General features: G+C 37.8%; 1 protein-coding gene and 1 non-coding gene across 2 annotated transcripts; both read left to right on the top strand.

The window, feature by feature from the left end:
* Positions 1-20,185: 20,185 nt before the first annotated feature.
* LOC148698554 (uncharacterized) lies at positions 20,186-64,275 on the top strand. Its single transcript, XM_088678311.1, has 4 exons — positions 20,186-20,720; positions 41,419-41,936; positions 42,774-43,490; positions 64,120-64,275. Exons 1-4 carry the CDS (start codon positions 20,192-20,194, stop codon positions 64,273-64,275), a joined length of 1,920 nt encoding a protein of 639 aa, XP_088534437.1. The 5' UTR covers positions 20,186-20,191.
* On the top strand, positions 57,677-57,787 carry LOC148698555 (small nucleolar RNA R71). Its single transcript, XR_015960269.1, has one exon. It is a non-coding gene; the product is annotated as a small nucleolar RNA R71 (small nucleolar RNA).
* Positions 64,276-72,089: the final 7,814 nt, after the last annotated feature.

Here is a 72,089-nt window from a genome sequence, read left to right as displayed (position 1 = left end):
TAACCCTTTGGACCTACAAACACACGAAAATGATTTGAAATACTACATTAACTAAGAAATAACAACACAAATGCACAACAACAAGCTAACTAAGTAGCATAAATATGCTCCTATCAAGCATGATCCCAATCAACGTGGATGCCAACATTTTGAAGATGAAAGCTTTTCCATTCTCTCTTTCGGAAAAAGCTAAGGATTGGTTGTATGAATTGGCACCTGGAACTGTCACTTCTTGGGAAAGCATTGATAGGAGCATATTCATGTGACTTAAATGGCTTGTTCTCGTGCATTTACGTTATGTTTCTCTAGTTATTTTAGTCATTTATGCTTCTTTTGTGTGTTTTCAGGTTCTAGGGCAAGGTATGCAAAAGGATGCCTTTTGGAGCCTTTTGGAGCAAATTAGAGATTGGAATGGATATCATATGCTTGGAGCCAAGAGGATGGACGAAATTAAAGACTTGAAGTAGGAAAGTTAAATCCTAAAAGACCTCATGTTTAAGCATCATTGAAGACTCCTACGCATTTTAGAACACAAAAACAACATTCCTTGCAACCTTAGGACATTGTCGTGTGTTTCCTTGTGTCTCCCTTCCTTGCCATGCAAGGAAGGGCTTTGTTCCCTATTTTAAACACTTAAAGCATTCACTTATCATATCATTCACTTATCAAACCATTCACTTATCACTTATCACTTCCATTCACTTATCACTCACCACATATCATTCATTTATCACTTAACATATCATTCATTTATCACTTATCATATCATTCACTTATCACTCACCACATATCATTCATTTATCACTTAACATATCATTCATTTATCACTTATCATAATCATTCACTTATCACTTATCATAATCATTCACTTATTCTTTCATCATTCAACCACCAATTCAACACATGCATCTTCAAACATATCAACCCAACAAGCACATGCTCCCCCTAATCCATTGTCGTGCCTTCCTCAACCATTTCAGCCACATTCTTCCACTTTGCCTTTCATCATTGCACCACAAATCAATCAACACATGCATTCCCTTCACATTCACCCACATGCACATTTAATCATTCATTTCCCAACTCAATACCGTGCATTTCACTCCCATTCATTCCCTTTAATCATTCAGCCACCATCATACATTTATTCTCTTCCTAAACACATACACAACCTGCCATCATTCCAGAAAAACATCCCATGCCGTGGCCTTCATTCCCATTTCCAGTTTTTCCCTTTACATTTCACATGCATTCCATACTTTTCCTAGCTGTTTTCCATCATTATTTCAGCCATCATTCACTCTTTAATCCACATGCATTCACACACACTTCACACAAACAACATTCACATGCTTTCACAAGCTTTTCCCAACAAACAAATCAGCCAACACATGCACCAAAACCTTCAATGCCGTGGGTTCCCTTGGCTTTCCAGCATTCCCCTTGTGCAATTCCAGCTTTCCACCCACTTTCCTAGCTGTTTTTCACATGCATTGCAGCCACATTCTCACCCATTCTCTCCCTATATAAACCACACACACTTCATTCATTTGTCATTCATTCACTCCCCACTCCATCTCATTTTCATACACAACACACCACAAACACATCCCATTCTTCCATTGCCGTGAGTCCCCCTTCCACTTCTCCTCCATTGCTTCCATTTCCACCACTCCTCATCCATTTCCATAATCCCCCAAACCTCACCTTAGACCTTGTGCTACAACAACGAGGAAGATAAGAGGGCCTAAACGTTCATACAATTCAAGTGTGAGTTGTTGGAATGTTTAGGTGTTTCTTTGATTTCAAAGTTTAAATTCAATTCTCTTTGTTTTGTACGTATGAGGAATGGAAGAGAAGAGTGCCTAAACGTTCATACAATTCAAGTTTGAGTTGTTGGAATGTTGAGGTGTTTCTTTGATTTCAAAGTTATGAGGAACTAATCCCCCTTTAGCTAGGGGGTGATTCGAAACTATGTTTATATTTGCATTATGAATTGATTAACTTTCGTTGGAATTTCATAAGTTGTTGATTCAATTTGTTTAACCGTTTGATTGATAACTTATTTATGTATGTTTATTAAGAATGCGCGCTTAATTTTCATGCATGAATATGACGCTAGAATATAAGTGAGTTTCACCTAATCGTTATGAACTTATATTCACAAGTAGTGGAGGTTGCTTATAAACAATCGCGTTAAATGAATTCTTGGCACGAGTTTCATGCTCATCATAGTAACGAATGCCTCGTCAACACTTATAGTTTTCATAATGCTTAATGATCTTTGATTGTATCTTTATTGTGCTGTTCACGTAAAGGACTTTTGGAGAATGTTGTGAATTGCGTTGCGCTAACCCATCCAATTCATTAACTTAAGGAAAACTTGACGGTTAATTTAAGCGGACCTAATTAACCCGGAGTGTTGAGTTTCATAATTTATCGAAAGACCAACTGAGAATCAATCTTTTTATTATGCAAGTGTAACATGTGTGGAGAAGAACCCCTTTGCTATTCCATCATCCATATTTTCATCACATTCATATTTACGTTTTGCCTTTAATTACAATTTGTGCAATTTAATTAATTTCGTCAAATCAAACCCCCCTTTACTTTCTTGTTCTTTAGTGCTTAGAAAGCTGGAACAAATGTTTGTGTTTTTAAAGCATTTTGAGTCTTTTGGTTTGTCTTAGTGTTTTAACATTTAGTTTCACATTCCTTGAGTCTAGTTTAGTGTTTTATATTGTTTTTACGTTTTTGAGTCAGTTTCCAAGAGATTTGCAATCCCTCCTAATCCCCGGTCCAGAACGATCCCTACTTATACTTATACTACAAATCGACAAAAAGAGGGTTTAATTTGTGTGCGTATAATTCTCGCATCAAATTTTGGCGCCGTTGCCGGGGATTAGCAAATTTGCTAATCTCTTGGATTGTTCGTTTCTATTATGTATTTTAGTTTTAGTTTTTGAATTGTGTTTTGTTTGTTGAATTCAAGTACTAGAGAAGAACAACATGGCACTTCATAATGCTTCTCTTTTGTCACAGCTCATGAAAAGGTCCCAAATGCAAAGCATTGATATATTTGATCTTCAATCAAGGAATAACGTGTTTTCCAATACTTACAATTCGGATTGGAGTGATCATTCAAACTCTATGTGGTGGGAACCTCAACATGTTCAACAAGAAGGATATTGGCAGCCACCACAACCTCATATTCAATATGCCCAACCAAATTTAAGTTCGTCAATAGATTATAATCAAAAGCTTAATGAATTAATTTGTTTGGTGCAGGGCTCACAAAATCAAGACAATGAGGCTCAACAAGAAGGATATTGGCAGCCGTATGAGGAGTTCTATTCAACGCCTATGCAGCCACCACAACCTGCCCAAAGTAATGTAGGTAATTCAAATGATAATGATACGATTTTTCAATTACTTACTACTCTGGAAAAGCAAATTGGGCAGATAGCGGAGTTCGAAGGACAATTTTGCGACCAAGGCGAACTCCCTAGTTCAACCATTGCAAATCAGAAGGGAGAATTTGAAACCACCAATGCTATCATGTTGAGAAGTGACAAGGAGGTTGGAACGGACCCTCAACCATCAAAATCAAATCACAAGGAAGAGGAATACACCCAACCCACGGAAAGGGTGGAAACACCTTTACCGGAGGCACCTATTGCTCATTTGCCATCTAATACAGGTATGGTTGTTCCAAATTTCATTATTTTTAACCCCGTTCCAACAAGTATCCCTATTCCTTGCAGATTCATGACTTCCAAGGAAGAAGAAGGTGAAAAAGACATCTTGGAAGCCCTTCCAAAGGTGACAAGTAGGGAATGTCATGAATTCATCAAAGAGGACGTTCTTGAAACCACAAAATCCAAAGAAGTTAAATTTGATGACATTGGACAAGTCATAACCATCACTTGCAATCTGGCCAAGTCCAATATCCCTGAAACTTTCAAAGGAGTGGTGTTTGTCATTGAGTTCTTGTCGGACAAAACAAGTAAGTTTTTTTTTCCAAATTCCATTAGATTTTATACTAACTTGCTATTTTTTTTGAATCAGGCACCTACACTAGAATTCAAACCAATGCCGGTTCACTTCAAGTATCACCTTCCATTCAAGGACCAATTCCATGCCATTTGATTTTATTTATGTTAATAAAAAAATAAAAAATAAAAAATAAAAAAAATAAAAAAATAAAAAAAAAAAGAAAAAAAAAAATAAAAAAAAAAGAAGAAAGATACTAAACATGGAGAAAGATGGAGCCTTCACAGAGGATGTTTACGTGAAGCCCCACTATGAGGCGTCGAAGCGGAAGGCATAGGAGCGGAAGGCATAGAAGCGGAAGGCATCGGAGCGAAAGGCATCGAAGCAGAAGGCATCGAAGCGGAAGGCAGAGAAGCGGGAGGCATCGGAGCTAGAGCATTCCAGGCCTCAATACTTGGCCAAGCGCTCGATGATCCAGGAAAAAGGTGCCTCTGGAGGAAAGACGAAAACCTTTGTCGGTCACTTTGAATCCGACCTTCAGACTCTTGTAGTTCATCAAGCTTCCTCTTCATGCCCGACGAATAGTTATTTGCAAGCACATGCAAACTTCTATTCTCGTACTTAAGCTGCTGGATCTCTTGCTTAAGACTTTCCACCTCTGCCATCAATGATTCCACCTGACGGGAGCGGGCAAGCAGGCGTTGGCCCATGTTGGACACAGAACTCGCACACTGAACACTAAGTGCGAGGGACTCTTGAACGGCCAACTCATCGGACCGTCCTGACAGCAGCCTACTATCTTTCGGAGTGAGGAGGTTCCTAGCTACTATTGTAGCTGTTGTGGTGTCCTGCATCACGGAGTCTTCACCTGTGAGAGGACCGTTAGAAGAAAAGAAAGAAGGGCGCCATACGTTACCTTGACGCGGCGCGCCCGTATCACTGCTAAGGCTCAATTCCAAGCTAAGGTTCGATGAGTTTGCCATTTTTCAAAAGTGTTCAAAGAGAAGGGATGGAGTTAAATTTCAAAGGGCCGGAGTCGATTTTCAAGAATGGGAATTCTTCAGAGTGTGTTTGTTGTGGTGATCGATAGCTCTATAAAAAGCGTGTTTGTTGTGGGGATCGATAGCTCTATAAAAAGCCAAGGCGACGCTCGGCTTTTCAGAAGGCGCGTTCAACTTTGTCAAAAGATTTCTTCTTTTCAGACAACATGTGGAGGCCATCATCGCAACTACACATCTTTAGCCGACAAGCGCAAAGTTCGGCGACGCTTTCTCTGCTTTTCAGAAAACGCGTGCAGCTTTGTCAAAATGAGCCGATCCGCACTACTACGTGTCGTTCAGAAAGCGAAGGGGCGTCGTTCAGAAATCGAAAGGGCGGCTGCTCAGAAATCGAAGAGGCGTCGTTCTGATATCGAAGAGACATTTGTCGACAAGGGTAAAAGAATAGTACCACCACTTGATATTATCTCTATATATGTCGACCTTCGTCTTTTATGGCAAGGCAAACCTGAAGAAAATGCCCAACTCTCACTCACCTCTGAGGGCGCACTCCCAGCAAAGCCTCTTGAAATACTCAATTTTTTCTCCCCCAAAGAAGATACCAGAAACCTGGAGTACAAATGAGGCAGAAAGAAACGGTCGATCGAAGCATGTGGAGACAACCACAACAAATACATGTGCTGCTTCATTCGCCGTTTCTTCAAAAGCAAAGGTATCTCATATCATCAAGGTCCAAAGCAAAAGTATCTCATATCATGCTCTTTCCCTGTCATTTTCTTTGTCCTTGTTCTTACTCGCATGGCAAAGTAAAAGAAGCAATCAGCCGGCACTTGGAGTCAGTCTTCCGATCTGGAGCCAACTGCCTGGAATCTGTTCCTGATTGCTTACCTAGCGTTGCTCTCGAGTAGTCATCTTCAACGGTTGATACACTTCCAGAGAAGGGACCACTTCTGCAAAGGGGAGCGAGTAAGGCAAGTGAAAATGATACATTGAAGCATGTGGAGACAAACTTAGGCTGAGTTATCCTCCAACCCTTTTCAATACGAATTGGAAAGATTGAACAAAGAAACAGACCAAACGAGGAAGCTCAGACCTTCGGGGGAGACACTAAAGGGAATCATGCTGCCCATTTGATAGGAGCATATTCATGCGACTTAAATGGCTTGTTCTCGTGCATTTACGTTATGTTTCTTTAGTTATTTTAGTACTTTAAGCTATTTTCGTGTGTTTATAGGTCCAAAGGGCTAAAGGAGCAAAAAGATGCATTTTGGAGACTTTTGGAGCACTTTTGGGCTAAGGATGGATAGCTTATGCTTGGAGCCAAAGTGTTGGACGAAATTGAAGACCTAATTGAAGACCAAAGTGTTGGAACCTTGTTCTCTTTAGTTTTAGGACATTTAAAACCTTTCCTAATCCCAATCATGCCATGCATAACACACATCCATTCTAACACATTGTCATTGCACATGCATTTCCTTCATTAGTTAATTCACATGCTCCATACTTATCATCACCACTCATTACTTATCACATATCATCACCGCTTATCACTTATCAATCACCACTTATCATATCATACATTCATTTATCACTTATCATAATCATTCACTTATCACTTAACATATCATACACTTATCACTTATCACTCATAATCACCTACAACATCCACCTACTTCACCTACAACATCCACCTACTTCACCTACAACATCCACCTAATTCACCTACAACATCCACCTACTTCACCTACAAATGACATAGCCATATGTTCCCTCCACTACTCCTATAAATACCCTTGCATTCATTCATTCATAAACATCTCATTTCATACACAACACACCACAAACACTTCCATTCCTTCTCTTTGCCGTGAGTTCCCTTGTAATCCAAAAACCATTTCTCCATTCCCCTTCCACTTCTCCACCACTCCTTTTCCATTCCACACTTCCATCCCCCAAACCAATTATCCCTAGACCTTATGCTTCAATAAAGAGGAAGAGAAGAGGGCCTAAACGTTCATACAATTCAAGTTTGAGTTGTTGGAATGTTTAGGTGTTTCTTTGATTTCAATGTTTAAATTCAATTCTCTTTGTTTGTACGTATGAGGAATGGAAGAGAAGAGTGCCTAAACGTTCATACAATTCAAGTTTGAGTTGTTGGAATGTTTAGGTGTTTCTTTGATTTCAAAGTTATAATAAACTAAACCCCCCTTAGCTAGGGGGTGATTCGAAATATATGTTTATGCTTGCATTTTGATTTGATTACTTCTAATTGCGTTTCATAAGTTGTGGATTCAATTTGTTTAACCGTTTGATTGATAACTTATTTATGTATGTTTATTGAGAATGCGCGCTTAATTTTCATGCATGAATATGACGCTAGAATATAAGTGAGTTTCACCTAATAGTTACGAACTTATATTCACAAGTAGTGGAGGTTGCTTATAAACAATCGCGTCAAACGAATTCTTGGCATAAGTTTCATGCGTATTCCATAGTAACGAATGCCTCGTCAACACTTATAGTTTTCATTATGCTTAATGATCTTTGATTGTATCTTTATTGTGCTTTTCACGTAAAGGACTTTTAGAGAATGTTGTGAATTGCGTTGCGCTAACCCATCCAATTCATTAACTTAAGGAAAACTTGACGGTTAATTTAAGCGGACCTAATTAACCCGGGGCGTTGAGAATTAATGATTTATTGAAATGCAATTGGAAATCGTTTTATTATGCAAGTATAACATATGTGGAGATGAACCCCGTAGCTAACTTTCCATCCATTTGTTCTTTCTTTTCTTGTTTCTGTTTTCATGTTTAATTTAACTTGTTATTCAATTATGTTAAACATGTGAAACTAATTTCTTTGTAGTTAGAGGCGAATTTGAAGCCATGGACATATGTTGGTTATGATTTGATTTACTCCAGTTATGAATTCATGAACTTTAGATGTGGGTTACTTTTCTGTTTTGATTAAGAACTTGTTTATGTATGTGGGTTGAGGGTCGACACTTAATTTGCATGTCTAAACTTGATGCTAGGATATAAGGGAATTTCACCTAATCGTTATGAACTTATATTCATGAGTAGTAAAGATCGCTAGTCACGATTGTGTTTAGTAAACCCTAGGCTGGATTAACATGCGTATTCCATAGTTATGAATGCCTAGTCGATGTTTATGATTTCCGTTGAACTTAATGATCTTTGTTGAATGTCTCTATCATGCGTATTCCATGGTTAGGGACTTTGATTAGGAATAATTTGGTTGTAATGCGTATCCCATTCAATCCAATGAATCTAGGGAAATCTGAAAGTTAGTTTAAGCGAACCTAATTAACTTGGAGCATTGTCATTCATCGTTTGTTGAAGTCATAACTGGGAGTCAATTTATATGCTTATGTTCATGTGTGGATAAGGAACCCTCTAACTAGTTGTTCATCATTCTATTTCATTAATTTCGTTTTTAGAATCTGTTTTAATTCCAAGTTTCTGTTTTAGTTTAAATTCATCCAAAACCAATCCCCCATTTATTTTAAAGTGTTAGATTAGTTAGAAATACATTCATATTGTTATTTTACGTTTTTGAGTCAAATCCAAGTGATTAACAATCCCTCCTAATCCCCGGTCCAGAACGATCCCTACTTATACATATACTACAATTTGACGAAAAGAGGGTTTAATTTGTGTGCGTATAAATCTCGCATCAAATTTTGGCACCGTTGCCGGGGATTAGAAAATTTGCTAATCCCTTGGATTGTTTTATTTTCGTTTGTTTTTATTTTTCCAGATTCTTAATTTTATTTTGTTTCTTGTTTTAGGTACTAGTTCATGACTCGGAGTTCTTATCCGATTCGTGAACATATCCTGGAGTGATTGGGTTCTTTGTCCGGCTGCAAGACGTAAAAGAAAGCGCTACTTGGGAGGCAACCCAATGCACCGAATAAAACAAAGCATGTTAAAAAAAAAAAAAAAAAAAAAAAACATGGCAGAACGATGGAGGCTTCACAAAGGTTGCTTACTTAAAGACCCACTACAAGGCAAAACTCTTGAAGCGGAAGGCATCGGAGCAGAAGACATAGGAGCAGAAGGCATCGGAGCTGGAGGCATCGAAGATAGAGCATTTGAGGCCTCAATACTTGGCCAAACGCTGGATGATCCAGGAAAAAGGTGCCTCTGGAGGAAAGACGAAAACCTTTGACGGTCACTTTGAATCTGACCTTCAGACTCTTGCAGTTCATCAAGCTTCCTCTTCATGCCCGTCGAATAGTTGTTGGCAAGCACGTGCAAACTTCTATTCTCATGCTTAAGCAGTTTGATCTCCTGCTTAAGACTTTCCACCTCTGCCATCAATGATTCCACCTGACGGGAGCGGGCAAGCAAGCGTTGGCCCATGTTGGACACAGAACTCGCACACTGAACACTAAGTGCGAGGGACTCTTGAACGGCCAACTCATCGGACCGTCCTGACAGCAGCCTACTATCTTTTGGAGTGAGGAGGTTTTTAGCTACTATTGTAGCTGTTGTGGCGTCCTGCATCACTGAGTCTTCACCTGTGAGAGGACCGTTGGAAGATAAGAAAGAAGGGCGCCATACGTTACCTTGACGCGGTGCGCCCGTATCACTGCTAAGGCTCAATTCCAAGCTAAGGTTCGATGAGTTTGCCATTTTTCAAAAGTGTTCAAAGAGAAGGGATGGAGTTAATTCTCAAAGGGCCGGAGTCGATTTTCAAGAATGGGAATTCTTCAGAGTGTGTTTGTTGTGGTGATCGATAGCTCTATAAAAGCCAAGGCGACGCGTCCACCGATTCAAGAAGCCGGAATTTCCGGCGTAATTTAGGCGACGCTTTCTCGGCTTTTCAGAAGGCGCGTTTAACTTTGTCAAAAGATTTCTTCTTTTCAGACAACACGTGGAGGCCATCATCGCAACTACACATCTTTAGCCGACAAGCGCAAAGTTCAGCGACGCTTTCTCTGCTTTTCAGAAAACGCGTGCAGCTTTGTCAAAAGGAGCCGCATACGCACTACTACGTGTCGTTCAGAAAGCAAAGGGGCGTCGTTCAGAAATTGAAGGGGCGCCTGCTCAGAAATCGAAGAGGCGTCACTATTTCAAAAAGCCGGATTTGCGGGATCAAAACGTCTGTCGACAAGGGTAAAAGAACAGTACCACCACTTGCTATTATCTCTATATATGTCGACCTTCGTTTTTATGGCAAGGAAAACCTGAAGAAAATGTCCAACTCTCCCTCACCTCTGAGGGCGCACTCCCAGCAAAGCCTCTTGAAATACTCAATTTTTTCTCCCCCAAAGAAGATACCAGAAACCTGGAGTACAAATGAGGCAGAAGGAAACGGTCGATCGAAGCATGTGGAGACAACCACAACAAATACATATGCTGCTTCATTCGCCGTTTCTTCAAAAGCAAAGGTATCTCATATCAAAAAGGTCTAAAGCAAAAGTATCTCATATCATGCTCTTTCCCTGTCCTTTTCTTTGTCCTTGTTCTTACTCGCATGGCAAAGTGAAAGAAGCAATCAGTCGGCACTTGGAGTCAGTCTTCCGATCTGGAGCCAACTGCCTGGAATCTGTTCCTGATTGCTTACCTAGCGTTGCTCTCGAGTAGTCATCTTCAACGGTTGATACACTTCCAGAGAAGGGACCACTTCTGCAAAAGGGAGCGAGTAAGGCAAGTGAAAATGATACATTGAAGCATGTGGAGACAAACTTAGGCTGAGTTATCCTCCAACCCTTTTCAATACGAATTGGAAAGATTGAACAAAGAAACAGACCAAAGGAGTAAGCTCAGACCTTCGGGGAAGACCAAAAGAATCCTGCTGCCCAGATCAAGAGTAGCACAAAGGAAAATCAACGATGGGCGGCAACCAGTTCGAGAGTAAGCCTATGGAATCATCCAGATCAAGCCTCAATGCAATCAACAAAGAGAAGACGGAATTTACACTCCATAACCAGATTTGCGTCCCTAAACTCTTCTCTTTGTTAATTACATTCTGCCATGTTTAGTATGTTTAAATGTTTTTTGTGTGTTTACTTATGTTTTGTGTGAATCTATGCTTAAAACATTGAGGACAATGTTTGATTTAAGTGTGGGGGGGGTAACTAAGTATATTTAATGCAAATTCGTGGGATTTTATCACCCATAACTTCAAATGTTGTTCCTTGCTGTTTTAAGGTGTTTTTAAGTTGTTTTACAGTGTTTTAGTATGTTTTGTTTTTATAACTCCGAAAATCACATAAAAATTTGAAAAACGTGTTTTAAAAAGCCTAAAAAGAGTGTTTTGAGTCGTTTTTGTGTGTTTGTGTCTTAGGATACCTTCCAACACAATGATAAGGATTTGGTTTGTAATTGCATGACTGTTAAAAAGAGTTATAAACATAGAGAAAAGTTTGATTTACTCTTTGTATATGCTTGGTTATGGTTATAATGTATGACTTCACATGCAATCATAAAAGAAAAAAATTCGTTTTTGTAACATGCTTGAAGGAAGGAACTCAAACAAACGCTACAACCCTGAGAGACTTGAACCTATAACGTTCTTTGGAGAGTATAATCTGTGATTTCTTGTTTTCTAAAGTCGTTGCATGATCTCATTATTCTTTGCTTGGTTACTACTTAGAAGGCGTTTCATCATAGAGTTCCAAATGCTAGAACTCATGCCCTTTTCATTCAAAGCATGTTATTGATTTGCATAACACATATTCAAGAAGAAGTTGTGTAGTGACCACCACCATAGCCAAATAAACTTACTTCCCATACTTCGTATTTGTTGTAAGTTTTAACCCGTTGAGCCTTGTTTAGCTTTTATTCTTTGTTTTCCCACATTTCCCTTACCTAGCTTAGTGTAGGACTTTCCTATACCCTTGTTCTTAAAGTATAGTGAGCATGACTTAAATGAATTCCTTTTGAGTTACATTATGCAAGAAAATGAGTGTGGGGGAGTAAAAGTTTGTTCTTACGTTTATATGTATGTTTCGAGATTCAAAAGAAAAAGAAGAAGAAAAGAAAAAGAAAAAAAAAAAAAAAAAAAAAAAAAAGGAGTGAAAATAAGTAAGAATGAACTCACGAGCGTTGATGGTTGAAGAAAGGGTCCAAAAAGTTGAATATGGCCCTAAGTTTTGTGTGACTTTCCCTTGGGTGTTCAAAGTTGATTTTTGCGTTCTAAAGGGAATTCTAAGTGCCTAATTCAAATACTTTGCTCACTATTGCTTTAAGAATGTTTGTTTATCCTTCACCTTTCTTTGTTAGCCAAACACCTTTAGCCCCGTTACAACCCTTGACTTCTATCTTGAGTGTTATGTATTTCAATTGTGGAGTTTGAACTTGGTATGAGCTTATGGTGTCACTGGTTCTCGCGTCTAAGTAGTAGCATTCTATTCATGAGATCATATCTAAACATGCTTATTAACTCCAGAAAATGCTTTCCTTATTATAACATATGTGAGTGTTCGTCTACATGTTTACATCAATCTCTCACATATAACTAGTGTAGGGTGTGTAGTCAGAAAATCTGTGTGAAAATAGAGTGCATTCTAGTAAGGAATTGAGGAAATTCTCTAAAGGCATGTTACTACTTTCGAAATGTGTTTTAAATGCTTAATTGTGAACTAGTATGTGGTGACTATGATTAAGAATGTACTTAACTGTAAAGATGGCTAAAAATCTATGGGACTAATGATTTTTAACTTGTCATGTGCATTGGAAATCTGAGACGATTGTTGGAAGGTGTAGGTTGTGTTTTGTTCGTTTTGTTTTGTTTTTGGTTTCTTTTGTTTTGTTTTGCTCGAGGACTAGCAAAAGCTAAGTGTGGGGGTATTTGATAGGAGCATATTCATGCGACTTAAATGGCTTGTTCTCGTGCATTTACGTTATGTTTCTTTAGTTATTTTAGTACTTTAAGCTATTTTCGTGTGTTTATAGGTCCAAAGGGCTAAAGGAGCAAAAAGATGCATTTTGGAGACTTTTGGAGCACTTTTGGGCTAAGGATGGATAGCTTATGCTTGGAGCCAAAGTGTTGGACGAAATTGAAGACCTAATTGAAGACCAAAGTGTTGGAACCTTGTTCTCTTTAGTTTTAGGACATTTAAAACCTTTCCTAATCCCAATCATGCCATGCATAACACACATCCATTCTAACACATTGTCATTGCACATGCATTTCCTTCATTAGTTAATTCACATGCTCCATACTTATCATCACCACTCATTACTTATCACATATCATCACCGCTTATCACTTATCATTCACCACTTATCATATCATACATTCATTTATCACTTATCATAATCATTCACTTATCACTTAACATATCATACACTTATCACTTATCACTCATAATCACCTACAACATCCACCTACTTCACCTACAACATCCACCTAATTCACCTACAACATCCACCTACTTCACCTACAAATGACATAGCCATATGTTCCCTCCACTACTCCTATAAATACCCTTGCATTCATTCATTCATAAACATCTCATTTCATACACAACACACCACAAACACTTCCATTCCTTCTCTTTGCCGTGAGTTCCCTTGTAATCCAAAAACCATTTCTCCATTCCCCTTCCACTTCTCCACCACTCCTTTTCCATTCCACACTTCCATCCCCCAAACCAATTATCCCTAGACCTTATGCTTCAATAAAGAGGAAGAGAAGAGGGCCTAAACGTTCATACAATTCAAGTTTGAGTTGTTGGAATGTTTAGGTGTTTCTTTGATTTCAATGTTTAAATTCAATTCTCTTTGTTTGTACGTATGAGGAATGGAAGAGAAGAGTGCCTAAACGTTCATACAATTCAAGTTTGAGTTGTTGGAATGTTTAGGTGTTTCTTTGATTTCAAAGTTATAATAAACTAAACCCCCTTTAGCTAGGGGGTGATTCGAAATATATGTTTATGCTTGCATTTTGATTTGATTACTTCTAATTGCGTTTCATAAGTTGTGGATTCAATTTGTTTAACCGTTTGATTGATAACTTATTTATGTATGTTTATTGAGAATGCGCGCTTAATTTTCATGCATGAATATGACGCTAGAATATAAGTGAGTTTCACCTAATAGTTACGAACTTATATTCACAAGTAGTGGAGGTTGCTTATAAACAATCGCGTCAAACGAATTCTTGGCATAAGTTTCATGCGTATTCCATAGTAACGAATGCCTCGTCAACACTTATAGTTTTCATTATGCTTAATGATCTTTGATTGTATCTTTATTGTGCTTTTCACGTAAAGGACTTTTAGAGAATGTTGTGAATTGCGTTGCGCTAACCCATCCAATTCATTAACTTAAGGAAAACTTGACGGTTAATTTAAGCGGACCTAATTAACCCGGGGCGTTGAGAATTAATGATTTATTGAAATGCAATTGGAAATCGTTTTATTATGCAAGTATAACATATGTGGAGATGAACCCCGTAGCTAACTTTCCATCCATTTGTTCTTTCTTTTCTTGTTTCTGTTTTCATGTTTAATTTAACTTGTTATTCAATTATGTTAAACAAGTGAAACTAATTTCTTTGTAGTTAGAGGCGAATTTGAAGCCATGGACATATGTTGGTTATGATTTGATTTACTCCAGTTATGAATTCATGAACTTTAGATGTGGGTTACTTTTCTGTTTTGATTAAGAACTTGTTTATGTATGTGGGTTGAGGGTCGACACTTAATTTGCATGTCTAAACTTGATGCTAGGATATAAGGGAATTTCACCTAATCGTTATGAACTTATATTCATGAGTAGTAAAGATCGCTAGTCACGATTGTGTTTAGTAAACCCTAGGCTGGATTAACATGCGTATTCCATAGTTATGAATGCCTAGTCGATGTTTATGATTTCCGTTGAACTTAATGATCTTTGTTGAATGTCTCTATCATGCGTATTCCATGGTTAGGGACTTTGATTAGGAATAATTTGGTTGTAATGCGTATCCCATTCAATCCAATGAATCTAGGGAAATCTGAAAGTTAGTTTAAGCGAACCTAATTAACTTGGAGCATTGTCATTCATCGTTTGTTGAAGTCATAACTGGGAGTCAATTTATATGCTTATGTTCATGTGTGGATAAGGAACCCTCTAACTAGTTGTTCATCATTCTATTTCATTAATTTCGTTTTTAGAATCTGTTTTAATTCCAAGTTTCTGTTTTAGTTTAAATTCATCCAAAACCAATCCTCCATTTATTTTAAAGTGTTAGATTAGTTAGAAATACATTCATATTGTTATTTTACGTTTTTGAGTCAAATCCAAGTGATTAACAATCCCTCCTAATCCCCGGTCCAGAACGATCCCTACTTATACATATACTACAATTTGACGAAAAGAGGGTTTAATTTGTGTGCGTATAAATCTCGCATCACCATTTCAAGAGTAGCACAAAGGAAAATCAACGATGAGAGGAACCTCTGTGGAATCAACAACATCAAGCCTCATTGCAATCAACAAGGAGAAGATGGAATTTACATTCCACAACCAGATTTGCGTCTCTAAACTCTTCTCTTTGTTAATTACATTCTGCCATGTTTAGTATGTTTAGTTGCTTTTTGTGCGTTTACTTATGTTTTGTGTGAATCTATGCTTAAAACATTGAGGACAATGTTTGATTGAAGTGTGGGGGGGGTAACTAAGTATTTTTGATGCAAATTCGTGGGATTTTATCACCCTTAGCTTCAAGTATTGTTCCTTGCTGTTTTAAAACGTTTTTAAGATGTTTTAGAGTGTTTTAGTGTGTGTTGTTTTATAACTCCGAAAAACACATAAAAATTTGAAAAAAATGTTTTGAAAAGCCTAAAAAGAGTGTTTTGAGTCGTTTTTGTGTCGTAGGTCACCTTCCAACACAATGATAAGGATTTGGTTTCTAATTGCATGACTGTTAAAAAGAGTTATAAACATAGAGAAAAGTTTGATTTACTCTTGGTATATGCTTGGTTATGGTTATAATGTATGACTTCACATGCAATCATAAAAGAAAAAAAAAAAATTCGTTTTTGTAACATGCTTGAAGGAAGGAACTCAAACAAACGCTACAACCCTGAGAGACTTGAGCCTATAACGTTCTTTGGAGAGTATAATCTGTGATTTCTTGTTTTCTAAAGTCGTTGCATGATCTCATTATTCTTTGCTTGGTTACTACTTAGAAGGCGTTTCATCATATAGTTCCAAATGCTAGAACTCATGCCCATTTCATTCAAAGCATGTTATTGATTTGCATAACATATATCAAGATGAAGTTGTGTAGTTGCCACCATAGCCAATTAGCCTCACTTCCCATATTTCGTATTTGTTGTAAGTTTTCACCCCGTTGAGCCTTGTTTAGCCTCTATTCTTTGTTTACCCATATTTTCCTCACCTAGCCTAGTTTAGGACAATCCACACCCTTGTTCTTAAAAGATAGTGAGCATGACTTAAATGAATTCCTTTTGAGTTACATTATGCAAGAAAATGAGTGTGGGGGAAGGAATGCTTGTTCTTAAGTATGTTTGAGATTCAAAAGAAAAGAAAGATAGAAAGAAAAAAAAAAAAAAAAAGAGAGCTTGAAAAAAAAAAAAACTTGAAAGAATGAGTGATTGAATAAAGGGTCCAAAAAGTGAATATGGCCCTAAGTTTTGTGTGACTTTCCCTTGGGTGTTCAAAGTTGACTTCTGCGTTCTTAAGTGAATTCTAAGTTGATTCAAATGCTTTGCTCACTATTTCTTTAAGAACCTTTGTTTTCCATATCCCTTCTTTGTTATCCACATACCCCAAGCCCCGTTACAACCCTTGACTTCTATCTTGAGTGTTGTGTATTTCAATTTGTGGAGTTTGAACTTGGCATGAGCTTATGGTGTCACTGGTTCTCGCATCTAAGTAGTAGCATTCCATTCATGAGATCATATCTAAACATGCTTATTAACTCCAGAAATTGCGTTCTTTGTGATACATATATGTGAGTGTTCGTTTTCATGTTTACATCAATCTTCTCACATATGACTAGATTAGGGTGTGTAGTTAGAAAATCTGAGTGAAAATCGAGTGCATATCTTGTAAGGAATTGAGCAAATTCTCTAAGGCATGTTACTACATTTAAAATATGGTTTTAAATGCTTAATTGTGAACTAGTATATGGTGACTATGATTAAGAATGTACTTAAGTGTGAAGATGACTAAAATCTGTGGGAATGATGATTTTTAACGTGTCATGTGCATTGGAAATCCCTAAGACGGTTGTTGGAAGGTTTAGGTTGTGTTTTACTTGTTTTGTTTCGTTTGGTTTTGTTTTGTTTTTCTTTCTGTTTTGCTCGAGGACTAGCAAAAGATAAGTGTGGGGGTATTTGATAGGAGCATATTCATGCGACTTAAATGGCTTGTTCTCGTGCATTTATGTTATGTTTCTCTAGTTATTTTAGTCCTTTATGCTTCTTTTGTGTGTTTTCAGGTTCTAAGGGCAAGGTATGCAAAAGGATGCCTTTTGGAGCCTTTTGGAGCAAATTAGAGATTGGAATAGATATCATATGCTTGGAGCCAAGAGGATGGACGAAATTAAAGACTTGAAGTAGGAAAGTTAAATCCTAAAAGACCTCATGTTTAAGCATCATTGAAGACTCCTACGCATTTTAGAACACAAAAACAACATTCCTTGCAACCTTAGGACATTGTCGTGTGTTTCCTTGTGTCTCCCTTCCTTGCCATGCAAGGAAGGGCTTTGTTCCCTATTTTAAACACTTAAAGCATTCACTTATCATATCATTCACTTATCAAACCATTCACTTATCACTTATCACTTCCATTCACTTATCACTCACCAAATATCATTCATTTATCACTTAACATATCATTCATTTATCACTTACCATATCATTCACTTATCACTCGCCACATATCATTCATTTATCACTTAACATATCATTCATTTATCACTTATCATAATCATTCACTTATCACTTATCATAATCATTCACTTATCACTTATCATAATCATTCACTTATTCTTTCATCATTCAACCACCAATTCAACACATGCATCTTCAAACATATCAACCCTACAAGCACATGCTCCCCCTAATCCATTGCCGTGCCTTCCTCAACCATTTCAGCCACATTCTTCCACTTTGCCTTTCATCATTGCACCACAAATCAATCAACACATGCATTCCCTTCACATTCACCCACATGCACATTTAATCATTCATTTCCCAACTCAATACCGTGCATTTCACTCCCATTCATTCCCTTTAATCATTCAGCCACCATCATACATTTATTCTCTCTTCCCAAACACATACACAACCTGCCATCATTCCAGAAAAACATCCCATGCCGTGGCCTTCATTCCCATTTCCAGTTTTTCCCTTTACATTTCACATGCATTCCATACTTTTCCTAGCTGTTTTCCATCATTATTTCAGCCATCATTCACTCTTTAATCCACATGCATTCACACACACTTCACACAAACAACATTCACATGCTTTCACAAGCTTTTCCCAACAAACAAATCAGCCAACACATGCACCAAAACCTTCAATGCCGTGGGTTCCCTTGGCTTTCCAGCATTCCCCTTGTGCAATTCCAGCTTTCCACCCACTTTCCTAGCTGTTTTTCACATGCATTGCAGCCACATTCTCACCCATTCTCTCCCTATATAAACCACACACACTTCATTCATTTGTCATTCATTCACTCCCCACTCCATCTCATTTTCATACACAACACACCACAAACACATCCCATTCTTCCATTGCCGTGAGTCCCCCTTCCACTTCTCCTCCATTGCTTCCATTTCCACCACTCCTCATCCATTTCCATAATCCCCCAAGCCTCACCTTAGACCTTGTGCTACAACAACGAGGAAGATAAGAGGGCCTAAACGTTCATACAATTCAAGTGTGAGTTGTTGGAATGTTTAGGTGTTTCTTTGATTTCAAAGTTTAAATTCAATTCTCTTTGTTTTGTACGTATGAGGAATGGAAGAGAAGAGTGCCTAAACGTTCATACAATTCAAGTTTGAGTTGTTGGAATGTTTAGGTGTTTCTTTGATTTCAAAGTTATGAGGAACTAATCCCCCTTTAGCTAGGGGGTGATTCGAAACTATGTTTATATTTGCATTATGAATTGATTAACTTTCGTTGGAATTTCATAAGTTGTTGATTCAATTTGTTTAACCGTTTGATTGATAACTTATTTATGTATGTTTATTAAGAATGCGCGCTTAATTTTCATGCATGAATATGACGCTAGAATATAAGTGAGTTTCACCTAATCGTTATGAACTTATATTCACAAGTAGTGGAGGTTGCTTATAAACAATCGCGTTAAATGAATTCTTGGCACGAGTTTCATGCTCATCATAGTAACGAATGCCTCGTCAACACTTATAGTTTTCATAATGCTTAATGATCTTTGATTGTATCTTTATTGTGCTGTTCACGTAAAGGACTTTTGGAGAATGTTGTGAATTGCGTTGCGCTAACCCATCCAATTCATTAACTTAAGGAAAACTTGACGGTTAATTTAAGCGGACCTAATTAACCCGGAGTGTTGAGTTTCATAATTTATCGAAAGACCAACTGAGAATCAATCTTTTTATTATGCAAGTGTAACATGTGTGGAGAAGAACCCCTTTGCTATTCCATCATCCATATTTTCATCACATTCATATTTACGTTTTGCCTTTAATTACAATTTGTGCAATTTAATTAATTTCGTCAAATCAAACCCCCCTTTACTTTCTTGTTCTTTAGTGCTTAGAAATCAATTTAGTTTGTGTTTTTAAAGCATTTTGAGTCTTTTGGTTTGTCTTAGTGTTTTAACATTTAGTTTCACATTCCTTGAGTCTAGTTTAGTGTTTTATATTGTTTTTACGTTTTTGAGTCAGTTTCCAAGAGATTTGCAATCCCTCCTAATCCCCGGTCCAGAACGATCCCTACTTATACTTATACTACAAATCGACAAAAAGGGGGTTTAATTTGTGTGCGTATAATTCTCGCATCAAGCATGAAGAGAGCATTCTTAGAAAAATTCTTCCCCACTTCAAGAGTCATTCTTTTGAGGAAGAAGATTAGTGGAATTCAACAAAGCCTAGGAGAGTCCTATCCAGCATATTATGAGCGTTTCAAGACTCCAGTTGCATCATGCCTTCAATATCAAATGAATGAAGAGCTTCTAATTCAATATTTCTACGAAGTACTTCTTCCAATTGAAAGACAAATGCTAGATGCCTCAGCGGGAGGAGCTTTGGTTGACAAAACACTCGTTGATGCCAAGACCTTAATTGCCAACCGAGCCTTGAATGCACAACAATATGAAGGCGTTAGACAAAGAGACCCCCCACGGCAGCAACATGTGAATGAGGTAAGTGCAATATCTGAAATTCAATCTCAATCAGCTAATCTCACTCTTCTTGTGTCACAGGTTGTTGAAAAACCCAAAGTGCAAGAAAACACAATATGTGGCGTATGCATCATGCAAGGACACCCCTCTGAGCAATGCCCTCAATTGATTGAGAATGGAGGATGGGAAAGTGTCAATGTCGTGGGCTATCAAGGACAAAATCAGCCAAGACATGATCCATACTCCAACACCTACAGCCCGGGATGGAGAGATCACCCAAACATGAAGTGGAGGGAACCTCAACAACCTCGACAACAAGGAGGATTTCGTCCACCACCCCCTGGGATTTTTCAAAGGCCTTATGCACCAATGCCACCTCAACCACCTCCGGTTCAATCAAATTCAGGTACATATTTGGATATTGATAAAGTTATTCAATTACTCAACACTTTGACGCAGGGAGTACAAAATCAAACCAAAAAGATCAAATCAAGCTAAGGAGGTGGATGAATTGAAGAAGCAAATGGGGCAAATAGCGGAATTCATAGGCCAATTTAGAGAACTAGGCAAACTGCCTAGTTAAACCATTGTGAATCCAAGAGGAGGATTTGAAACTGCCAAAGTTATCACTTTAAGAAGTGGCAAGGAAGTTGGAACCGACCCACAACCATCCAAATCAAGCCAAAAAGAAGAGGATAAGCTGCTGCACAAGAGGAGGAGCAAGGCCAAACCACAGCAAGGGTAGAACCACCTTTGCCGCAACCTCCTAGGGAGCTCAAATCATCCACCACAGGTAAGGTAGGTCCAAATTCACTTAATTTTAACTCTATTCCACCAAATGTGCCTTTCCCTCGTAGATTTATGCGATCAAAGAAAGAGGAAAGTGACAAGGACATTCTTGAGACATTTAGGAAGGTACAAGTCAATATTCCACACCTTGATGCAATCAAACAAGTTCCAAAGTATGCCAAATTCTTGAAAAAGCTTTGCACAACAAGGAAGAGGATTTCGAATAAGGAAGTGGTAAGGGTAAGTGAGAATGTTTCAGCGATTTTACAAAGGAAATTTGCCTCTTAAATGCAAAGAACCAGGTAGTTTCACAATCCCTTGTGTTATTGGCAAAGCTAAGTTTGAACATGCCATGTTAGACTTAGGTGCATCCATTAATGTCATGTCATTCTCTATTTATGTATCTATGAACTTAGGAGAGCTTAAAAATGATGGAGTTATTATTCAATTAGCCAATCATTCTAATGCATATCCAAAAGGAGTTTTGGAAGATGTTTTGGTGCAAGTTAATTCCAGTCGTGATTTCATAAATTAATTCTAGGAGACTTTGAAACCATGATTATATTTGCGATATGAATTGATTAATTCCAGTCGTGATTTCATAAATTATGAATGCAATTTACTTAACCGTTTGATTAAGAACTTATTCTTGTATGTTGATTAAGGAGGCCTACTTAGTTTGCAAGCATGATTTGATGCTAGAATATAAGGGAGTTTCACATAATCGTTACAAACTTATATTCACAAGTAGTAAAGGTTGCTGATCACAATCATGTTAAGTTAAATTCCTGGCATGAGTATCATGATGTCATAGTTACGAATGTCTTGTCAATGCTTATGATTTTCATGAAGCTTAATGATCTTTGCTTGTGTCTCTATTATGCAGTTCATGTAGGGAACTTGGGAAGAATAATTTGGTTGCCGATGCGTTGTCCATCCAATTTAATGACTTAAGGAAAATCTGAGGGTTAATTAGTGATGTCACGGTTAATCTGGGGTGTTGAGGTTCGTGGTTTATTGAAAAAGCAACTAGAAATCAATTTGTATGCAAGTGTGTCATGTGTGGAAAAGGAACCTCTAGCTAGCTTATCACCCATCCATTTACCCATTTTTGTGCCAAACTTTGTTTAAGTCTTTAAGTTACTTGTATTTACTTTAAATTCGTCAAAAACCTAATCCCCTTTACTTTGTTGTGTCAAATTGGTTAGAATCTATCCTATTTTGTGTTTTTAAGTGTTTTGAGTCAAAACCAATTCAATTTTCGTCCAAAGTAAGTCCTAGTGTCTAGTTTGTGTTTATTTGATTATTTTGTGCTGTTCTGAGTCTTTTTAGTTTGTTTTGAGTTCTTTAAGTCTAGTTAAGTGTTTTTAAGCCTAGTTTAGTGTTTTTAAGTCAGTTTTAAATAGATTAGCAATCCCCCCTAATCCCCAGCCTAGAACGATCCCTACTTACATCTTTAGTACAATTGTCAATAAGAGGGTTTAATTTGAGTGCTATCTTGTATCACATCAAACTCACACGCAAACAATCAAACACACAACTAGCAAACGTGAAAATCATGGAAAAGTAAAAGCAATAAAGAGTAGGGTTTAGGAATGCAAATCTGGTTGTGGAGCTGGAGATTCCTAGGTCTTCTTTATTTGAATGCATGGGTTGCCTCCCAAGAAGCGCTTGCTTTAACGTCTTCCAGCCGGTCGATACCTCCTTTTAAGCTCCCCTAGGTCCCATGGCATGGAATTGATCTTTGAATGGGAGGTGATACTTGAAATGATCCGGTAATGGTTTAAATTCTAAAGTGGGTGCCTGAACCATTAACAACATATTAGTATAAAACAAAATGGAAATTCGGGGAGGTGGCTTACCTATGTGCTCCGACATGAACTCAAGAATAAATACCCCTTCGAAAGTTGTAGGACTAGAAAATTCAGCCAGATTTGGTGTTTTGAGAGTTATTACTTGTCCTGTGTCATAAAGTCCAACTTCTTTGGGAATTGTTGTCTCAAGTATATCCTCTTTGATGAATTCTAGACATTCCCACCCACTTCTTGCTCTTGATTCATTGGAAAGGTTTCCAAGATGTCTGATGTGATAAATAATAGCACTCAAATTAAACCCTCTTTTTGACAATTGTAGTATAGATATAAGTAGGGATCGTTCTAGGCGGGGGATTATGAGGGATTGCTAATCTAATGAAAATTGACTCAAAGATGTAAAAATATGCTTCAAAACACTTAAACAAACTCAAAAGACTCTTAACTAAACTTCTATGACTCAAAACAAACTTAAAAACTCAAAACAACTCAAAACAATCAAAAAGACTCAAACTACACTCTAGGACTCAATTTGGATGAAAATACAATTGGTTTTGACTCAAAAGACTCAAAAACACACTTTTGGACAGATTTGAAACAAGTAAATAAAGGGGATTTGGTTTTGGACGAATTTAAGAGAAAAACAAGTAATTAAAAGACTTAAAAGAGATTTTGACGAATTTGGGAAAAACTATGGATGATTAGATAGCTAAGGGATACTTCTCCACACATGATACATTCAAACATAAATTGATTTCCAGTTGCTTTTCCGATAAACCATGAACCTCAACACCCCAGATTAACCGTGACATCACTAATTAACCCTCAGATTTCCCTTAAGTTATTGAATTGGATGACATCATACTACAACCCAAAGCATTCTTCAAAAGTTCCCTACATGACATCATAATAGAGATACAATCAAAGATCATTACGTTCAATGAAAATCATAAGTATTGACAAAGCACTTGTAACTATGACATCATGATACTTATACTAGGAATTTACTTAACATGATTGTGAAAACAACATTAACTACATGTGAATATAAGTTTATGAAGATTATGTGAAACTCCCTTGTATTCTAGCACCAAATTCAAGCATGCAAATTAGGTAGGCCTCCCTAATCAACGTACAAGAATAAGTTATCCATCAAACGGTTAAGTAAATTGCATTCACAATTTATGAAATCACAACTGGACTTAATCAATTTATATCATAAACATAATCATGGTTTCAAAGCATCCCCTAGCTAAAACGAGTTTAGCCTCTCATGTTCACAACAAAACAAAGGAAAATAGAATTAAACATTGAAAACAAAAGATAGATTACACCTCAAAACGTTCCAACACTCCAACTTGAATGCACAAACGTCCAAGGCTTCTTCTTTTTTCTCTTCTTCCTTGCAAAGTCACGGCACAAGAGTCTAGGGTGATTTGTGGATGATTTTCTAGGTTGTGAATGGATTTAGGATGGTAGGGTGGTGCGGCAAAGGTTAGGGATGGTGTGTGGATGGTTGAGAGAAGGTATGGAATTGTATGAATGGTTGGAAGGCTGCGGCAAAGGATAGGAAAAAGGGGAATGTGTTTTTAATTCTGAATTTAGGCAAGGATTTTGGAATAGAAAAGGTATGTGAGGTGTGGCTGAGATTAAGGTGAAAAGGGAATGTGTTTTAATGACTTAGAGTAGGAAACAAGGACCTCCCTTGCACGGCAAGGAAAGGAAAGTCAATGGGGTGCACGGCAAGGATTGTTATGTTGCAAGGAGAGTTTGGTTTATGTCCTAGAATGTATAGAAGTCCTAAATGTTGCTGAAACATGGAGTCTTTAAGGATTAGGAAAGGTAAACCAAAATAGGAAACCTTGGCTTAACTTTCCTACTTCAAGCAGGAAACCTTCTTTGACTAGGATTCCTCATTTGATTTGGAATCCTCTTGTGATTTGGAATCCTAACGCCTTTAGGTTTTCAATTTCGTCCATTCCTTTTGCTCCAAGCATAAGCTATCCATTCTAAGTCCAATTTTGCTCCAAAATGCACCTTTATGCTTCCTTAGCCATATGAACCTAAAAACACATGAAAATAACTTAAACTACTAAAATAACTATGAACTAACAACATAAATGCACGAAAACGAGCTAACTAAGTCGCCTAAATATGCTCCTATCAATGCCTTTCTTACCCTCTTCTTCCTTGGATTGCATGATCCTGCAAGGAATAGGGATATTTGGTGGAACGGGGTCAAGACGAATTGAATTTGGGCTTACCTTGGTTGTAGTGGACGGCATACAGGGCATATGGGGCTGCGGCAAGGGGCGTTCATCCCCTGCCGTGGCCTTGTTATCCTCCTCTTCATCGAGCAACAGTTGTTCATCCATGTTTTGGCTTGGTTTGGACGTCTTGGGTTCACTCCAACCTCTATGCCACTTTCCAAGGTGATAGCTTTAGCAATTTTAACAGTTCAGTCGGATAGTTCACTTTGTTCTTGCATTTGCCCCATGAATTCCACGATCTCTCCCATTTGATTCTTCAACTCGCTCATCACTTGGGCTTGATTTTGTAATTCCTGCATCAAAGAAGTTAGTACATCAAGAATTTGAGCACAATCTATTGACGAACCTGAATTCGGTTGGAATTGTTGCGAGGGAGACTGTGGTGGCTGCATAGGCGTTGTATAGAACTCCTCATATGGCTGCCAATATTCTCCTTGTTAAGCTTCCTTGACTTGATTTCGTGCGCCCTGCGCTAAAGAAATTAATTCATCAAGAATTTAATCACAATCTATTGACGAACCTGAGTTTGGTTGGGCATATTGTATATGAGGTTGTGGTGGTTGCGCAGGTCTTGAATAGAACTTCTCATATGGCTGCCAATAACCTTTGTGTTGAACTTGTTAAGATTCCCACCACATAAAGTTTGAATGATCACTCCAATCTGAATTGTACATGTTGGAAAACAAATAGTTCCCTAATTGATTATGATATTGATAACCCTAGATATTGACATTCTCCCAACCTCTTTATGGACGTTGATTTGCTTGATATTCTTGCCTATAAGAAGCACCAATGATAGGAGCATATTTAGGCGACTTACTTAGCTTGTTTTCGTGCATTTATGTTTTTAGGTTCCCATGGTTAAGGAAGCAAAAATATGCATTTTGGAGCATTTTGGAGCAAAATTGGACTTGGAATGGATAGCTTATGCTTGGAGCAAAAGGAATGGACGAAATTGAAGACCTAAAAGAGTGAGGATTCCTAATCACAAGAGGATTCCTAATCAAATGAGGAATCCTAGTCAAAGAAGGTTTCCTACTTGAAGTAGGAAAGTTAAGCCAAGGTTTCCTATTTTGGTTTAATCTTTCCTAATCCTTAAAGTCTCCATGTTTCAGCAAAATCAAGGACTTCTACCTATTCTAGGACACAAGACAATGTTCCCTTGCAAACCAAAATCCTTGCCGTGTATCCCCTTAGTATTTCCCTTCCTTGCCGTGCAAGGAAGGGTCTTCTTTTCTATTTTAAAGCATTCAAACACATTCCTTTTTCATACCAAACTCAGCGATAACTCACATACCCTTTTCTATTCCAAAGTTCTTACCTAATTTCAGAAATAAATGACATTCTCCTTCTCCTAATTGAATGCCGCAAGTCACTTCCCTTTTCCTTCAATTTCTGACTTTGTGTTTCCTATTCTTGAAGGATTTGGAGTTATTTCTTTCCCTAAACTAAGTAATAAAGCCTTAGGTCTCTTTCTTCCGTATAAATACCCTTTGCCGCACCCTTAGAGACCCTAAACAACCCTTCCACACAACCTGCCTTCATTCACTCAGAAACCTATCCTTTGCCGCAGCCTTCCATCCAACTTTCCACCATTCCCATACTTCCAAACCTTCATCCAAGCCTCCATACACCACCCACAACCCTTGCCGCACCACCATACCTTTCTAAATCCATTCAAAACCCAGAAAATCATCCACAAAACCACCCTAGAATCTTGTGCCGTGACTTAGCAAGGAAGAGGAGAAGGAAGACGAAGCCTTGGACGTTTATGCATTCGAGTTGGAGTGTTGGAACTTTTTTAGGTGTAATCTATCTTTTATTTTCAATGTTTAATTCTATTCTTCTTTGTTTTGTTATGAACATGAGAGGCTAAACTCGTTTTAGCCTAGGGATGCTTTGAAACCATGATTACGTTTATAATATGAGTTGATAAATACCAGTTGTGATTTCATAAATTGTGAATGCAATTTACTTAACCGTTTGATGGATAACTTATTCTTGTATGTTGATTAGGGAGGCCTACTTAATTTGCATGCTTGAATTTGGTGCTAGAATATAAGGGTCTTTCACATAATCGTTACAAACTTATATTCACAAGTAGTTATGGTTGTTTTCACAATCATGTTAAGTAAATTCCTAGCATGAGTATCATGATGTCATAGTTACAAGTGCTTTGTCAATACTTATGATTTCCATTGAATGTAATGATCTTTGATTGTATCTCTATTATGATGTCATGTAGGGGACTTTTAAAGAATGCTTTGGGTTGTCGTATGATGTCATCCAATCCAATAACTTAAGGGAAATCTGAGGGTTAATTAGTGATGTCATGGTTAATCTGGGGTGTTGAGGTTCATGGTTTATCGGAAAAGCAACTGGAAATCAACTTATGTTTGAATGTATCATGTGTGGAGAAGTATCCCTTGGCTAGTTCATCATCCATTGGTTTTTCTTAAATTCGTCCAAAATCTGTTTTAAAGTTTTAAGTTACTTGTTTTTCTTTTAAATTCGTCCAAAATCAAACCCCTTTTTCTTACTTGTTCTAAATCTGTCCAAAAGTGTTTTTTTTAAGTCTTTTGAGTCAAAACTAATTGTATTTTCGTCCAAATTGAGTCTTATGAGTCTAAATTGAGTCTTTTTTTTATTGTTTTGAGTTGTTTTGAGTCTTTAAAGATTGTTTTGAGTCATACAAGTTGAGTTAGAGTCTTTTGAGTGTGTTTAAGTGTTTTAAAGCATATTTTTACATCTTTGAGTCGATTTTCATTAGATTAGCAATCCCTCCTAATCCCCGGCCTAGAACGATCCCTGCTTATATCTATACTACAATTGTCAAAAAGAGGGTTTAATTTGTGTGCTATTATATATCACATCAACCAAATGTAGGGACACTACCCTTCGACATACTGTGACAACTAAGAAGTAAGGTTCGCCATTTGAGCTTGAAGATTAGCAATTGCCAGGTCTTTCGGCAAGATTGGGTGTGTGTAGGGTAGCCACTCCAATTCCTTCTTCGATGGTGGTTCTAGATGCATCCTTCTTGATTGGTATTGAACGTTCCTGCCCTATATTTTTAATTACACCAATGGAAAAACAAGAACGAACATCATTAGGATTCTCAATAGATTCAGAAACTTTAAAGTTAATCATATCGCCACCAAACTCCATAGTTAAGGCTCCCTTGGCCATGTCAATCTTAGTGTGGGCTGTTTTCATGAAAGGTCGTCTAAGTAAGATTGGCGATGATGGAGAGTAGGATGAATCCTCCATGTCAAGCACATAGAATAATAACACCATCATTTTTAAGCTCTCCTAGATTCATAGATGCATAAACAGAATATGGCATGACATTAATTGATGCACCTAAATCTAGCATAGCACGTTCAAACCTTGTATTACCAATTACACAAGGGATAGTGAAAACTACCCGGATCTTTGCATTTAGGTGGGAGCTTTCTTTGCAACATTGTAGAGACATTCTCATTACATATACCACCTCTTTCTCCCGAATCCGTTTCCTTGTTGTTCAAATCTTCTTCAAAAACTTAGCGTACTTCGGGATTTGCCTTATAGCATCAAAGAGCGGGATATTGACATGCACCTTCCCAAACGTCTCCAGAATGTCTTTTTCATCCTCCTCTTTCATAGATTGCATAAACCTGCTAGGAAAGGGCACATTTAGTGGAATAGAATTAGAAAAATTTGAATTTGGACTTGCCTTGGTGTTTTGGGACGGTTTTGAGGCCTTAGGGGGCTGCGGCAAGGATTGGTCTTCCCTTGCCATGGCCCTTGCTTCCTATTCTTCTTCTTGCAGTAGTTTTCATCCTCGTTAAGGCCTTGTTTGGATGGTTTTGGGTGGTTTCCAAGCTCCTTGCCACTTCTTAATGTAATGGCCTTGGCGGTTTCAAAGCCTCCCTTTGGATTCACAACAATTGAACTATGAAGTTTGCCTTATTCTCGAAACTGCCCAAGGAACTCTAAAATCTACCTTATTTGCTTTTCCAATTCATCTACCTTTTTGGCTTGATCTAGCATTATTTTGGTTGGGCAGATTTTGGTTGGTTTTGAATTGGTGCGTATGGCCTTGGATACATCCCAGAGGATGGTGGACGAAATCCTCCTTGTTATTGAGTTTGTTGAGGCTCCCTCCACTTCATATTTGGGTGATCTCTCCACCCCGGATTGTAAGTGTTGGTGTATGGATCATGCCTAGGTTGATTTTGGACTTCATAACCCACGACATTGGCAGATGCCCATCCTCCATTCTCAATCAATTGAGGGCATTGCTCAGAGGGGTGTCCTTGCATGGTGCACAAGCCACATACACTACCTTTTTGCACTTTGGATCCATCAACAACCTGTAACACAAGAACAGTGAGATTAGCTAATTGAGATTGAATTTCAGAAACTGCACTTACCTCATTCACTTGTTGTCATAGAGGGTCTCTTTGTCCAACTCCCTCATATTGTTGTGCATTCAAGGCTCGATATGCAATTAAGATCTTGGCAACCACTGGTGCTTTATCAACCAAAGCACCCCCTGCCGAGGCATCTAGCATTTGTCTCTCAATTGGAAGGAGCCCCTCGTAGAAATATTGAATTAAAAGTTGTTCCTTCATTTGATGTTGAGGGCACGATGCAACTCGAGTCTTGAAACACTCATAATACGGTGGAAAAGATTCCCCTTGGTTTTGTTGAATGCCACTAATTCTCTTCCTCAAGAGAATGACTCTCGAAGTTGGGAAAAACTTCTCTAACAATGTTCTCTTCATGCTTTCCCAAGAAGTGATGGTTCCAGGTGCTAGTTCATAGAGTCAATCCTTAGCCTTTTCCAAAAATGAAAATGGAAAGACTTTCATCTTTAAAATGTTCTCATCGACATTGATGGGTGCCATGCTCAAACATACCACTTCAAACTCCTTGAGATGCTTATTTGGATCTTCCATGGACAGCCCATGGTATTTGGGAATGTGATGCAACAAGCTAGACTTCAATTCAAACTCATCGGTCTTGCCTTGAGCTGTCCTAGGGTATTGAATACATACAGGCACGACATTGTCCAAACCCGAGGCTAAAAGTTCCTTCATTGTTCGATTATCTGCAGCCATGGCTTGTTCTTCTTCCTCCACTTCTTCTTCTTCAAATTCGGCCTTAGAACTAGATGGACTAGGTTCTGGATGCCCCCTCTTTCTTCTTAACGTTCGTTCAAAATCATCGTCATACTTCAATATATTCTCACGAACAGGTTGAGAACTACGAGTCATAAACTAGTTCATAGAAGCATATTTATGCTACTTAGTTATGTTGTTTCCTTTAATTAGTTAGCTAATTACTACTTATTATAGAGTTTTAAGCTATTTTCGTGTGTTTGTAGGTCCTAATGGCAAAGTTGGCAAGAAAGTGCATTTTGGAGCAGTTTTGGGCATCAATTGATGAATTTGAAGACCAAAGGTGTCTAGGAATGTGCTAAAGAGTGGGAGAAGCAAAATTGGAAGTTTTGAAGATAAGGAATCAGCTACAAAGAAGGAACCTTATCCTAACCTAATCCTGTTTTACCTTATTTCTAGCTGCAAGGGGACCTAAATACCTGATTTCTAGAAGACCCTATCTGGTCCTAAAAGGGTGATGCACCCTTCCCCCTTATTCTTTCTAGAAATCCCAATTTGTGCAACAAAATACATAGTTTCTAGAAGCCCTACTTTTTGGCGAATTTCCCTAACCTTTTTCCTCTTGGATTATGATTTGAATTGGCCTTTTTCCTTGTGGATTTGGATTGTGCAAGTCCATATCAGAAATTAATTGGGCTATGACTCCTTTCCCAAGCCTTGTGCCGCACCTTAAGGGTCTTAATCCTTTATTTCAACTAAGTTCCAACCCTAGTCTGATTTTCCCTAGGGTTTGCCGTGTATCACACCTATATATTCATGTTTTGCCACAGAAACCCCTCCCTTACCACCCCTCATTCATTCATTCGTTCATTTATTCAGCCATCAACCACCACATCACCCTAGTGCTGTAAGGAAGGAAGGAAGGAGAAGAAGAGTGTCGTGCAATCTGCCATCCAAAGAGGGTTCGAAATCTGCCATTGGAGTGGGGAGTGTTTCTGGGTTCTTTCTATCCTTAGTTTTAGTTCAATGTTGTTTTAATTTGGTTTTCAATTATGATGAACATGAGGAACTAATTTCTTTATAGTTGGAGGTGAATTGAAAGCCATGATTATATGTTTTATATGAATTGATTACATCCAATTATTGTCTCTTAAGTCTTGCATGTGATTTGCTTATCTGAGTTATCAAAACTTGTTTATGTATGTTGGTTGAGGGTCAACACTTAATTTGCATGCATGAATTTGATACTAGAGTATAAGGGAATTTCAGCTAATCGTTGTTTGCTTATATTCACAAGTAGTGGAGGTTGCTAGTCACAGTCGTGTTAAGAGAATCCTTGGCATGAGTCTCATGCATTTCATAGTGATGAATGTCTTGTCAATGCTTATGATTTTCATAAAACTTAATGACTTTTGATATGTATCTTTATTATGCATTTCATATAGAGAACTTGAGAAAGATAATTTGGTTGTGATACGTATTCCATCCAATTCAATAAGTTAAGGAAAATCTAAAAGTTAATTTGTGCTTCTCATGGTTAATTTGGGGCATTGTCATTCATAGTCTAAGGAATAATAACTGGAAATTGGTTTATATGCATATGTCATGTGTCAAGAAGGACCCTCTAACTAGCCTTTCACCCTTTTAATTCACCAAGTTCGTTTTTATAAAGTGTTTTATGCAAAGTTTCTGTTTTAAGTTTTAAATTCGTCAAAAACAATCCCCCTTTCATTCAGTCTTGTTATTTGGGTCAAAATCTGTTTTCTTTTAGTCTTTTGAGTCAGGTTAAGTTTTATTTTCCTCAAAATCACTTATTAGGTCTAGAAGTGAGTCTTTTTTATTGTTTGTTGCTGTTTTGAGTGTTTTAAGTTAGTTTTGAGTCTATAGAGTCTAGTTTAGTGTTTTTGAGTCTTATTTGTGTTGATTAGCATCCCTAGTTAATCCCCGGTCTAAAACGATCCCTACTAGCATATATACTACAATTGTCAATAATAGGGTTTAATTTGTGTGTCAAGTTAATTTTCACATCACTAGTACCTAAAACAAAGCAAACAAACAAGATAAAATCAGAAAATAAAATAAAATAAAACAGAAACAAAAGAAAGAACACAGGGCACTACTATGGGAAGATCAACAATTTTGCTAATCCCCGGCAACGGTGCCAAAATTTGGTGTGAAAATTAACTTGACACACAAATTAAACCCTATTGTTGACAATTGTAGTATATATGCAAATAGGGAACGTTCTAGACCGGGGATTAACTAGGGATGCTAATCTACTCAAAATTGACTCAAAAACTTAAAACTAGGCTTAAAAACATAAAATTGGACTCTAATGACTCAAAACAAGCTAAATAAACTCAAAACACACAAACTAAGTTGAATTGACTCAAAAGAGGTCCTAGAAAGTGATTTGGATGAAAATTGAACTAAAAAGACTCAAAAACTCAAAATGGATAGATTCTGACGAATTGAAACAAAACTAACGCAAATAAGAACTAATGGGGTATTTGGACGAATTTTAACCTTTACTTGACTCAAAACACTAATAGAACTAAACTTAAACAGATTCTAACTAAGCTAACACACTAAATATTAAAGGGGATTGATTTTGACAAAATTAACTAAACTAGGCAGATTGCAAAACTAAACAGGTTAGACACTAAATTGTTTGAATTGAATGGGTAAAGGCTAGCTAGAGGATCCTTCTCCACACATGCACATATGAAACACAAATTGATTTCCATTTATTCTTCCTTTAAACCATGAATGACAATGCCCCAAATTAATCGTTAGAAGCACAAATTAACTTTTAGATTTTCCTAGTTTTATTGAATTGGATGGAATACGCATCGGCATTGACTAGGCATTGACAAGTCCCCTACATAAACAGCATAATAGAGATACAATCAAAGATCATTAAGCTTTGTGAAAATCATAAGAATTGACTAGGCATTCGTAACTATGAACCGCATGATACTCTTGCCTAGAATTTACTTAACACAATCATGACTAGTGACTTTAACTATTTGTAAATATAAGTTCATAACGATTAGGTGAAATTCCCTTATACTCTAGCATCAAATTCATGCATGCAAACTAAGCGGGCCCTCTTAATCAACACACAAGAACAAGTTCTCAATAAATCAGTTAAGTAAATTGCATTCACCATTCAAGAAACAATAACTGGAGGAAATCAATTCATATAAAACATATGTCCATGGCTTTGAATTCTCCTCAAACTATAAAGAAATTAGTTCCACATGATTGCAAAAAATTAACAACGAAATCAACATAATTGTAAAACTAAAACAAGGATAGAGGACACCCCAAAGACGGTCCAACACTCCCAAAAGCTTGGGCATAGGCACGGCACAAAGGCTTCTCCCTTCCTTCTTTCTCCTTACTGCGGCACAAATTGAATTTTCTGAATTTCTCTCTAGGTTCCCCTCTATTTGGTGCAGCATAAATGTATATATATGTATGATGCACAACAAAACCCTAGGGAAATTAGAATTAGGTCCCGGGTTTGGTAGAAATCAGGTGGGAGAAGGACTAAGGTGCGGCATAAGGCTTGGGCCTTAAGAAAGGGGTCAAAACCTAACTAATTTCTGAAAAGGCTTTGCACAATCCAAATCCACAAGGAATAAGGCCAACTCAATTTAGAATCCAAGAGGAAAAAGGTTAGGGAAATTCGCTAGACATTAGGGCTTCTAGAAAGTATGTATTTTGTGGCATAAATTGGGATTTCTAGAAATACTAAAGGGGAAGGGTGCGGCACCCTTTTAGAAACATATAGGGTCTTCTAGAAATCAAGTATTTAGGTCCTCTTACAGCTAGAAATAAGGTAAAACAAGATTAGGCTAAGATAAGGTTTGGATAAGATAAGGTTGTTTGGATAATGTTCCATATTTCTTGCTCTTTCCTTATCTTCTTTGTCTTGAACTTGTTTCTCCAGATTTGTAGCATGTTCCTAGCCTCTTTTGACTTCAAATTCGTCCATCCACCTTGCTCCATATGCAATTATCCATTCCATGCCCAAAACTGCTCCAAATAGCCCCAAAATGCACTTTCTTGCCAACGTTGCCATTAGGTACTACAAACACACGAAAATAGCTTAAAACACTATAATAAATGGAAACTAACCATGTAAATGCAAGAAAGCAAGTTAACTAAGTCGCATAATGTTGATGTATATTTCCTTCTTAATGCTAGAATATATTTAGTATAATGGCATAAGTAAGGGTGTCGAATCCACAGGGACTAATTGGACCTATGTAATTACTTGTTTGCAAGAAGTCTAAGAAATGAATCAAACTAAACAAACTAGGCAGATTTGGAAATGAATCAAACTAATCTAAATAGACAGAATTGTTTTTATAACTTGAAAGCATGAGAATATGAAATAAACACAAATAAATGAATCAACAACTAATGTAATGGGATAGTATCAATGGAAATGAAACTAGGGATTCGGTTTCACCATTGCTCAACTAAGTCCATGTTTGTCAAGTTAGTTTGTACTCATTCATCTACCTATTTCTTGAGTTTGTTTCACTTGGATATGATCAACCATATGATGTGTGGATTTGATCAAATGTCTCTAATCATGAACCTAATTGTGATGTGCAACTTTGGTTCATAATCAAGATTATGTAATGTACAAGAAACTTTCATAAAACTAAGGGGAATAACTCGGCAGGATGTGTGCTAAACACTCCCTTCATTCATTCACATATCTACCAAGATTATGCATGATGTGTGTTCTAATCTTGGCTACACAACTTTGTGATTAATTCAAATGATGATCAAACATTAAAATCAACACACAAAGTCACCATTAAAACAGAAAATGAAACAAGAAATAGATGGACAAAATGAGCATTCTAACTTAATTACATGGCAAACTTTGCAAGGTTACATCGAATCCCTAGAGGAGGATTAGTTACAATTCATGTTTACAAAATATTTATCATAAAAATATAAAACATGAATGAACATAGAATTAATAAGAATAAACCCTTGAAGCCAAACTGATTTTGAAGTCCTTGAGAAGTGGCCTTCGGGGTTGGTTCTCCAAGTATGATGCAACTGAATGAGATCCACTTGGTACGTTTTCTACAAAGGGAAGAGCAAATGGGCAAAGAATGGAGTGAAATGGGAAAGGTTATGGGTGTGTAATGGATTGGTTGAAGAAGAAAACTTGCGGATGGTAGAGAAAATGGACAGTTTCTGTGAAAGGAAAAGAATGCCGAAATGCAATGGAATGGAGAGGGAGAATGAGTGTGGATGATAATCAGAAGTGGTGCAAGAAATGGTGTGTGTAATACAATGAATCCGAGAGAGCAATCCCTCAGTCTTGGTGAATTTCTCAATGAGTCTAATGATGGAGAGACAATCAGATTGGATCTACCATTTGTTTAACTCAGATGGCAGTGCATAAGTGATGGAATGATGGGTTTCTGAGGTAGTGGGCGCATGTCATGGACAAGATCTGCAAGTATGTGTTTTGTTTAATCAAAATGCATGTGTCCTTGCTGCAACAAGTGAGTGGAATCTGCCAAAAGTGAATTGGAGCACCAAAAATTGTTTGTACAAATCTGGAGGTGGGAATAAAGCACACGGCATGAACAAGGAATAAGTGATTTTCTGGAATAATGGGTGAATAACAAAAGGGAAATGTGCAAGCATGTGGATTTCTGCAAAGATGAAGTATGAGGAAGGTAATGGAGTGTAAGGTCAGATTGTGAGTCATGCATGTGAGGGATGTTTTGGGTGTTAAAACATGGAATCTGCACGGAATGGATGTTATCATGCATGTGATTGCATGTTTGGTGTTTAGAAGTGTATAATGTGATGGGATGATATGGGAACACACGGCCAAGGTTGTGACATGCATGTGAATGCATGTTTTGGTGTTGGAACCACATAATTGACTTCAATGTTTTTGCCTTGTTTAAAATCACCCAATATGGCCGAATTACATCTCTTAACACTTCACATCATTTCTGGAATGTTTTTACTTCATTTGCTTTCCTTTTGATCCAAATTCACACTTGGCTGCACACTAACACCAAATAATGTAAAATGCAACTAGTTCATTCTAAAACAATCACAAAAACACCAAATAAGGAGGATATAAATGCATGCAAAGTGTGACTTATCAAATACCCCCAAACCTGGTTTTTGCTAGTCCTCGAGCAAACTTAAAACTAAAACACACAAAACACAAACATCTAACTAAACCACTTTCGCTGGCTAAACGATTGCACTGAGCATGTGCAACAAGCCTTTGAACCCCTAGGTGTCCCTAGTTGGAGGAGTTGTGTCTCCTGAGGGTTTACAGTGATGACACCCACAAACATTTACAAAATCTGCAAACAACTTGGTTAAAACATGCTTTAAACAAACTAATAAGAACCAATGAAGATTTTGTCATTCATTCAACTCAAAAGATTGCCACTTCAAAGAATCGTATCAATTGTAACGTATAAAGATATTTCTCCATGTCTTACGACTTCAAAGTCACCATACCCAAATGCTTAAGATAGAATTCGCCTCAACTCTACTCCTCACAGCTTCCACTCAAGTTTTCACTCAGATCTTAAGGTTTAGTCTCTCAACAACATATATGAGTGAAATTATGTAAAAGAAATCAAAATTCTCACATATGAAATCTGAAATGGAAGCACAGTTTCTGAGTAGATCTCATGAAATGAATCAAATGCTAAGAATATAGATAACACACACACTTACCATCACCCATGAATACATCCTCAATGATCAGCTAGGTCTTTCTCAAGATTGTAATGTAAGGCTTAGGTTATAGGTTACGAGAGAAGTGATATGAAATACTAGAGCTTGGGGCATACCAAAGTGTTCTTGAGGATCATGCTCTTCACTTGCATTTGTTTTCTTTCTTCTTTGTTTTTGGCATCCAGGCCCTATGTCTTATAATGAGGAGATTTGGAACTTGTATCCATTTTAATTCTCTTCTTTATTTTTTTTATAACCCCTTTTTTTTTTTTTAGAAGCATCTTCAACATAGGTGCCCTCGGTACATGCCACAACCTTGTTCTAAGCTCAATTTACCTTTAGTCTTCATCACCTTGGTATTCCCCAAACTATAAGGTATGGATTGTAATGGGCTAGAATGGGTAGAGTATGGTGTGGGTGATGAAAGAATTGGGCTAAAGTGTTTGGCTGCAACGAGGGTGAATGGAGCACACAAATGGGTAGGATTTAAGCCTTTTAGTAGTTAAACATGCATAGCCTAACATCATCTCATTGAGTTCATTCATGAATGATACTAACTACATGGTATCTGCAAAGGAGAATGATTCTTAGCATCCAAACGAAATAGAAATAATGAGATCATTTAAAGTGAAAATGAAAGAAAAAGATAGGAGTAGGAACACTTTAAACCCTCTCAAAGAAGCAATTAGGCTCAAAATAACTCACTAGGGTAGTCTCCACAATTCTTCTTCCAGAATTTGAGTATGGTACCTCTATCATCATAATTTCAAGAGTTATAGCTTTATAAATGACAACAAGATGCAACTCTTTTCCATAGCAACCTAATCGTTTGTTTTCAAACATAGTCCTCATATACATTCGTATTAGTAAGCAAAACACACTTAACTAAAACAAACCCACACAAATTGAACAAAATGAAAGCAAAACACTCTTAACCAAACTAACACATAAAACAAATATAAACACAAACTTTCCATCCCACACCCCCAAACCTAACCTAAGCATTGTCCTCGATGCTTAAAATTGTATGCAAAGTAAAAAAAGCAAAGAATATGGAATGGAAATAACATAAACACAAAATAAGGAAAGAACACAAACCACACTAGGTTGCCTCCTAGTGAGCGCTTTATTTAATGTCTAGGCAAGACATGGTAGCTTGTTCATGGTGTTGTAAACTCAAGAAAATCGACAACTTGATACACTGGCTCCTCTTGTACTTTCTCCAAATATGGTTTCAATCGCTGCCCATTGACTTTAAAAGAAGTGCCATTCTTCATGTTCTCTATCTCCACAGCTCCATGGGGAAATGTTTGCAGCACTTTGAATGGTCCCACCCACCTAGACTTCAATTTTCCTGGAAAAAGTCTCAAACGTGAGTCAAACAAAAGTACTTTCATACCTTGGTGAAACTCCTTCCTTAGGATGGCCTTGTCATGATAGAGCTTAGTCTGTTCCTTGTAGATTTTGGCATTCTCATATGCCTCATTTCTAAGCTCTTCCAACTCATTAAGTTGGAGCTTCCTTGCTATTCCAGCATCCTTGTAATCAAAGTTGAACTTCTTGATGGCCCAATATGCACGGTGTTCAAGCTCCATTGGCAAATGACAAGTGATAGGAGCATATTCATGCGACTTAAATGGCTTGTTCTCGTGCATTTACGTTATGTTTCTCTCGTTATTTTAGTCCTTTATGCTTCTTTTGTGTGTTTTCAGGTTCTAAGGGCCTAGGGAGCAAGAAAGTGCATTTTGAGGCCATTTGGAGCATTTTTGGGCATGGATTGGATAGCTTATCCATGGAGCCAAGAGGATGGACGAATTTGAAGGCCTTGTATGCACTTGAAGACACAAAACAATGGCTCTAGCCCAATCAAACACATTATGCCATACAAACCAACCTATTTTAGGCCCATTCTATGTACTTAAACCCTAGCCCTTTAAACTAATTCATTTATCACTTATCAAACCATTCACTTATCACTCACCACATATCATTCACTTATCACTTAACATATCATTCATTTATTTCACTTCCATACTCCTCTTAATTCCACATGCATTCTCACACATGCACATCATTCACTCACATTTCCACCATTCATTCTTTATTCCTTTCCAAACATCTCACATGCATTTCCACCTTCCTACTTCATCATTTCACCACATTCTCCCTCTTTAACTCACATGCATTCATCATAATTCACAACACAAAACAACTTCATTGTCATGGGTTCCCATTTCCTTTCCAAACATCTCACATGCATTTCTTCATTATTTCCTAACCCTACATGCATTATTTATTGCATCTTCACATGCATTCACACACACTTTACACATTCAAACCGTGAGCTCCCATTCCTATATGCCATTTTCAGATTTCCACCCACTAACCTAGTCATCAACACATGCACTTCCACCTTTCATCCACAATGATTCATGATTCATTCACTTTGCATCCTTTAAATCACATACTTTTCCATCATTAATTAGCCACTTGCATCTTAAACAAACAACCATATGTTCCCTCCACTACTCCTATAAATACCCTTGCATTCATTCATTCAATTCATATCTCATATTTCCATTCACAACACTTCACACAACACAAATACACATCCATTGCCGCAATTCCCCTTCCATTTTCTGTGCAGTTTTTCTCCTTCATTGCAGCCACTATCCAACCACTTCCCATCCCTCCAAAACACTTCACATAATCCCCAAAGCTCACCTTAGACCTTGTGCTACAACAACGAGGAAGAAAAGAGTGCTTAAACGTTCATACAATTCAAGTTTGAGTTGTTGGAATGTTTAGGTGTTTCTTTGATTTCAAAGTTTAAATTTAATTCTCTTTGTTTTGTACGTATGAGAAGGGAAGAGAAGAGTGCCTAAACGTTCATACAATTCACGTTTGAGTTGTTGGAATGTTTAGGTGTTTCTTTAATTTCAAAGTTATGAGGAACTAAACCCCCTTTAGCTAGGGGGTGATTCGAAACTATGTTTATATTTGCAATTTGAATTGATTACGTTTGGTTGGAATTTCATAAGTTGTGGATTCAATTCGTTTAACTGTTTGATTGATAACTTATTTATGTATGTTCATTGAGATTGCAAGCTTAATTTTCATGCATAAATATGACGCTAGAATATAAGTGAATTTCACCTAATCGCTATGAACTTATATTCACAAGTAGTGGAGGTTGCTTATAAACAATCGCGTTAAAAGAATTCTTGGCATAAGTTTCATGCGTATTCCATAGTAACGAATGCCTCGTCGATGTTTATGATTTCCGTTGAACTTAATGATCTTTGTTGAATGTCTCTATCATGCGTATTCCATAGTTAGGGACTTTGATTAAGAATAATTTGGTTGTAATGCGTATTCCATTCAATCCAACGAATTTAGGGAAATCTGAAAGTTAATCTAAGTGGATCTAATTAACTTGGAGCATTGAGTTTCACAACTTATCGAAAGACCAACTGAGAATCAATTTTGTTTTGCAAGTGTAACATGTGTGGAGAAGAACCCCTTGGCTATTCCATCATCCATATTTTTATCACATTCATATTTACATTTTGCCTTTAATTATATTCTGTCCATTTAATTTAATATCGTCCAACCACAATTTCCCCCCCCCTATTTTGTTAAGTCTTAATCATTCGTATTTGTTTTATTTTTGTATCTTTAAGCTTTTGGAGTCATAAACACTTGCAAATTCGTCTAAATCAAGTTCTAGCTTCTATTTGAGTCAATTTGATTGTTTTAGACAATTTGAGTTTTTCAAAGCCATTCTGAGTCCTAGTAGTCTTGTTAAGAGTATTTTAATTTAGTTTTTATGTTTTTAAGTCAATTTAGAAGGTTTTAGCAAGCCCTCCTAATCCCCGGTCTAGAACGATCCCTCACTTATCCATTCTACTACAATTGTCAAACGAGGGTTTAATTTGAGTGTCAAGTAAATCTCGCATCAAATTTTGGCGCCGTTGCCGGGGATTAGCAACTTTGCTAATCCTTTGTCTTTATTTTTATATTTTGTTTTTCGTGCATTCTTATTTCAAATTCTTAGTTTGTTTGTTTCCTTGTTTTTTTTTAGCTACTGTGTATGACTCGTAGCTCTCGGCCTATTATAGAGAACATCTCCGACTTTGACGGTGATTTTGAACGCACTTTGAGGAGAACGAGGAGTCAACAAGAGCCACCACAACCTCCACCACAACCTGGGCTTGAAGAAGACGAAGTAGGTGTAGAAGAAAAGCCCACGGATCAGATTTTTGAAGAAGAACAAGCCATGGCAGCAGATAATAGAACCATCAAGGAGCTTTCGGCCTCGGGTTTGGATAATGCATTGCCTCTTTGTATCCAATACCCCACGGCTGCAGAGGGGAAGACTGAGGAATTTGAACTCAAATCCAGTTTGTTACACCATATTCCGAAGTTCCATGGCTTGTCTATGGAAGACCCCAACAAACACTTGAAGGAGTTCGAGGTGGTTTGTTCGAGCATGACCCCCGTCAATGTGGATGGGAGTATATTGAAGATGAAGGCCTTTCCATTTTCACTTATGGACAAGGCCAAAGATTGGCTCTACGAACTAGCCCCGGGAACTGTGACTTCGTGGGAGAGTATGAAGCGTGCTTTCTTGGAGAAATTCTTCCCTACTTCGAGAGTGATTCTCCTACGGAAGAAAATTAGTGGTATTCAACAGAATCATGGCGAGACATTCCCGGCTTATTATGAGCGCTTCAAGGGCCTTGTAGCTTCATGTCCTCAACATCAAATGAAGGAGGAACTTCTCCTTCAATATTTCTATGAGGGCCTCCTTCCTATCGAACGTCAAATGCTTGATGCATCAGCGGGAGGAGCATTGGTGGACAAAACACCAAGGGATGCCAAGATTCTCATAGCCAACCGAGCGCTCAACGCTCAACAATATGAAGGAGTGGGTCAAAGGGAAGCCCCACGACAACAAAGTGTAAATGAGGTGAGTGCTATTTCTGAAATTCAATCACAACTTGCTAATCTTACTTCTCTTGTTTCTCAGGTTGTGATTGGTCCAAAAGCACAAGAACACCAAGTTTGTGGCGTGTGCTCAATTCAAGGGCATCCATCCGACAAGTGCCCTCAACTAATCGAGAATGGTGGGTGGGAATCTGCCAATGCAATTGGTTTCCAAGGACAAAATCAAAACAACCCATACTCGAACACTTACAATGCCGGATGGAGGGACCATCCAAACTTCAAATGGAGGGAGCCACAACAAGCTGCCCAACAAGGAGGATTTAGGCCAAACCCCCCTGGTTTTTATTCCAAGCCGTATGCACCCCAACAACCCCAACAACCTTCGACATCATCTCATTCAGGTACGTCCTTGGAAAGTGATCAAGCTATGCAATTACTAACCTCTATTTCGCAGGGGTTGCAAAATCAAAACAACCGGATAGCAAATAACGAGAAGGAAATGACGGATATGAAGAAACAAATAGGGCAGATTTCTGAGTTCCTTGGACAGATTAGAGAGCAAGGAAAGCTTCCTAGCTCAACCACAGTCAATCCAAAGGGAGGATTTGAATCCGCCAAGGCCATCACCCTAAGGGGTGGAAAAGAAGTTGGGACCGAGCCAAACAATCCCAAATCTGCCCAGAAAGTAGATGAAGAGACGACACAACCTGAGGCAGATCACCCTAACTCGGCCAAATCAGGTAATTTAAGTTCAAATTCATGTACTTCACGTCCTAATCTGCCCAATGTACCTTTTCCTCGCAGGTTCATGCAAGAAAAAAAGGAAGAAAGCGAGAAGGACATTCTTGAAACGTTCCGGAAAGTGCAAGTGAACATACCGCTTCTCGATGCAATCAAACAGGTTCCAAAGTATGCTAAATTCCTCAAGGACCTATGCAATACAAAGAGAAGAAGGGCAAACAAAGAGGTAGTGAAGGTAAGCGAGAATGTGTCCGCTGTTTTGCAACGTAAACTGCCTACCAAGTGCAAAGACCCCGGTAGTTTCACGATTCCTTGTGTAATTGGACATAATCGTTTTGAACATGCCATGCTTGATTTAGGTGCATCCATAAATGTCATGCCTTATTCTATTTATGCATCTATGAATTTGGGTGAATTAAAACAAGATGGTGTAATTATACAATTGGCTGATCGTTCTAACGCGTATCCAAAAGGAGTTTTGGAGGATGTGCTTGTGCAGGTGAACCATTTAATTTTTCCGGCTGATTTCTACGTCCTAGACATGGAGGATTCAGCCCATTCTACATCTTTGCCGATTCTCCTTGGTAGGCCATTCATGAAGACGGCCCGAACGAAGATTGATGTATACAAAGGCACCTTGACAATGGAATTCGATGGGGAAGTGATTGATTTTAATATTTCTGAAACTATGAGATATCCCGTTGATGACCATTCTTGTTTTTCCATTGATGTTATCGATTCTTTGGCGCAGGTATACCTTGAAGAATTGAATGAGGACGCCCTGGAAACAACCATCACTAAGGCCATAGAGCGCAAAAATGAAGGATTTGGGCCAATGCAAGGCCACGGCAAGGAGGAGGAATTCTTTGCAATGGGTTCTAGTGAAGAAATAATTGAGGTTGTGGCAGCCCTTGAGTCATTGCCACAACAATATGGTAAGGTTCCACTCTCACTTTCAAATTCAGTTTCCACTAAGATGCTACCTTCTGTTGTTCAGGCACCATCGCTTGAACTTAAGCCGTTGCCGGACCATTTGAAGTATGTGTTTTTGGGAAAAGGCGAAACATTGCCCGTCATCATTTCATCAAGTCTCACGGCAATGGAGGAGGAGAAGCTTGTGAGGGTGCTGCGAGAGCACAAAACAGCCATAGGGTGGACTTTGGCCGACATTAAAGGAATAAGCCCTACCACATGCATGCACCGTATACTTCTTGAGGAGGGGGCTAAACCAACTCGAGAGGCTCAACGCCGTCTCAACCCTCCGATGATGGAAGTGGTGAAGAAGGAAATAATCAAACTTTTGGATTGCGGAGTGATCTACCCTATCTCCGATAGCCGTTGGGTCTCTCCAGTTCAAGTCGTTCCCAAGAAGTCCGGAGTAACTGTTATCAAGAATGATGAGAATGAGCTCGTGCCTACACGCATTCAGACTGGATGGCGAGTATGTATCGATTACCGGAAGCTAAATGCCATGACTAGGAAAGATCACTTTCCTTTGCCATTCATCGACCAAATGCTCGAAAGGTTAGCCGGTCATGCTTTTTACTGTTTTCTTGATGGATACTCTGGATATAACCAAATTGTGATAGCCCCGGATGATCAAGAGAAGACCACATTCACATGTCCCTTTGGAACATTTGCTTATCGTCGCATGCCATTTGGCTTATGCAACGCACCGGCCACTTTCCAAAGGTGTATGGTAAGTATATTTTCCGATTTTGTTGAAAAGATCATTGAGGTTTTCATGGATGATTTCAGTGTATTTGGGAGTTCATTTGATAATTGCTTGGATAATCTGACCTTAATTTTGAAACGATGTGTTGAAACTAACCTTGTCTTGAATTGGGAGAAATGTCACTTTATGGTGAAACAAGGTATAGTTTTAGGACATATTGTTTCAGAAAAAGGAATTGAAGTAGATAAATCAAAAATAGACCTTGTACGTCACTTACCCTCTCCTACTTCGGTTAGAGAGGTACGTTCGTTTCTTGGCCATGCAGGGTTCTATAGGCGTTTTATCAAGGACTTCTCCAAGATGTCCAACCCTCTTTGCCGATTGCTTCAAAAAGATGTGCCATTCAAGTTTGATGAAGAGTGTAATTCGGCATTTAACCAACTCAAGGAGAAGCTAGTCTCAGCCCCCATTATTGTACCTCCAGATTGGAGCCTTCCGTTCGAGCTCATGTGCGATGCATCCGACTATGCATTAGGAGCTGTTCTAGGACAAAGAAGAGACAAGCGGCCGCATGTCATATACTATGCCTCTCGGACTCTCAATGATGCCCAATTGAACTACTCCACGACGGAAAAAGAACTTCTAGCTGTGGTTTTTGCTTTAGATAAATTCCGTTCATATTTAATTGGTACTAAAGTAATCGTTTATTCTGATCATGCAGCTTTGAGGTACTTGCTCACGAAAAAGGAAGCAAAGCCGAGGCTTATCCGTTGGATTCTTCTTCTTCAAGAATTGGATATTGAAATCCGGGATAAGAAAGGAAGCGAGAATGTAGTGGCTGACCATTTAAGCCGAATGATCCACGAGGAGCATGAACATGCCGTACCTATCCCTGAAACTTTTCCCGATGAGCAGCTGCTTTCCATTGAGGTAAGTGAACCATGGTATGCAGATTTAGTGAATTACTTGGTGGCTAAACAAATTCCAAATGAACTAAACAAGCACCAACGTGATAAGCTTAAAAATGATGCACGTTTCTATGTTTGGGATGACCCTTATTTGTGGAAGTATTGCTCAGATCAAATTATACGTAGATGTGTGCATGATTCTGAATTTCACTCAATTCTAAGCTTTTGTCACACATATGCATGTGGTGGTCATTTTGGCACACAACGCACTGCCCTCAAGGTTTTAGAGTGTGGTTTTTATTGGCCGACTATATTTAGGGATGCTAGAACCTTTTGTATGTCTTGTGATCGTTGCCAACGAATGGGTAACATAGGTACCAAGGACCAAATGCCGCAAACCCCTGTCTTTAATGTTGAAATTTTTGATGTTTGGGGCATTGATTTCATGGGCCCTTTCCCTCCATCTTATGGTTTCACTTATATCTTGCTTGCCGTTGATTATGTTTCTAAATGGGTGGAAGCAAAAGCCACCCGTACTAACGATTCTAAGGTGGTTGCAGATTTCGTGAAAACTAACATTTTTGCTAGGTTTGGAATGCCGAGAGTAATCATAAGTGATGGAGGGTCTCACTTTTGCAATCGGACCATTGAGGCGTTGCTAAGAAAGTACCATGTCAACCATAAGGTCTCCACACCTTACCATCCTCAAACAAATGGCCAAGCCGAGGTGTCTAACCGAGAAATCAAACAAATTTTGGAGAAGACCGTTGGACCAACAAGGAGGGATTGGAGCTTACGTTTAGATGATGCACTGTGGGCATATCGTACGGCATACAAAACACCCATTGGGATGTCACCTTTTCGGCTCGTCTATGGTAAGCCATGTCATTTGCCCGTAGAGTTAGAGCACAAGGCACATTGGGCCGTGAAGACTTTCAACATGGACATAGATGCAGCGGGAGTTCATAGGAAGCTCCAATTGAATGAACTTGAGGAGATTCGGAATGAAGCCTATGAGAATGCCCGAATGTACAAAGCCAAGACCAAAGCATTCCATGATAAAATGATTCGAACCAAGACCTTCACAGTTGGGCAGAAAGTGTTACTTTTCAACTCTCGCCTACGTTTGTTTCCTGGTAAGTTGCGTTCTAAATGGATTGGCCCGTTTGTTGTTACTAATGTTTTCCCTCATGGTGCAGTGCAAATCAAAAGTTCAAGGACGCAGCAAGAATTCAAAGTGAATGGGCATCGATTGAAGCCCTATTACGAGCTGTTTAAGGAGCATGTCGTGGAGGAGGTACCCCTCCATGCCGTGGAACCTAGTCAAGCTTAAACGGAGGTACCGTCCGGCTGCAAGACGTAAAAGAAAGCGCTTCGTGGGAGGCAACCCATGCATCCGAATAGAGAAGAACTTGGAAACCCCTTTAAGAGACTTATTTTTATTCCTTTCTTTTTCTTTACTGCCTTTACTTTGCTTTCTTTCTCGTATTTGTTTATTTGCTTGCTCTGTTGTGACTTTCTGCTTAAAACATTGAGGACAAAGTTTGATTTAAGTGTGGGGGGGTAAACAATTTGTATTTGCATGAATTTCGTGGGATTTATTCACCTTTCACTTAGAATGTGGTTTCTTGCTGTTTTAAGCGTTTTTAGAGTGTTTTAGTGTGTTTTATAGTGTCTTGGTATAAAACTCCGAAAATTTGATAAAAATTTAAAAAAAAAAAAAAAAAAAAAAAAAAAAAAAAAAAAATTCTTTTCTTTGTTGCTATTTCGTTTCTGCCTTGTTAGGTTGTTTAGTTGTTATTGTTTGTTTGTTTATTAATTGTGTGAGTCTATGATTGTAACATTGAGAAAATGTTTGATTTATTGATAGGCAGTGCTAAACAAAGAAAGATGATGCTTCATAAAGGTTGTTTGCTTGAGGCCCCACTACGTGGCTTTACTCTTAAAGCGGAAGGCGTAGGAACGGAAGGCGTAGGAACAGAAGGCATCGGAGCGGAAGGCGTAGAAACAGAAGGCATCGGAGCGGGAGGCATCGAAGATAGAGCATTCCAGGCCTCAATACTTGGCCAAGCGCTGGATGAGCCAGGAAAAAGGTGCCTCTGGAGGAAAGACGAGAACCTTTGACGGTCACTGTGAATCCGACCTTCAGACTCTTGCAGCTCATCAAGCTTCCTCTTCATGCCCGTCGAATAGTTGTTTGCAAGCACGTGCAAACTTCTATTCTCATACTTCAGCTGCTGGATCTCCTGCTTGAGACTTTCCACCTCTGCCATCAATGATTCCACCTGACGGGAGCGGGCAAGCAGGCGTTGGCCCATGTTGGACACAGAACTCGCACACTGAACACTAAGTGCGAGGGACTCTTGAACGGCCAACTCATCGGACCGTCCTGACAGCAGCCTACTATCTTTTGGAGTGAGGAGGTTCCTAGCTACTATTGTAGCTGTTGTGGCGTCCTGCATCACAGAGTCTTCACCTGAAAGAGGACCGTTAGAAGAAAAGAAAGAAGGGCGCCATACGTTACCTTGACGCGGCGCGCCCGTATCACTGCTAAGGCTCAATTCCAAGCTAAGGTTCGATGAGTTTGCCATTTTTTCAAAAGTGTTCAAAGAAAAGGGATGGAGTTAAATTTCAAAGGGCCGGAGTCGATTTTCAAGAATGGGAAATCTGCAGAGTGTGTTTGTTGTGGTGATCGATAGCTCAATAAAAAAGCCAAGGCGACGCGTCCACCAATTCAAAAAAAAAAAAAAAAAAAAAAAAGCCGGAATCTCCGGCGTAATTTAGGCGACGCTTTCTCGGCTTTTCAGAAGGCGCGTTCAACTTTGTCAAAAGATTTCTTCTTTTCAGACAACACGTGGAGGCCATCATCACAACTACACATCTTTAGCCGACAAGCGCAAAGTTCGGCGACGCTTTCTCTGCTTTTCGGAAGACGCGTGCAGCTTTGTCAAAAGGAGCCGCATCTGCACTACCACGTGTCGTTCAGAAAGCGAAGGGGTGTCGTTCAGAAAGCGAAGGGGCGTCGTTCAGAAATCGAAGGGACGCCTGCTCAGAAATCGAAGAGGCGTGTTCAGAGATCGAAGAGGCGCCACTATTTCAAAAAGCCAGATTTGCGGGATCAAAACGTTTGTTGACAAAGGTAACAAGTACCACCACTTGATATTATCTCTATATATGTCGACCTTCGTCTTTTATGGCAGGGCAAACCTGAAGAAAAATGCCCAACTCTCCCTCACCTCTGAGGGCGTACTCCCAGCAAAGCCTTTCGAAAGACTCAATTCTTTCTTCTTCCCCAAAGATGATACCAGATGCCTGGAGTACATATGACCCAGGAGGAAACAGCACAACAAATACATGTGCTGATTCATTCACCGCTTCTTCAAAAGCAAAGGTATCTCATATCATCAAGGTCAAAAGCAAAAGTATCTCATATCATGCTCTTTCCCTGTCTTTTTCTTTGTCCTTGTTCTTACTCGCATGGCAAAGTAAAAGAAGCAATCAGCCGGCACTTGGAGTCAATCTTCCGATCTGGAGCCAACTGCCTGGAATCTATTCCTGATTGCTTACCTAGCGTTGCTCTCGAGTAGTCATCTTCAACGGTTGATACACTTCCGGAGAAGGGACCACTTCTGCAAAGGGGAGCGAGTAAGGCAAGTGAAAATGATACATTGAAGCATGTGGAGACAAACATAGGCTGAGTTATCCTCCAACCCTTTTCAATACGAATTGGAAAGATTGAACAAAGAAACAGACCAAAAGGATAAGCTCAGACCTTCGGGGGAGACCAAAAGAACCATCCTGCTGCCCAGTTCAAGAAGTAGCACAAAGGAAAATCAACGATGGGCAGAAACCAGTTCAAGAGTAAGCCTGTGGAATCATCAAGATCAAGCCTCAATGCAATCAACAAAGAGAAGATGGAATTTACACTCTATAACCAGATTTGCGTCTCTAAACTCTTCTCTTTGTTAATTACATTATGCCATGTTTAGTATGTTTAAGTGCTTTTTGTGTATTTACTTATGCTTTGTGTGAATCTATGCTTAAAACATTGAGGACAATGTTTGATTTAAGTGTGGGGGGGTAACTAAGTATATTTGATGCAAATTCATTGGATTTTATCACCTATCACTTCACATGTTGTTTCTCACTGTTTTAAAATTGTTTTAGTGTGTTTTGTCTTAAAAATTCGAAAATCCCATAAAAATTTGAAAAATTGTTTTGAAAAACCCAAAAAGAGTTGTTTTAAAGTTGTTTTTGTGTGTGTGTTTGTGTCTTAGGATACCTTCCAACACAATGATAAGGATTTGGTTTGTAATTGCATGACTATTAAAAAGAGTTATTAACATAGAGAAAAGTTTGATTTACTCTTGGTATATGCTTGGTTATGGTTATAATGTATAACTTCACATGCAATCATAAAAGAAAATTTAGTTTTTGTAACATGCCTGAAGGAAGGAACTCAAACAAATGCTACAACCCTGAGAGACTTGAGCCTATAACGTTCTTTGGAGAGTATAATCTGTGATTTCTTGTTTTCTAAAATCGTTGCATGATCTCATTATTCTTTGCTTGGTTACTACTTAGAAGGCGTTTCATCATATAGTTCCAAATGCTAGAACTCATGCCCATTTCATTCAAAGCATGTTATTGATTTGCATAACATATATCAAGATGAAGTTGTGTAGTTGCCACCATAGCCAAATAGCCTCGCTTCCCATATTTCGTATATGTTGTAAGTTTTACCCCCGTTGAGCCATGTTAACCCATGTTCTTTGTTTACCCACTTTATCTTCACCTAACCTAGAATATGACCGTCCTTACCCTTGTTCTTAAAAGATAGTGAGCATGACTTAATTGAATTCCTTTTGAGTTACATTATGAAAGAAAATAAGTGTGGGGGAGAGAATGTTTAAGTGTTTATGTTTTGAGATTCAAAAGAAAAAAAAAAAAAAAAAAAAAAAAAAAAAAAAAAAAAAAAAAGAATAAGTGATTGAAGAAAGGTTCCAAAACACCAATTCTGGGCGTAAATTGTCTAAATTCTCCCTTTTTGTTCAAAAGTTGAGTTTTCATTCAAAAGTGAATTCTAAGTTGATTAAAATGCTTTGCTCACTATTTCTTTAAGAACCTTTGTTTTCCATATCCCTTCTTTATCCACATACCCCAAGCCCCGTTACAACCCTTGACTTCTATCTTGAGTGTTGTGTATTTCAATTTGTGGAGTTTGAACTTGGTATGAGCTTATGGTGTCACTGGTTCTCGCGTCTAAGTAGTAGCATTCCATTCATGAGATCATATCTAAAATTGATTATTAACTCCAGAATTTGCGTTCTTTGTGATACATATATGTGAGTGTCGTTTTCATGTTTACATCAATCTTCTCACATATGACTAGATTAGGGTGTGTAGTTAGAAAATCTGAGTAAAAATTGAGTGCATATCTTGAAAGGAATTGAGCAAATTCTCTAAGGCATGTTACTACATTCAAAACATGGTTTTAAATGCTTAATTGTGAACTAGTATATGGTGACTATGATTAAGAATGTACTTAAATGTGAAGATGACTAAAATCTATGAGAATGATGATTTTTAACTTGTCATGTGCATTGGAAATCCCTAAGACGGTTGTTGGAAGGTTTAGGTTGTGTTTTACGTGTTTAGTGTCGTTTTGTTTATTTGTTTTTATTCTGTTTTGCTCGAGGACTAGCAAAAGCTAAGTGTGGGGGTATTTGATAGGAGCATATTCATGCGACTTAAATGGCTTGTTCTCGTGCATTTACGTTATGTTTCTCTCGTTATTTTAGTCCTTTATGCTTCTTTTGTGTGTTTTCAGGTTCTAAGGGCCTAGGGAGCAAGAAAGTGCATTTTGAGGCCATTTGGAGCATTTTTGGGCATGGATTGGATAGCTTATCCATGGAGCCAAGAGGATGGACGAATTTGAAGGCCTTGTATGCACTTGAAGACACAAAACAATGGCTCTAGCCCAATCAAACACATTATGCCATACAAACCAACCTATTTTAGGCCCATTCTATGTACTTAAACCCTAGCCCTTTAAACTAATTCATTTATCACTTATCAAACCATTCACTTATCACTCACCACATATCATTCACTTATCACTTAACATATCATTCATTTATTTCACTTCCATACTCCTCTTAATTCCACATGCATTCTCACACATGCACATCATTCACTCACATTTCCACCATTCATTCTTTATTCCTTTCCAAACATCTCACATGCATTTCCACCTTCCTACTTCATCATTTCACCACATTCTCCCTCTTTAACTCACATGCATTCATCATAATTCACAACACAAAACAACTTCATTGCCATGGGTTCCCATTTCCTTTCCAAACATCTCACATGCATTTCTTCATTATTTCCTAACCCTACATGCATTATTTATTGCATCTTCACATGCATTCACACACACTTTACACATTCAAACCGTGAGCTCCCATTCCTATATGCCATTTTCAGATTTCCACCCACTAACCTAGTCATCAACACATGCACTTCCACCTTTCATCCACAATGATTCATGATTCATTCACTTTGCATCCTTTAAATCACATACTTTTCCATCATTAATTAGCCACTTGCATCTTAAACAAACAACCATATGTTCCCTCCACTACTCCTATAAATACCCTTGCATTCATTCATTCAATTCATATCTCATATTTCCATTCACAACACTTCACACAACACAAATACACATCCATTGCCGCAATTCCCCTTCCATTTTCTGTGCAGTTTTTCTCCTTCATTGCAGCCACTATCCAACCACTTCCCATCCCTCCAAAACACTTCACATAATCCCCAAAGCTCACCTTAGACCTTGTGCTACAACAACGAGGAAGAAAAGAGTGCTTAAACGTTCATACAATTCAAGTTTGAGTTGTTGGAATGTTTAGGTGTTTCTTTGATTTCAAAGTTTAAATTTAATTCTCTTTGTTTTGTACGTATGAGAAGGGAAGAGAAGAGTGCCTAAACGTTCATACAATTCACGTTTGAGTTGTTGGAATGTTTAGGTGTTTCTTTAATTTCAAAGTTATGAGGAACTAAACCCCCTTTAGCTAGGGGGTGATTCGAAACTATGTTTATATTTGCAATTTGAATTGATTACGTTTGGTTGGAATTTCATAAGTTGTGGATTCAATTCGTTTAACTGTTTGATTGATAACTTATTTATGTATGTTCATTGAGATTGCAAGCTTAATTTTCATGCATAAATATGACGCTAGAATATAAGTGAATTTCACCTAATCGCTATGAACTTATATTCACAAGTAGTGGAGGTTGCTTATAAACAATCGCGTTAAAAGAATTCTTGGCATAAGTTTCATGCGTATTCCATAGTAACGAATGCCTCGTCGATGTTTATGATTTCCGTTGAACTTAATGATCTTTGTTGAATGTCTCTATCATGCGTATTCCATAGTTAGGGACTTTGATTAAGAATAATTTGGTTGTAATGCGTATTCCATTCAATCCAACGAATTTAGGAAAATCTGAAAGTTAATCTAAGTGGATCTAATTAACTTGGAGCATTGAGTTTCACAACTTATCGAAAGACCAACTGAGAATCAATTTTGTTTTGCAAGTGTAACATGTGTGGAGAAGAACCCCTTGGCTATTCCATCATCCATATTTTTATCACATTCATATTTACATTTTGCCTTTAATTATATTCTGTCCATTTAATTTAATATCGTCCAACCACAATTTCCCCCCCCTATTTTGTTAAGTCTTAATCATTCGTATTTGTTTTATTTTTGTATCTTTAAGCTTTTGGAGTCATAAACACTTGCAAATTCGTCTAAATCAAGTTCTAGCTTCTATTTGAGTCAATTTGATTGTTTTAGACAATTTGAGTTTTTCAAAGCCATTCTGAGTCCTAGTAGTCTTGTTAAGAGTATTTTAATTTAGTTTTTATGTTTTTAAGTCAATTTAGAAGGTTTTAGCAAGCCCTCCTAATCCCCGGTCTAGAACGATCCCTCACTTATCCATTCTACTACAATTGTCAAACGAGGGTTTAATTTGAGTGTCAAGTAAATCTCGCATCAACAAGCTTTCCCAAACACAAGGCGATAAGGACTCATGCCAATGGGGGTCTTGTATGCTGTTCTATATGCCCATAGTGCATCATTTAACCTCAATGACCAATCCTTCCTTGTAGGGCTCACAGTCTTCATCAAAATATTCTTGATCTCCCTATTGCTAATCTCCACTTGTCCTGAGGTTTGAGGATGGTACGGGGTTGCCACTTTGTGGTTGATGTTGTACTTCTTCATCAAGGATTCAAAAGGTTTGTTGCAGAAATGGCTGCCACCATCACTAATAATAGCTCTTGGGGTTCCAAACCTACAAAAAATCACATCTTTAAGAAAATTCAACACAACCTTATGATCATTAGTTCTTGTAGCAATGGCTTCAACCCATTTGGATACGTAATCCACTGCCACTAATATGTATAAGTAGCCAAAAGAGGATGGAAATGGTCCCATGAAATCGATTCCCCAAACATCAAAGAGTTCTACCACCAAAATGTTGTTCAATAGCATCTCATTTCTTCGGCTAATGTTCCCCATTTTCTGGCACCTATCACACTTAGAGCAAAAATCAAAAGCATCTTTGAATAAAGTAGGCCAAAAGAAACCAGATTGTAAAACCTTTAGCGATGTCTTTTTGGCACCAAAATGGCCTCCACATGCCAATGTGTGGCTAAATGTTAAGATGCTTTGTTGCTCACTCTCTGGGACACATCTCCTAATGATTTGATCAGGGCAATATTTAAACAAATATGGTTCATCCCAAACGTAGTGCTTTACCATGGCAAGGAACTTCTTTCTTTCCTGAAAAGAAAGGTCATTTCTCGTTATACCACAAGCAAGATAATTAACAAAATCTGCATACCATGGTTCTTTTTCTTGAACAACAAGGAGTTGTTCATCTGGAAATGATTCATTTAGGGGCAAAGGTTGTCCAACTCCATGGTTTTCATTAAGCCTGGACAAATGGTCAGCCACAACATTATCACTGCCCTTCTTATCTCGAATTTCCAAGTCAAACTCTTGTAGTAAGAGTATCCATCTAATCAAGCGTGGTTTAGCATCCTTCTTTGTCATTAAGTACCTAAGGGCTGCATGATCAGAAAACACAATTACTTTAGATCCCACAAGATATGACCTAAATTTTTCTAAGGCAAAAACAACAGCAAGCAACTCCTTTTCAGTTGTGGAATAGTTAAGTTGGGCATCATACAGAGTCCTGCTTGCATAGTAGATCACATGTGGAAGCCTGTTCACTCTTTGCCCTAAAACTGCACCAATAGCATAGTCAGAGGCATCACACATCAATTCAAAAGGTAAAGACCAATCTGGTGCCATAATAATAGGGGCCGAGGTTAGTTCATTTTTCAAAGTATTGAATGCATCCATACAAGCCTTATCAAAATGAAATACAACATCTTTAGCTAACAGATTGCATAATGGACGAGTGATCATTGAAAAGTTCTTAATGAAACGACGATAAAAGCCCGTATGGCCCAAAAAACTTCTTACTCCCTTCACAGTGGTGGGGGCTACCATATTGGTGATGACGTCAATTTTGGCTTTGTCTACCTCCATTCCTTTGCTAGAGATTACATGCCCCAACACAATTCCTTGTTTCACCATAAATTGGCACTTTTCCCAATTGAGAACCAAATTTGTTTCCTGACATCTTTGAAGTACTAACGATAGATGGTTAAGACATTCATCAAAAGAGGAACCAAACACTGAGAAGTCATCCATAAATACCTCAATGAACCTTTCTACCATGTCAGAGAAGATGGCCAACATACATCTTTGGAATGTTGCTGGAGCATTGCAGAGTCCAAAAGGCATTCTCCTGTATGCAAATGTGCCAAAGGGGCAAGTAAAGGTTGTTTTCTCTTGATCCTCTGGAGCGATTGCAATTTGATTGTAACCTGAGTATCCATCCAGAAAACAATAATGTGAGTAACCTGCCAATCTCTCAAGCATTTGATCTATGAAAGGCATAGGAAAGTAATCTTTTCTAGTGCTAGAATTCAACTTCCTGTAATCGGTGCAAACACGCCAACTGGTCGTGGGCTTTGTGGGCACAAGCTCATTGTTTTCATTCCTCATCACAGTGATTCCCACCTTCTTAGGCACCACCTGAATAACACTCACTCATTTGCTATTAGAAATGGGATATATGATCCCCACATCTAACAATTTCAACACCTCATTCCTAACAACTTCCTTCATGTGTGGATTGAGCCTTCTTTGTGGCTCACGGCTTGTTTTTGCTCCTTCCTCCAAAAGGATCCTATGCATGCACATGGTAGGGCTTATTCCCTTGATATCTGCAATAGACCAACCAAAAGCTGATTTGAACTCTTTTAACACCCTAATTAGTTTATCTTCTTCAATTGGGGTGAGGTCAGAAGCTATGATTACTGGAAGAGTTTCAAATTCAGCTAGATATGCATATTTTAGATGTGGTGGAAGTGGTTTAAATTCAAGTTTTGGTGCTTTAACAGTAGAAGGAGTTAGATGTGACATTGATGATTCTAAAGGCTCTAAAAGAGGTGAAACATTCAAATGATATGGTGCTAATGCTTCCAAGGCAGCTACTTCTTCCATGAGTGCATCCTCTTCATCAAACTCATCTTGAGATTGACTCAAAACAGTTTGTAATGGTTCATTAGATTGTGCCTGCAAGAACTTAGAGAAAACAAGTGAATCAAGCACATCAATGGCATAACAATCAAGAGAGGAAGAAGGATGAGAAAGAGATTCAAACACTTTGAATTGAACTGTCTCTCCTGACACTGTCATAGTGAGGAGTCCATTTTGCACATCAATGATGGTCTTGGCCGTGGCCATGAAAGGTCTCCCAAGCAATATTGGCAACTCACGATCATGTATAGGAGCTTCTTCCATGTCCAACACTACAAAATCTGCAGGCAAGATTAGTTTATCAACTTGAACTAGAATATCTTCTACTATACCTCTTGGTTATTTAACTGATCTGTCTGCAAGTTGTAATGAAATGGTGGTGGCTTTCAAATCTCCCAAACCTAGTTGAAGGTACACTGAATAAGGCATTAAGTTGATGCTAGCACCCAAATCAAGCATTGCCTTCTCTACTTTCTTGTCCCCTATGGTGATGTTGATAGAGAAACTTCCTGGGTCCTTGAGATTTGGTGGAAGTTTTCTTTGCAAAACTGCACTCACATTCTCAGACACCACTACCTTCTCATGTGGTCCATACTTCCTTTTGTAGCTGTTTAACTCCTTGAAGAACTTCCCATATGCCGACATGTTCCTAATGACATCAAGCAAAGGTAAGTTAACATTCACTTTGCTTAGTATATCAAAAATTTCTTTGAATGACTTATCCTGCTTGCTCTTGGCAAGTCTTCCAGGGAATGGTATTGGTGGAGTGTATGGTTTCTCGGCCTTGTGAAGATTTGGTGCTTCAAATGAGGAAGTGGCATGGCTTGGTTCCTCATTTGGTTTCTCATTGTCTCCTTGAGTAACACCTGCATTCACATGATCATATTCATTAGTAACTTCATTGCCAACTCTATTATCAATAACCTTACCACTTCTAAGTGTAGTGATTGCTTTGGCTTGCTCTTGGTTCCTTTGGAGTATCACGGGTTGGCTTGGAAACTTCCCAACCTCTCTTTGGTTCAAGGCATCTGCAATCTGCCCCAATTGTGTCTCCATTTTGGTTAGGGCTGCTGAATGTTGTTGGAGAGTGCTATTTGTGGAATGTTGGAATTGCAAAGTGTTTTGGGCTAACAATTTAACCGTATCCTCAAGGGTAGTGGCAGGTTTTGGTTGGAAATTTTGGAAATTGTTGCTCTTCCACGAAAGATTGGGATGGTCTCTCCAATTTGGGTTATAAGTATTGGAATACACATCATTCCTTGGCCTTTGATTGTAAGAATTCATGAGGTTCACTTGCTCTTGAACATACTCGGGGTAAGCCTCCCTAGATGGACATTGGTGAGTAGGATGGCTTGGTATGTTGCAAATGGCACATACTTCATTTACTTTTGGCACCATGTTGAGCACGGATTCAAGCTTCCTTTCTAGGTTAGCTACCTGCAACAAAAGCTCATGATTAGAACTTGTTTCATAGACTCCCACTTTCTTACCCCTTAAATCTTTGTGTTGAGCATTAGACCCCAACATCTCATAAATGTTATATGACTCTTGAGCATTCTTTTTCTTCAATGCTCCACCTGCTGCATTATCAACAGTTGATTGGCAATTTTGGGTTAGTCCATCATAGAAAATTTGCATTTGTAAGTGAAAAGGTAACCCATGGTGTGGACATTGTATCAAGAGGCCTTTAAAACGCTCCCAACACTCATTGAAAGGTTCACCATCATCTTGTTTGAAGTTGAAGATTTGTCCCCTTAATGTGGCTGTCTTTTGAGTGGAAAAGAACTTCTCCAAGAACTTCTTAGCCACGGCATCCCATGTGGTGAGGGAACCTGGTGTTAGAGTCATCAACCAACTCTTGGCCCTATCTTTCAAGGTGTAAGGAAACACTCTCATCCTCAAATTTGCTTCACTTACCCCCTGCAAAGGTAAACCACTCACAACATTGTAAAACTCTTTAATATGAGCTAAAGGGTCTTCATTAGGTAAGCCATAAAATGAAGGAAACATATGGAAATGTGAAGATTTGAGATCATAGTTTCTAGCTTCTGTGGGCAGCAAGATGCATGAAGGTGAATTTGGTATGATTGGTTGAGCAAAGTCCTCCAAAGCTCTAAGCTCATCTAGGTTGCCCGCCATCTCTTCTTCTCTTTCCCAATCAAATTGCTCAGATCCTTTACTTGTTGAACTAGGTGAAGTCCTTTCCTCTTCCTCACGGATTAGGGATGAACTTGATGGCACAAAGTTGTCCAAAGTGTGGCCCTTCAACCATTCAATTCTTTGGCCTAACTCAACAAGTCTATTTGACATATACTACCTGAAACAAAGTAACACAAGTTTGAATGAAAATCAAGAATCTGCCTATAATGAAAAGAACAAAGTTTAACTAGCAAACAACAATGAAATGAACAAAAATAAACTTAAAAACGTTTGAAAGGACTCAAAGGACTCAAAACAGATTCACAAGACTCAAAACAAGCTAAAAACTCTCAAAACTGCCTAAAAACACAAACTGGGCAGTTTTGACACTAAACTCAATTTTGGACGAAAATTAGGTTTGAGCTTGACTCAAACTGCCTAAAAACACAAGATAAGACAGATTCTAAGCTTAAGACTTAACAAACTATGGGGAGAAATTGTATTTGGACGAAATGCAATTAAATGGACAGATTATAACAAAAGCAGATTGTAAAGCAAATTGATGTAAACCAATGGATAATGGAATGGCTAAGGGATTCTTTTCCATATATGAAATGTATGCAACTTAAATCAACTTCCAATTATCAATTTGACAAGTTATGAACCTTGACACTAATCAAAATAGCAAACAAGCAAATAAGCAATTACAAGGGACTGAAATCAGTCCCCGGCAACGGCGCCATTTTTGTTGATGTATATTTCCTTCTTAATGCTAGAATATATTTAGTATAATGGCGTAAGTAAGGGCGTCGAATCCACAGGGACTAATTGGACCTATGTAATTACTTGTTTGCAAGAAGTCTAAGAAATGAATCAAACTAAACAAACTAGGCAGATTTGGAAATGAATCAAACTAATCTAAATAGACAGATTTGTTTTTGTAACTTGAAAGCATGAGAATATGAAATAAACACAAATAAATGAATCAACAACTAATGTAATGGGATAGTATCAATGGAAATGAAACTAGGGATTCGGTTTCACCATTGCTCAACTAAGTCCATGTTTGTCAAGTTAGTTTGTACTCATTCATCTACCTATTTCTTGAGTTTGTTTCACTTGGATATGATCAACCATATGATGTGTGGATTTGATCAAATGTCTCTAATCATGAACCTAATTGTGATGTGCAACTTTGGTTCATAATCAAGATTATGTAATGTACAAGAAACTTTCATAAAACTAAAGGGAATAACTCGGCAAGATGTGTGCTAAACACTCCCTTCATTCATTCACATATCTACCAAGATTATGCATGATGTGTGTTCTAATCTTGGCTACACAACTTTGTGATTAATTCAAATGATGATCAAACATTAAAATCAACACACAAAGTCACCATTAAAACAGAAAATGAAACAAGAAATAGATGGACAAAATGAGCATTCTAACTTAATTACATGGCAAACTTTGCAAGGTTACATCGAATCCCTAGAGGAGGATTAGTTACAATTCATGTTTACAAAATATTTATCATAAAAATATAAAACATGAATGAACATAGAATTAATAAGAATAAACCCTTGAAGCCAAACTGATTTTGAAGTCCTTGAGAAGTGGCCTTTGGGGTTGGTTCTCCAAGTATGATGCAACTGAATGAGATCCACTTGGTATGTTTTCTGCAAAGGGAAGAGCAAATGGGCAGAGAATGGAGTGAAATGGGAAAGGTTATGGGTGTGTAATGGATTGGTTGAAGAAGAAAACTTGCGGATGGTAGAGAAAATGGACAGTTTCTGTGAAAGGAAAAGAATGCCGAAATGCAATGGAATGGAGAGGGAGAATGAGTGTGGATGATAATCAGAAGTGGTGCAAAAAATGGTGTGTGTAATACAATGAATCCGAGAGAGCAATCCCTCAGTCTTGGTGAATTTCTCAATGAGTCTAATGATGGAGAGACAATCAGATTGGATCTACCATTTGTTTAACTCAGATGGCAGTGCATAAGTGATGGAATGATGGGTTTCTGAGGTAGTGGGCGCATGGCATGGACAAGATCTGCAAGTATGTGTTTTGTTTAATCAAAATGCATGTGTCCTTGCTGCAACAAGTGAGTGGAATCTGCCAAAAGTGAATTGGAGCACCAAAAATTGTTTGTACAAATCTGGAGGTGGGAATAAAGCACACGGCATGAACAAGGAATGGGTGATTTTCTGGAATAATGGGTGAATAACAAAAGGGAAATGTGCAAGCATGTGGATTTCTGCAAAGATGAAGTATGAGGAAGGTAATGGAGTGTAAGGTCAGATTGTGAGTCATGCATGTGAGGGATGTTTTGGGTGTTAAAACATGGAATCTGCACGGAATGGATGTTATCATGCATGTGATTGCATGTTTGGTGTTTAGAAGTGTATAATCTGATGGGATGATATGGGAACACACGGCCAAGGTTGTGACATGCATGTGAATGCATGTTTTGGTGTTGGAACCACATAATTGACTTCAATGTTTTTGCCTTGTTTAAAATCACCCAATATGGCCGAATTACATCTCTTAACACTTCACATCATTTCTGGAATGTTTTTACTTCATTTGCTTTCCTTTTGATCCAAATTCACACTTGGCTGCACACTAACACCAAATAATGTAAAATGCAACTAGTTCATTCTAAAACAATCACAAAAACGCCAAATAAGGAGGATATAAATGCATGCAAACTGTGACTTATCACATAAATATGCTCCTATTACCCATTCACTTCAACCAATTTAGTGTCTAACCTGTTTAGTTTTGCAATCTGCCTAGTTTAGTTAATTTGGTCAAAATCAATTCCCCTTTAATATTTAGTGTTTTAACTTAGTTAGAATATGTTTAAGTTTAGTTCTATTAGTGTTTTGAGTCAAGTTAAGGTCAAAATTCGTCCAAGTACCCCATTAGTTCTTATTTGTGTTAGTTTTGTTTCAATTCGTCATAATCTGTCGATATTCAGTCTTTTGAGTCTTTTGAGTCTTTTTAATTCAATTTTTGTCCAAATGACTTTCTAGGACCTGTTTTGAGTCAATTCAACTTAGTTTGTGTGTTTTGGGTCTATTTAGCTCATTTTGAGTTTTTAGAGTCTAGTTTAGTGTTTTAAAGTCTTATTTGTGTTGATTAGCATCCCTAGTTAATCCATGGTCTAGAATGATCTTTACTTGCATATATACTAGAATTGTCAACAATAGGGTTTAATTTGTGTGTCAAGTTAATTTTCACATCAGTTATCAATCAAACAGCGAAGTAAATTGCATTCATGATTTATGAAATTACAACTGGAGGTAATCAATTCATATTGCAAATATAATCATGGTTTCAAAGTCTCCTCTAGCCAAAACGAATTTAGTTCCTCATGTTTGCAAAACAAAGAATAGAATACACCTAGAAACGCTCCAACAATCCAACGTCTTGAATGGCAAGCACGGCTCCAAGTGGCTCCTCCTTCCTTCCTTGCTGCGGCACAATAGGGATTTTCTGAATTTAGGCTCTTGAGGTGTGGTGGATGGTGTAGTGATCCGATGGTAGAGGGCGGTGGTCTGATTTGTGCGGCATAATGAGGTATTTATAGGCTAGGGTTCACACAATTTCTGAAGGGAAAAGGATTGCACAATCCTAGGGAAAAAGACTAGGGTTTCACGGCAGAGACCAAGGGGAAAGGGATTCAAAACCTGTAGGGAATAGGCCCTCTGATAGGAGCATATTTATGCGACTTAGTTAGCTTGTTTTCTTGCATTTACATAGCTAATTTCTACTTGTTAGAGTGTTTTCAGCTATTTTGTTAGCTTGTTTTCTTGCATTTACATAGCTAATTTCTACTTGTTAGAGTGTTTTAAGCTATTTTCGGGTGTTTTTAGGTGAAATTGACAAAGTTGGCAAGAAAGTGCAATTTGGAGCATTTTAGAGCAGTTTTGGGCTTGGAATGGATTGCACATGCATGGAGCAAGGTGGATGGATGAATTTGAAGATCAAGAGAGGCTAGGAATGTGATTAAGATCTAGAAGAATTAAATTGAAGACTTTGAAGATAAGGAATCGGCTAAAAAGAAGGAATATTATCTAAATTTCCTTATCTTATCCAAACCTTATCCAACCTTATCTTATCCTCTCCTAATCTTTTCCTACCTCAATTCCAACTTCAAAGAGGACTCTTTTCATATTAAATCACCTAAATATCAAGTTCTAGAAGCCCTATTTTCGTGCATTAAGTTTATGCCACATGTAACCCTTCTAGAAGTTCTAGAATTTGCCACAAGGACCATTCCTTGTCCTCCTTGGAATCTGATTGAAAGTGTCCTTGTTCTTTGGTGATTTGGAGTCCTAATGCCTCTCCTTTTCAGCCCAATTCCGTGCCTCCCCTTCACCCTATAAATACATGATGCCACAACACTCAAAAACCACCACCCTCTACCCCAAATTCACACCAAACCCTGGAGTGTTTCTAGGTGTATTCTATCTTTGTTTTTAATGTTTAAGTTTAATTATCTTTGTTTTGGAAACATGAGGAGCTAAACTTGTTTTAGCTAGAGGAGACTTTGAAACCATGATTATATGTTTTATATGAATTGATTCCATCCAGTTATTTTTTTTTTAAGGCATGAATGTGATTTGCTTATCTAAGTTATTAAAACTTGTTTATGTATGTTGGTTGGGGGTCGACACTTAATTTGCATGCATGAATTTGATGCTAAAGTATAAGGAGGCCTCACGTAATAGTTATTCACTTATATTCACAAGTAGTGGAGGTTGCTAGTCACAATCGTATTAAGTAAATCCTTGGTATAAGTCTCATGCGTTTCATAGTGATGAATGCCTTGTCAATGCTTACGATTTTCATAGAACTTAATGACTTTTGACATGTATCTCTATCATGCATTTCATATAGGGAACTTGAGAAAGATAATTTGGTTTAGATGCGTATTCCATCTAATTCAATGAAATAAGGAAAAACTGATGGTTAGTTGTGCGATGCAACTAACTTGGGGTGTTGTCATTCATAGTCTAAAGGAAAAATAACTGGAAATTGGTTTATATGCATATATCATGTGTGGAGAAGGACCCTCTAACTAGCCTTTCACCCATTTAATGCACTTAAATTCATTTTTCCAAAGTGTTTTCTACAAAGATTTGGTTTTAAGTTTTAAATTCGTCAAAAACAATCCCCCTTTCATTTAGTCTTGTTATTTGAGTCAAAATCTGTTTTCTTTGAGTCTTTTGAGTCAAGTTAAGGTTTATTTTCGTCCAAAACACTTGTTAGGTCTAAAATTGAGTCTTTTTGAGTGTTTGTTGCTGTTTTGAGTGTTTTAAGTTAGTTTAGAATCTATAGAGTCTAGTTTAGTATTTTTTTGTCTTAATTGTGTTGATTAGCATCCCTTCTAATCCCCAGCCTAAAACGATCCCTACTTTCATATACTACAATCATAGGGTTTTAATTTGAGTGTTAGAATATTTCACATCACCTTCTAGAAAGGGTATTGTGGTAGTTTTCCAGAAGGAAAGGGATGAAACGTGTGGCACCAATGTAGGAGAAGGATAGGGCTTCTAGAAACCTGATATTTAGGTGTTCGAATGTCATTTGGGAGTCCCTCTTGCAGCAAGAATTAAGGTAGCAAAAGATTAGGATAGGATAAGATAAGATAAAATTGGATAAGGTTTGGATAAGATAAGGTTGTTTGGATAATGTTCCTTCTTTGTAGCTGATTCCTTATCTTCAATACTTCCAAATTTGTTTCTCCAGATATTAAGCACATTCCTAGCCTCTCTTGGGAGACCTTTTGTGAAAACAGCCCGCACCAAGATAGATGTGTTCAAAGGGATATCGACAATGGAATTTGATAGTAAGATTATTGATTTTAACATTTCTGAAATTATGAGGTATCCTAGTGATGATCATTCATGTGTTTCTATTGATACTATTGATTTATTGGCGCAGGAACATCTTGAACAATTACATGAGGATGCACTTGAAACAGTCATGGAATGGGACTCAAAAACCAAGGGGCAGGAGCAAACCACACCCACAACACCATTGAAGAACTCCATGCTGTGCCCCCTTGTGAAGAAGTATTTGAGGTGGTGGTTGCTCTAGAGTCATTGCCATGACAAAATGGTAAGTCTCCAATCCCAATTCCAATTCCTGTTTCTACTAATAAGTTGTTACCTTCAGTGATACAACCACCTTCCCTTAAGCTTAAACCATTACCAAACCACTTGAAGTATGTTTTCTTGGGAGAACAAGAAACTTCGCCCGTCATAGTTTTTTCCTCACTCACGACACAAGAAGAAGAAAAATTGGTGAAGGTGTTAAAGGAATATAAAACAGCCATTGGATGGACATTGGCCGATATCAAGGGAATAAGCCCTGCTACATGCATGCATCATATATTTTGGTGGAGGGGGCTAAACCATCTTGAGAGGCTCAACGCCAACTCAACCCTCCAATGATGGAAGTCATGAAAAAGGAGATTATCAAGCTACTTGATTGTGAAGTGATCTATCCAATCTCTGATAGTTGTTGTTCGCCAGTCCAAGTTGTGCCAAAGAAATTTGGAGTCACTGTGATGAAGAATGAAGAGAACGAGCTTGTGCCCACCCGTATCCAAACAGGTTGGAGAGTTTGCATCGATTATAGGAAGCTCAACGCCACCACAAGAAAAGATCACTTCCCTTTGCCATTCATTGATCAAATGCTTGAAAGGTTAGTCGGTCATTCTTTTTATTGTTTTCTTGATGGCTATTCGGGATGTAATCAAATTGTTATAGCTCTAGATGATCAAGAAAATATCACATTTACTTGTCCATTTGGTACTTTTGCTTATCGTCGAATGTCATTTGGTTTGTGCAATGCACCAGCCACATTTCAAAGATGCATGGTAAGTATTTTTTCAGATTATGTTGAAAAGATCATTAAGGTATTCATGGATGATTTTAGTGTTTTTGGTGATTCGTTTGATGATTGTTTACATAATCTTGAAACGATGCATTGAAACTAGGTTTCGGCAACCAGATTTGCTTTCTTTTACCCTGCTCTTTATTGCTTTTACTTTGCCATGATTGTCATGTTTGTTAGTTGTGTTACTTGTTTGTTTGTTTGTGAGTCTATGCTTAAAACATTGAGGACAATGTTTGGATTAGGTGGGGGAGGGGGGGTAAACAAATGTTTTTGCATGATTTTCGTGGCATTTTATCACCTATCACTTCTAATGTTGTTACTCACTGTGTTTAAGTGTGTTTTGAGGTGTTTTTATGTGTCTTAAACAGAAAACACGAAAATTTGAATAAAAAATCGAAAAGAGTGTTTGAAAAACGCAAAAAGAGTCATTTTTCGAGTCGTTTTTGTTTTTATGTTTGTTTGTGTCTTAGGATACCTTCCAACACAATGATGAGGATTTGGTTTTTAATTGCATGACTGTTAAAGAAAATTACAAACATGGATGGAAGTTTGATATGCTCTTTGGTTTATGCTTAGTTGTAGTTGTCATTTACGAATTCACATGTAATCACAAAAAGGAAAAAAAATCAGTTTTTGTAACATGCTTGAAGGAAGAAACTCAAACTAACACTACAACCCTGAGAGACTTGTGCCTAAACTTTGTTTGGAGAGTTATTAATCTTGATGTTTTTGTTTTCTAAAGTCGTTGCATGATCTCATTATTCTTTGCTTGGTTGCTACTTAGAATGCATTTGATCACTATAGTTCCAAATACTAGAATTCATGCCCATTTCATTCAAAGCATGATATTGATTGCATAACATACAATAAGATGAAGTTGTTTAGTTAAAACCAAAGCCAAAAAGCCTTACCCTTTGCATATGTATTGTAGGTTTAACCCCTTTGAGCCTTATTTAGCCTATTTTCTTTGTTAGCCACACTATCCTTACCTAGCCTAGAATAGGACTATCCATACCCTTGTTCTTAAAGGATAGTGAAGCATGACTTAGAGGGAATTCCTTTTGTTCTACAAATTGCAGAAAAACTAGTGTGGGGGAAGATGTTTCTTTGGAATTCTAACCTTTCTTTGTTAGCCAATACCTTAGCCCCATCACAACCCTTTGACTTCTATCTTGATTGTTATGTGTTTCAATATGTGGACTTTAAAATTGGTTTGAGCATATGGTATCCCTAGTTCTCGCGTCTAAGTAGTGGCATTCCATTCATGAGATCATATACATGTTAATAATTCCAGAAAGTGCCTTCTTTGATTATACATATGTGAGTATCAGTCTACATATTTACATCAATCTTCTCACATATACCTAGTGTAGGGAGTGTAGTCAGAAAATCTGTGTGAAAATAGAGAGTATATCCAGTGAGGAATTGAGGGAATTCTCTAAGGCATGTTACTACATTCAAAATGTTGTTTTAATTGATTAAATGCGAGCTGGTGAGTGGTTACTACGGTTAAGTATATGCTCGAGAGTAGGGATAACTAAAATCTATGTGAGTAGTGATTTTTAACATGTCATGTTGCATTGGAAATCCCTGAGGCAATTGTTGGAAGGTTTAGGTTGTGTTTTGTTTTCTTTGTTTTGCTCGAGGACTAGCAAAAGCTAAGTGTGGGGGAATTTAATAGGAGCATATTTATGCGACTTAGTTAGCTTGTTTTCTTGCATTTACATAGCTAGTTTCCATTTATTATAGTGTTTTAAGCTATTTTCGTGTGCTTGCAAGTCTAAATGGCAAAAGAAGCAAGAAAGTGCATTTTGGAGCTATTTGGAGCAGTTTTGGGCTTATTATGGATAGCTTGCATATGGAGCAAGGTGGATGGACGAATTTGAAGTAAAAAAAGGCTAGGAACATGCTACAAATTTGGAGAAACAAGTTTAAGACAAAGAAGATAAGGAAAGAGCAAGAAACATGGAACATTATTCAAACAATCTTATCTTATCCAAACCTTATCCTAATCTTGTTCCACCTTAATTTCAGCTGCAAAAGGGCTTAATTTCAGATTTATATACCTAGATATATGGTTCTAGAACACCTTATTTGATCCTAAATGTAAACCGCAACCCTTATGCCTTTCCTTCTAGAAATTTGCCACAATTCCCTTTCTAGAAGGCCTATTCCTAAATCCAAGGGTTGTGCCGCACCTTATGGCCCTTTTCCCTTTTGGATTCTGATTTGAATTGGGCATTTTCCTTGTGGATTTGGATTGTGCAAGTCCATATCAAAAATTAATTGGGCTATGACTCCTTTTCCAAGCCTTGTGCCGCACCTTTAAGCCCTAATCCTTTATTTCTGCTAAGTCAAAGCCCTAATCTCTAGGGTTTGCCGTGCTACACATATATATACACTTATGTGCTGCAGAAAAGAGGGTACCACACACCATATATTCAAAAAATACACCTTTGCCGTAGCCTTTGGAGAACAAGAAATTTGTCGTGGCTTCCATTGGAGAAAGAGAACTTGTTGAGAACTTGTTCTTGTATGTTGATTAAGGATGCATACTTAGTTTTCATGCATGAATTTGATGCTAGAGTGTAAGGGAATTTCACCTAATCTTTATGAACTTATATTCACAAGTAGTAAAAGTCACTAGTCATGATTGTGTTAAGTAAATCCTAGGCAAGAGTATCATGCAGTTCATAGTTACAAATGCCTTGTCAATGCTTATGATTTTCACAAAGCTTAATGATCTTTGATTGTATCTCTATTATGTTGTTCATGTAGGGAACTTGATAAGAATAATTTGGTTGCCGATACATATTCCATCCAATTCAATGAAACTAGGAAAATCTGAAAGTTATTTTGTGCTTCTCAGGATTAATTTGGGGCATTGTCATTCATGGTTTAAAGGAAGAATAACTGGAAATCAATTTGTGTTGCATATGTGCATGTGTGGAGAAGGACCCTCTAGCTAGCCTTTACCCATTCAATTCAACCAATTTAGTGTCTAACCTGTTTAGCTTTGCAATCTGCCTAGTTTAGTTAATTTCGTCAAAATCAATTCCCCTTTAATATTTAGTGGTTTAACTTAGTTAGAATCTGTTTAAGCTTAGTTCTATTAGTGTTTTGAGTCAAGTTAAGGTCAAAATTCATCCAAATACCCCATTAGTTCCTATTTGTGTTAGTTTTGTTTCAATTCATCAGAATCTATCCATATTGAGTCTTTTGAGTCTTTTTAGTTCAATTTTCGTCCAAATCACTATCTAGGACCCGTTCTGAGTCAATTCAACTTAGTTTGTGTGTTTTGGGTCTATTTAGCTTGTTTTAAGTTCTTAGAGTCTAGTTTAGTGTTTTTAAGTCTTATTTGTGTTGATTAGCATCCCTAGTTAATCCCCAGTCTAGAACAATCCCTACTTGCATATATACTACAATTGTCAACAATAGGGTTTAATTTGTGTGTCAAGTTAATTTTCACATCACAAGGAAGGAAGGAGAGGAAGAGTGTCGTGCCTACCACCATCCAAGGGAGTGCTGCTGCCTACTTTGGAGTGTTGGAGCGTTTCTGGGTTCTTTCTATCCTTAGTTTTAGTTTGATGTTTATTTTAATTTGGTTTTCAATTATGATGAACATGAGGAACTAAATTCTTCTTAGTTAGAGGCGAATTCAAAGCCATGGACATATGTTTTATATGAATTGATTTCCTCCAGTTATTGTTTCGTAAAACATGAATACGATTTACTCATCTGATTTATTGAGAACTTATTCTTATGTGTTGATTAAGGATGCATACTTAGTTTTCATGCATGAATTTGATGCTAAAATATAAGGGAATTTCACCTAATTGTTATGAACTTATATTTACAAGTAGTAAAAGTCACTAGTCATGATTGTGTTAAGTAAATTCTAGGCAAGAGTATCATGCAGTTCATAGTTACGAATGCATTGTCAATGCTTATGATTTTCATAGAACTTAAAGATCTTTCATATGTATCTTTATCATGCAGTTCATATAGGGAACTTGATATGAATAATTTGATTGCGTCGCTGAGTCCAATTCAATGAATTTAGGAAAATCTGAAAGTTAATTTGTGCTTCTTGATACGAGCATTATACGCATACAAATTAAACCCTATTTGTGACAAATGTAGTAATGATGTAAGTAGGGATCGTTCTAACCGGGGATTAACTAGGGATGCTAAACACTTGACTTAAATAAATAAAACTAACTTTTAAAACACTAAGACAAACTTAAAAGACTCAAAACAAGTTCAAAAGACTCCAAATACTTTAAAAACATAAAATAAGACAAATCAAATGATTAAGACTTAACAAAATAAGGGGGGGAAGTTTGATTTGACGAAAATTGAAATAACAAAACAAGTTAATAAACTAAGCAAATTGTAAAACGAATAAACGTAAATATGAATGTGATGAAAATATGGATGATGGAATAGCCAAGGGGTTCTTCTCCACACATGTTACACTTGTAATACAAGATTGATTTTCGGTTGGTCTTTCGATAAATTATGAAACTCAATGCTCCAAGTTAATTAGGTTCGCTTAAATTAACTTTCAGATTTCCCTAGATTCATTGGATTGAATGGAATACGCATTACAACCAAATTATTCTTTAATCAAAGTCCCTAACTATGGAATACGCATGATAGAGACATTCAACAAAGATCATTAAGTCCAACGGAAATCATAAACATTGACGAGGCATTCGTTACTATGGAATACGCATGAAACTTATGCCAAGAATTCGTTTAACGCGATTCTTTATAAGCGTCATATTCATGCATGAAAATTAAGCTTGCAATCTCAATGAACATACATAAATACGTTATCAATCAAACAGTTAAACGAATTGAATCCACAACTTATGAAATTCCAACCAAAAGTAATCAATTCATATTGCAAATATAAACATAGTTTCGAATCACCCCCTAGCTAAAGGGGGTTTAGTTCCTCATAACCTTGAAATCAAAGAGACAACTAAACATTCCAACAACTCAAACTTGAATTGTATGAACGTTTAGGCACTCTTCTCTTCCATTACAAAACAAAGAAAATTGAATTTAAACTTTGAAATCAAAGAAACACCTAAACATTCCAACAACTCAAACTTGAATTGTATGAACGTTTAGGCACTCTTCTTCTTCGTTATTATGGCACAAGGTCTAAGGGATGTTGTTGGTGTGTTGAATGGATTGGGGAATTATGGAAATGGATGAGGAAAGATAGAAAATGGAAAGAAACCCACGGCAAGGCTTGGAATTTCAGGATGTAAAGATGGTGTGTGTTTGTGTTGTGGTGTGAGAAATGGAGAGATATGTAATGGGGAGTGAATGAGAATGAATTGAGGTGTGTTTATGAATGAGAATGCAAGGGTTTTTATAGGAGGAATGGAGGTGTGAATTAGTATTTGTTTAAGCATGCATGTGGATGGTTAATGATGAAAAACAACAAGGGAAGCATGTGAAAATGGAATTGCATGTGAAAGCCACGGCAAGAATGCTTTCTTGCTGAAAAATGCATGTGAATGCATGGCTTTTGCATGTGAAAGCCACGGCAATGATGTTTCCTTGCTGAAAAATGCATGTGAATGCATGGCTTTTGCATGTGAAAGCTTTCAGCATGTGAATGCATGGCTTTTGCATGTGAAAGCCACGGCAATGATGTTTCCTTGCTGAAAATTCATGTGAATGCATGGCTTTTGCATGTGAAAGCCACGGCAATGAGAGGTTGTGCATGTGGTTGTAATGTTTGTTGGTTAAAGATGCATGTGGATGTATTATACAAGGGGAAAGTATGTGTTTGAATTAAAGGATGCAAAGTGAATGAATCATGAATCATTGTGGATGAAAGGTGGAAGTGCATGTGTTGATGACTAGGTTAGTGGGTGGAAATCTGAAAATGGCATATAGGAAATGGGAACCCACGGCAATGAAGTTGTTTTGTGTTGTGAATTATGATGAATGCATGTGAGTTAAAGAGGGAGAATGTGGTGAAATGATGAAGTAGGAAGGTGGAAATGCATGTGAGATGTTTGGAAAGGAATAAAGAATGAATGGTGGAAATGTGAGTGAATGATATGTTAAGTGATAAGTGAATGATATGTGGTGAGTGATAAGTGAATGGTTTGATAAGTGATAAATGAACTAGTTTAAAGGGCTAGGGTTTAAGTACATAGAATGGGCCTAAAATAGGTTGGTTTGTATGGCATAATGTGTTATGTGATTGGGCTAGGGCCATTGTTTTGTGTCTTCAAGTGCATACAAGGCCTTCAAATTCGTCCATCCTCTTGGCTCCATGGATAAGCTATCCAATCCATGCCCAAAAATGCTCCAAATGGCCTCAAAATGCACTTTCTTGCTCCCTAGGCCCTTAGAACCTGAAAACACACAAAAGAAGCATAAAGGACTAAAATAACGAGAGAAACATAACGTAAATGCACGAGAACAAGCCATTTAAGTCGCATGAATATGCTCCTATCAAATACCCCCACACTTAGCTTTTGCTAGTCCTCGAGCAAAACAGAATAAAAACAAATAAACAAAACGACACTAAACACGTAAAACACAACCTAAACCTTCCAACAAACGTCTCAGGGATTTCCAAAGCACATGACAAGTTAAAATTCATTATTCCCACAGATTTTAGCCATCTTCACACTTGAGTACATTCTTAATCATAGTAACCACATACTAGTTCACAATTAAGCATTTAAAACCATGATTTGAATGTAGTAACATGCCTTAGAGAATTTGCTCAAATCCTTACAAGATATGCACTCGTTTTTGACACAGATTTTCTGACTACACACCCTACACTAGTTATATGTGAGAAGATTGATGTAAATATGAATTCTAACACTCACATATGTTATATCAAAGAAAGCATTTTCTGGAATGTATATGAATATGATCTCATGAAAGGAATGCTACTAATTAGATGTGAGAACCAGGGACACCATAAGCTCATACCAAATTCAAACTCCACAAATTGAACACAT

Source organism: Pyrus communis, chromosome 2 (assembly GCF_041283825.1).
Source record: "Pyrus communis isolate YQ-2024b chromosome 2, ASM4128382v1, whole genome shotgun sequence".
NCBI classification, from domain to species: domain Eukaryota; kingdom Viridiplantae; phylum Streptophyta; class Magnoliopsida; order Rosales; family Rosaceae; genus Pyrus; species Pyrus communis.
Note: the sequence above shows the minus strand (reverse complement) of the source record. Positions and strands in the feature narration are given on the sequence as shown.

Bases quoted from the DNA above. Each gene is read 5' to 3' on its own strand.
- LOC148698554 (XM_088678311.1), top strand. From the start codon at position 20,192: ATGCTAGATGCCTCAGCGGGAGGAGCTTTGGTTGACAAAACACTCGTT. The intron at 20,721-41,418 runs GTACATATTTGG...CCACGGCTGCAG, and splicing joins TCCGGTTCAATCAAATTCAG to AGGGGAAGACTGAGGAATTT. The intron at 43,491-64,119 runs GTATACCTTGAA...TTATTGGCGCAG, and splicing joins TTATCGATTCTTTGGCGCAG to GAACATCTTGAACAATTACA.